General features: G+C 42.2%; 1 protein-coding gene across 3 annotated transcripts; it reads left to right on the top strand.

The window, feature by feature from the left end:
- Positions 1 to 18,750: 18,750 nt before the first annotated feature.
- SKA1 (spindle and kinetochore associated complex subunit 1) lies at positions 18,751 to 46,214 on the top strand. Of its 3 annotated transcripts, none has more exons than XM_033934526.1 (7): positions 18,751 to 18,934; positions 24,417 to 24,516; positions 25,096 to 25,220; positions 25,881 to 25,972; positions 33,795 to 33,932; positions 43,445 to 43,614; positions 45,350 to 46,214. In XM_033934526.1, the coding sequence occupies exons 1-7, from the start codon at positions 18,899 to 18,901 to the stop codon at positions 45,496 to 45,498; spliced, it is 810 nt and encodes a 269-aa protein (XP_033790417.1). In that variant the 5' UTR covers positions 18,751 to 18,898; the 3' UTR covers positions 45,499 to 46,214. The 3 variants fall into 3 exon arrangements, with proteins under 3 accessions (XP_033790417.1, XP_033790422.1, XP_033790433.1); XM_033934531.1 differs by lacking the exon at positions 18,751 to 18,934 and adding an exon at positions 19,055 to 19,204; XM_033934542.1 differs by lacking the exon at positions 18,751 to 18,934 and adding an exon at positions 19,959 to 20,170.
- Positions 46,215 to 72,089: the final 25,875 nt, after the last annotated feature.

The following is a 72,089-nucleotide window of genomic DNA, read 5'->3' as shown; positions in this document are numbered from 1 at the left end:
AAGTACTTAATTGGCAAGGATTAGCAGTTACCTGCTTGCTTACACTGCTTGCCCTGGATCAGTAGCATGGAATGTTGCTACTTTGGGTTTTTGCCAGGTACTAATGACCTGGATTAGCCACTGTGAAAACGGGCTACTGGACTCGATGGACCATTGGTCTGACCCAGTACAGCTATTCTTATGTTCTGCCCCAAGCCTTACCTGCACACCTACATTTCACAGTGTGTAACTCAGAAAGGGATGTGGTCATGGGAAGAGCATGGATGGGTCAGGGGTAAGGTTATCAGATTTGTTTGTGCAAAAGAGAGGATGTGGCTCCTCCCAGTTCCATCCTCAGTTTCTTGCCCCCGCACAAACCTCCTCTCTTCTTCTCTGAGTCTGAGCCACGTCTGGAGGGCCTGCAAGCATGCATGGATACAACACGATGCCCCACGCTTGCGTGCGATGTCATTGCGTTACATCTGCACCTGCTAAATGGCTCTCCAGAGGTGGCCCTGAGCTCGGGGTCTTCCAAAATCCGGACAAACCGGTTTTGGAAATCTGTTCGGACACCCGGTCAGACCTCTAAAAAGAGGACATGTCCAGGTTTTCCTGGACATCTGGCAACCCTAGTTGGGGACATTTGCAGAAATTTGGCACAGTGTTATAGAATACCTGCATTTTCATGCCTGCCGTTAGTTGGGCGTGAACCTGCATTTGGCAGACCTAAATGTTCACGCCCAAAGGAAGATGTGAGAAGCACCTTTTACAGCTCATAAGGATGCCTAACTTCAGGCATCATTTACTAAACCTGGCTCTTTTTCTCTAAACAAAACAAAAGAAATATTTTGAGCTAGTTTTTTCCCAATTCTCTCCTGAAGCCAAACCTACCCAGACTGGTTTTCAGAATATCCATAATGAGTAGATTTGTGCACTTAGGAGCCAGCTCTATGGGTGCTTGAGCACCCTAAATATTGCACAAACTCCTTGACTCTGTCCAAGGTGAAGTAATTTTTGTTGGGCTTAGCACCCCCTATTATTTTGAAAAGTTGGCTCCCATGTGTGCATACACCGAAGATGCACTGTGTGCAGATTTATCTCATGCATATTCATTATACCAAAAGTGCTGTAATCTCAGGTACGCTTTCTGGAAGAGTTTAAGAAATGCTCACTTAAGTCTAATAGCAGCCATTGCTACTGGTATTTTAATTTCTATTGTATTGTAATCCATTTATTGAGGGCAGACACAAGCACTTCATTTTCTGCGTTTATCCTTTTTTTTGTACGTTTCACTCCTGTGATTAGAAACATAGAAGATGATGGCAGAAAAGGGCTACAGCCCATCAAGTCTGCCCACTCTGCTTACCCACCCCCTGTCTATGCCCTAATGACCCAATTTCCTTATCTTGATTGCACCTATTGCTTAGGGTCCGTCTATATGCGTGAAGTTTTAGTTTTAGAAATGCACATTGCTGAAAGAGAAGTACCAGTGTGGCTCCCTGAAGGGGACCCAATGGGTGCACTAAAAGTCATGGTGCTGGCGCAGGTCACAGTTCCACCGGCAGAAGAGAAAACCTAACCCAAACTTCAAAGCCATAACATTCTATGTAAATTGCAGGGACCATAACCCTATCACCTGTGGAATAGAAGATGACAGCTAGTGCCTTTTCTTACCCTGCTCTTGAGTCTTAATCACAGACTATACTTCAAAATAGACTTGGTCTCATATTAGCTGGTACCAGTTTGGATTACAGCACAAGCAGGCACAGGAAATAGGGAATGACACCTGTCCTATGATCCAAGGATAGGGTAGGATTGGGGGAGCACTGAGTCTATCTACTGTGGCAGGTATGATGGGAGCAGAGGCCCAATTTTTTAAAAAAATATAGCAACAAAACAAAGAGAAAAAAGGTTCCAACCTCAACTGCAGTAAAAAAACAACCAAGAGCAAACAAAACAAAACTGCAGATCTGTACAAGACGCAGGCAAAATTGCAGTGGAGATTTTTGACGTCGCTTGATACTTTGCTGCTACTCTACAAGTTTTTGTGACTTTTTTTTATTATACCCCTCTTTTTACCATGGACCCCTGACGAAGGTTTGTCCGAAACACGGACCGTGTTGGGTCCCTTGATTGGTAAAAGGGTTTGCATATAATTATTTTGTCACAATAAATTTTGCCTGCGTCTTGTACAGATCTGCAGTTTTGTTTTGTTTGCTCTTTAAAAAGTATAGATCAGTTATTGGTGGTGGGGTGGGGGGGAGGTTGTAGAAGAAGATAGAAGGTATGACAAAACAAGACGTGAAGAGTGCAAGGAACACATGGATGCACACACATACCCTTCACTATGGGTTCCTTTTACGAAGGCGCGTTAGCGGTTTAATGCGCGTAATTAGCGCACGCTAAACTGCCGGCCGCGCTAGCCGCTACCGCCTCCTCTTGAGCAGGCGGTAGTTTTTCGGCTAGCGCGGGGATTAGCGCTTGATTAAAAGTCGCACGCGCTAAAGCCGCTAACGCGGCTTCGAAAAAGGAGCCCTATATGCATGGCTGCTGGGCCTCTAAATCTAAGCCTAGCCAGGTTGGATGTGCATAGGCTCCACTCTGCTGTTTTTGCTTCTCTTACTAAGTTGTCACCACCTCCTCTTGAGTTACATCCAAGGCTGGTGCACGAACAGGAATTACTTCCTCATCTACCTTTTGACACCTGCCATATACCATGGGCTGTAGTAGCAGTAAGAACAAATGGTGATAGGGAGTTATTGCACAGCTGTGTGGACCCACCAAGCGTCTGCAGCTGCTGGATCAGGCAGCTATACCCAAGTCCTTTAAAATAAAAGGGAAGCATGCCCTTGTGCCACTTCATAAGTGTGGACTTTACAACTTCTTTCTTTTCTGAAAGATTGTGTTAGTTTCAGTTTTACTCTCGCATTTTTCCTGAATTTCAGTTCAAAAGTGGAGTGTCAGTACAGAAGCAGCACATCTGTAAAAACAATAGGTTTGAAGATTTCTATCCTTCCTATACAATCAGACCTTTTTAATGCTGTGTATAATGTTTGAATTTCATATTAACTCTTTACAGACTTTCAAATATATTGTGGTTTTGTTAGTTGAACATCAGTTGAGCACTGTGCCATTCTCTAACTTAGCATGTAATTAAACTCTGGAAGTTGTTGCCAGAGAATGTGGTGAAAGCAGTTGGCTTAGCAGGGTTTTAAAAAGGTTTGGATAATTTCTTTAAAAAAAATAAAAAAATCCATAAGCCATTATTAAGATAGACTTGGGAAAATCCACTGCTTACTTCTGAGATACACAGCACAAAATCTTTTTTAGTCTTTTAGGCTCTTGCTAAGTACAGTACTTGTAACCTGGATGGGCCTGAATTGTGACAGGATACAGGGCTTGATGGTCCTTTTGTCTGTCCCAGTATGGAAACTCTTACGTTCTTAGTTCTCTCCATGAATCACTGGAGAGTGGATATATTCTCTCTGACAACAACTTTTGAACAAAAATACTACCAGCTTCTGTTTCAGGTTATTAAACTATGCAGACTGGACATCTATGACTACTACTTTGTACATTACTTACCCAGAAGCCATATCTTCCAGTATATGAATGATCTCAATGTTAGTGGCAGAATGGTAATTAAAAATGCATCTCTTTCATAGTGCCTTATAGCTCTTGACAGATTGTGTTTACTTTCTCTTTAGCATTCCTTTTCAGTTGTGTTTAATTTATCAGAGCAGTTGCACTTGCCTGTGGCTATTCGTGATTGTAATTTCTTCCCCAAAGTATGCAAAAATGTTCAATTAGATTTTGTATATTTTACTGGTATAACAGTGAATCACTTTGCCTGGTTATCCATTTTCAAATGGATTTTTCACGTGACGGGGCATGTTTGATATGACGTTTAAATCCGAGTTTGGACATTTTATGAAAAACATGCAAAATTCCAATGGCGAACATGACCATTTTCAAAACAGGAAAACGTCCATCTTTTTGTTTTGAAAAATGACCATTTTCTAGGTGTGTTTGTTCGTTGTCTATTTTGTTAACCATTTTTGGAAAAATAAAAAAAGAGTCTAAATGAAAAACGCGCAAAAACCAGCCATCGGGATGTAGGAGGGGCAAGCCACACAGACATCCCAGCAGTGGGGCCCCTAGTGGGCACTGCAGTAAACTTCACATAAAAGGGCCCAGGTATACATTTCACCATAACCCATTACATTGTATGGTAAGCCATAGCCCTTATGCCTTCATATGTCACCTCGATGTTGGTACAGTATGTTTTTGGTGGGTTTTGGAGGGCTCACACTTTCCAGCATAAGTGTACTAGTTAAAGCGGGATATGGGCCTGGGTTCCTTTCTCTGCAATCCACTGCACTGACTATTAGGGCACTCCAGAGAGCTGCTTGCTGCTCTAATAGGACTGGCTATAACATCTGAACTATGAGGGGGTGCCGAAAAGTTCTCAACCCAACCAACCTTCCTAAATTCTGAGCATTAATTTGCCACTGTAGCTGAATATTTTGCAACGTGCCAATTTGCAGAATCATAATGCCATGTTTTGACATTGTTCCAGATTATTGATTGAACCATGTCAACAAAAAGTGTGGAAATTTCAAGTATGGAACTTCGAGCAGTCATGGAGTTCCTATTCCTGCAGAAGAACACTATGGCCACAGTGTTTTGGGACCAGGAAGATGTTATAATGACTAACTTATCTTCCAAGGGGGCCAAACAGTTAATGCAGAATACTACTGTAACTTGCTGTGCTGATTAAAAGAGGCATTGAAAGAAAAAGGAAAGAGAAGCAGCAGAAAGGAGTTCTCTTTTCACAAGACAATGCTCCTTCTCACAAGGCTGGCAAAACGATGGATGTTTTGACGCAGTTGGGGTTTCAGCGCATAGACCAATGGTTCCCAAACCTGTCCTGGGTGACCCCCAGCCAGTCAGGTTTTCCACATATCCCTAATGAATATGCATGAGAGAGATTTGCATATAATGGAAGTGACAGGTATGCAAATCTCTCTCATGCATATTCATTAGGGATATCTGGAAAACCTGACTGGCTGGGGGTCCCCCAGGACAGCTTTGGGAACCACTGGCATAGACCATCCACCCTACTCACCAGATCTTGCTCCATCTGACTATATTCTATTTCCAAACCTTTAAGAGTTTGAAAGAGTGACAATTTTTGAGTGATTTAGAGGTGGTTGCAGCATCAGAGCAGTACATCAAGCTCTGTCTCTGGCAGTATTCAAATCCAGACTCAAAGCCCACTTCTTTGAAGCTGTTTTCAATTCCAAACTCCAACCCACCTTCTAGCACCAATATCTATCCTATTCCCTCTATATTTCCCCCACCTGAGCATTGTGTATTGATGCACCTTTGTAGGAATGCCACAAAAGAAACACACATGCAATCTTAGAATCTGGAGGAGGCGCTAGTAAGGACTATCTCCGAGTCCCTATTTATGATGCTTCTAAGCTAATGACATCATAGTAACTCCCTCGTTTACACATCTCATGATTGGTGGGCACAAAGGTACATGGTTTTACATTGGTGGATACAAAGATAGGTACATGCTTTTTACCTCGTGATCATCTTCCAACTCAGCACTTAGACAAGGGCCTGATTAACACGTGGACAGGGCCTGAGTCTTTGCACATATGCAATGCCTGTCAGCTGATGTCTTTACCAAATAAGGACAGATCAAATAAGATAAGCATGTGACAGTCCAAAGGTTATAATGCATGCCCCTTAGCCTTAAGCTGTAGGCAAAGTCTGATTGTTGCCCATAGAAGGGATGCTTAAACAAGATAAGGAATGAGGGTAAATGTGTGTCAGGTTAATATGTGACAAAAGTCTTGTGACAAGATGCTAGTATTTTTCCTTTACTTAGAATGGCTGCATGGCAAGAAGGGAAAGGGAATGAGAAACAGGGCCTCAGATCCAAACACAGGCCTAGATCCGCACACAGGGCCTAGGTCGGTGTGCTGACCTGGCCCGCGTCCATAACCGCCCGTGTGCCGATCCTGCTCGTGTTCTGATGCCCTGGATCAGAACCTATCAGATCTCCATCCCTACACACCTTCTTGTCCAGTTTATCTGTCTTGACTAGATTGTAAGTTCTTCTATGTTTTTATGTATAGTACTGTGTATGTCTAGTAGCGCTATAGAAGTGATTAGTAGTAGCAGCAGCAGTATTTCAGTGATCAGAGTATTTTTCAAAGGGTTTCAGAAACTTCAGACACAATGTGCCAATTATGTTGAACTTAAGGATGACTATGTAGAATAGCTTGCAAGTTTCTTACTCTCCACATCATTCTCTTCTTGGTTGAGCTGAGAACTTTCAGCACCCTTTTGAACTGTTTTTATTTACATTTTTTGGGGGTGTGAAAGGGTCAATGACCACTGGGAGAATAAGAGGGGCCATGCCTTCAGCGATCATCTGGTCAGGTTGACCACCTTTTGGGCACTTATTCATTATTGAAACAGGTCTATCTTCAAACATCCAAGTTTTGCCCTGGGTGTTTTCTGCATTGTTCCATTATTGTAGAAAAAAAAAAGTCAAAATCATATTTCTACTCTAATCCTGCCCTTGAGATTTAGATGCACTGCAGACAGACTATAGAAAACCATCTAAAAATGTATGTTGAAAATGGCAATTTGGACTTAATAGCAATTTTTGGGGATGTTTTTCTCTTTTGAAAACATCCCACACATTCACAAAAACATAGATTGGCAAAAAGCACATTTGAAAATGGAATTGAACCAGCAGCGAGGTGCTATTTACCAGAAAGTATTTCAGAATTTACCAATAAATGCAAATAGTTGAACTCCAAAATAAATTAAAAAATGCTAAAACAAATTGCTATGTATCTCATCTAAAACCTTGTAATAGATTTCATAAATTCAAACTGATCATTTTTTTAAATGTTAACATTAATTTATGCAGAATTTTTCTGCTAATTTATTGCACTGAATCTAACAGCTTCTATTAAAAAGTTTGGTTCTATGTGTACTTCTGTTCTTCCTGATTTAATATTATTGTTTTTACAGCTTAATTTGCATTTCAAAAAGAAATTGGAATGAGAATAAGGACAAGTTCATCTTGTATTATAAGCAGTGTTCATATTTTATTGCATATCATACATAGTTTATCTTTCATACTGTGTGTACTGACATCCAGCAGAAAGAGATGGCAGAGATCCTGAGTCTTTTATTAGTTACATTACACATAAAATAAGTCTGCATGTAGATTCTGATAAATGGAAATCTCAGGCACCTACACAGTCTTCAGGTCTTGTTGATACTAAAGATTTGCAAGCCAGATTTCAAAAATACTTGTAAGTTTTATCAGCAGATCGAGTTAGAGAAACACTGACAATTCAGTGACATCACCTGTATACTATTGACAAAGCAGATCTAACACACTTGAAGAGCATTACCAGAAAACTTTATGAAAGAGAATGAGGACTTGTATACTGCCTTTTTGTGACTTTGACATTCAAAGTGGTGGGCACTGGAGGATTAAGTGACTTGCCCAAGGTCACGAAGAGCAGCACTGGGAATTGATAGGGTTACCAGATTTTGCATCAGGAAAAAGAGGATGTTTGGCCCCCAACCCCACACAAACCTCATCTCTTTGGGCCGAGTCTGAAGTGCATTTGCGCATGGGCAGATGTGATGTGATGATGTCATGTGCATGAGCAGATGCACGCCAGATTAGGCCACGATCGCAACAGCTTTTCAAAACCCAAAGTGTCACACCTTCCCATACTTTCATAAATCGACACATCACCAATAATATAGCTTCCAGTGCAATAGATGAGACATTCTAGATCAGTGTTTCTCAACTCAGTCCTGGAGTACCTCCTTGCCAGTAAGGTTTTCAGGATATCCACAGTGAATATGCATGAAAGAAATATGCATATAATGGAGGCAGTGTATGCAAATCAAGTTTATGTATATTCATTGTGGATATCCTGAAAAACTGACTGGCAAGCAGGTATTCCAGGACTGAGTTGAGAAACACTGTTCTAGACAAATGGGTTATCTCCCAGTGGCCATGTGCTAGATGCAGAAGGAATCCACTCCAGATTTTTTTCTGTGATTCTCCTTTACTTCACCGTGAGCTCTAGCACCACCTGCAGTTTTTCCCTTCTGCATGATTCCTGAAGGATAGTTTCTGTTCTGCTCTCCCTTTTTTCTTATTTCCTTCAGTATTTTCATCCCTGTTTAGGGATTTATTTGTGCTTGAAGTGATTCTTCAGCTCTGCCTGCATAGAGAAGCAGACTGCAGTCTGCAGCTGACAGGCCAATCTCTGGTGGTACCTGTTGGCCAGCCTGCATTTGTTTCTTTGTAGCTCTGGTTGTCCCTGCTTTTTCCTCACTTTCTGTTTAGCACGGGTTTGAGCACAGGCTGATGGGTGCCCTTTGGAGGCTCACTGGTGTCTCACAGGGTGCCGTGTGCATTTTCACCTCCATCTGTTCCTTAGCACATCCGATGGTCCGTGGGGGTGGAGGTAAGGTCAGGCACCAAGTCTGACTGGCAACCTGAAGATCTGAGTCGAGGAGGCATTCCTTGCATGAGGCAGTGATTTCTTCTAATCCAGCCATTGTAAGAAACATAGAAACATGACGGCAGATAAAGGCCAAATGGCCCATCTAGTCTGCCCATCCACAGTAACCATTATCTCTTTATCTCTCTGAGAGATCCTACGTGCCTATCCCAGGCCCTCTTGAATTCAGACACAGTCTCTGTTTCCACCACCTCTTCTGGGAGACTGTTCCACGCATCTACCACCCTTGCCAGAAAAAAATATTTCCTCAGATTACTCCGGAGCTGAAAAGGAGGGGAGTGGCCAAGATGGCAGTGCTACTTTGGCAGTGTTAAGATCGCTCCTGACGCTGCTTCTCTTACTCGCTACTAAGAATGCCACATACCAAAAGGAAGGGAAGTGTGAGGGCACCTACCTCCTCAACATCCTCACTTACCCCAATGCAGTGAACGATGGAGCATTACCTGCCAACAATTTGCTCACGTATGGGCAATTGAGCCCCGCTATGAGGGAGAGCAGAGAAGGCTTGAACTCGTTAGGGCATGAGACCTCGCTTTCGCCTGCAACTGGAGTCCCACCTCCTTGTCCGGCTGACGCTGCTGCCCTGGAAGTAGAAGGCAACGGTGCTGAAGCTGCTCCAGATGCTTTCACAGAGGCAGGTTCCTTGGCAGATGAGCTTCTGCCGATGCAAGTCAGCTCGGGGGAGTTTTCTCCCGTTGGTGAGAATACTTTGAAGGCCATCTTGAAGACGCTCCAGAAAATGGACTCAGCAACAGTGAAGATGAACGAAGAGGTAAAGGCCCTAGTGGCAAAATTGGATACCATATCTAAAGTTTTTGAACAAACTAATTTGGAAACTAAATTCTATTATGAAAATACAAGATGAGATTCAATCTCTCCAGGCTCATAGAGCAGTGGCAATAAAAGACAGTACAGTACCTTGTTCCACTGGAAAATAGAAAATATTGATAATTTAAATCGTCGATTAAATGTAAAGTATTGAATTTTCCCAAATCCTCTGGAATTTCTCCATATGATATGTTCAAAAAGTATTTGGTGGAAGTCCTGAGCTATTCCACAGAATTTATACCTCCACTAAACAAAATTTATTATCTTCCACTATCTACAAAAAAAAATCCAGGGGAATATGGAAGACGGAAAAAATGCTCAATCTTCACAGATTGACTTAAAAAATATTTCTGTAATTCTTGAGGAATCTATTACAGAGTCAGCTCTAAGTACAACATTATTGATATCCTTTGTTTTTCAACAGGACTTGGACTCATTTATGAAACAATATTTTAAGTTTTCAAAAACTTTATTTTATGGTAATCGAATATGGGCATACTTAGATGTCACTAAGACAACGCAGGAAAGGAGGAAACAGTTCTTGTCCTTGAAACATGATGTAATTTCTTTAAGGGCCACTTTCCTATTAGCTTACCCCTGTAAGTGTGTTATAAAGTATGCACAAAATAAATATGTCTTTTTTCTTCCTGACCAATTAGACGTTTCTGGAGCTGAAAAAAATAGCCTGAAGTTGGAAGCAGTGGTTAGATAGAGATAGAAAACTGGCGTTATTGCCTTTCCTCTTGACTTTTTAAATTTAATTAATAAATGTACTTCTCTTGTTTTTGAGCCAACACCCCTCATTATTTGGGGTCTAAGGAAAGACTTTCAGTTATACTTTGTATTTATGAGATGCATACTTAGAATATTTTTCCTGTAACAAGAAGTTTGTTTTTTGAAAAATTTATAAATAAATAAAGATTACTCTGGAGCCTATCACCTTTTAACTTCATCCTATGCCCTCTCATTGCAGAGTTTCCTTTCAAATGAAAAAGACTCGACTCGTGCGCATTTACATTACGTAGGTATTTAAATATATCTATCATATCTCCTCTCTCCCGCCTTTCCTCCAAAGTATACAGATTGAGATCTTTATGTCTGTCCCCATACGCCTTATCACGAAGACCACACACCATTTTAGTAGCCTTCCTCTGGACTGACTCCATCCTTTTTATATCTTTTTGAAGGTGCGGCCTCCAGAATTGTACACAATATTCTAAACGAGGTCTCACCAGAGTCTTATACAGAGGCATCAATACCTCCTTTTTCCTACTGGCCATACCTCTTCCTATGCAACCTAGCATCCTTCTAGATTTTGCCGTCACCTTTTCAACCTGTTTAGCCACCTTAAGATCATCACATACAATCACACCCAAGTCCCACTCTTCCGTTGAGCACATAAGTTTTTCACCCCCTAAACTGTACTGTTCCCTCATGTTTTTGCAGCCCAAATGCATGACCTTGCATTTCTTAGCATTACATTTTAGCTGCCACATTTCAGACCATTCTTCAAGCTTCGCCAGGTCTTTCTTCATGTTATTCAACCATCCGGAGTGTCTATTCTATTGCAGTTTGGTATCATCCGCAAAGAGGCAAATCTTACCCGACAACCCTTCAGCAATATAGTTTATAAAAATGTTAAAAAGAACAGGACCAAGAACAGAACCTTGAGGCACACCACTGGTAACATCCCTTTCCTCAGATCACTACCCTCTGTCACCTTCCACTCAACCAGTTCCTGACCCAGCCTGTCACTTTGGGACCCATCCCAAGGGCACTCAGTTTATTTATCAGACGTCTGTGTGGAACAGTCAAAGGCTTTGCTAAAATCTAAATACACCACATCTAGCGCACATCCTCTATCCAATTCTGTGATCACCCATTCAAAGAAATTGATTAGATTTGTCTCACAAGACCTACCTCTAGTGAATCCATGTTGCCTCCAGTCCTGTAATCCACAGGATTCCAGAAACTTGACCATTCTCTGTTTTAAAAGCGTTTCCATTAATTTTGCTTACCACAGAAGTCAGACTTACTGGCTTGTAATTCCCTACTTCTTCCTTACTTCCACTTTTGTGGAGAGGGACCACATCCGCCCTTCTCCAGTCCTCTGGTACCACTCCCGATTCTAGAGATTCATTGAAAAGGTCAGTCAGCGGAGCTACCAGAACTTCCCTAAGTTCCTTCAACACCCTCAGATGTACACCATCTGGCCCCATTGCTTTGTCCACTTTTAGTTTAGCTAGCTCCTCATGAACACAACCCTCTGAAAATCGATCAGGGTCTGTTACTCCTCCATCCCTATTCCCATTTGTCTTCTGCGGTCCCACTCCCGGTGCTTCAGCCGTGAACACAGAACAGAAATATTTGTTAATCAATTTGGCCTTTTTTTTATCAGCTTCTACATATTCCTCCCCTTCACCTTTGAGTCTCACAATGCCACTTTTGCACTTCTTCCTATCAAATTCAGAAGAGACTAAAGCTGAGATAGGGGACGACCGCACACCAGGAGAAAGAGAGAGAATGCATGAAGATATCCCCCCCCCCACAAAGAGCCAAAAACAACTTCAAGCGTATCGCAGGAGGAAGAAGATTGGCCCTACACCATGGACATGGATTTACGACCCCCAAGAAACCTCTGAATAAAGAAGATGGGGATCATCGTAGGAGACTCCATTATACATCATGTGGACAGCCACACTGCAGGAGGGAGAGGATAGAATTGTCACCTGCCTGCCTGGAGCAAGAGTGAAAGATGTGGCCAACAAGATCTCCAGGATCATAGACAGCGCAGGGGGAGAGGACACTGCTGTGCTTATTCTCATGGGAAACCAACGATGTGAGCGGACGGAAGTAAGACAGGGAAGAGATGAAGGGCCAGCTCCGCTCACTCGGAAAAAAACTGAAGATCAGGAAAGTGAAGGTGGCTTTCTCTGAGATCCTCCCGGTACCAAGAGCGGATGGAAAGAGACAAAAGGAATTGCAAGCGATCAATGCCTGGATAAGACGATGATGCGAAGAGGAAGGCTTTGACTTCGTGCGCAACTGGACTGCATTCTGGGGAAAAAGCAAGTACTACAGAAAGGATGGACTACACCTCAACAAGGAAGGATCAAGAGTATTGGCAGGCAACATGAAGATGGCCATCGAAAAGGCTTTAAACTAAAGGACAGGGGAAAGCCGACAGTTGACCACCAGTCGATTGTCTGGGTGACAGGATGCCCCGAAGGAGGAACTAAGGACAACTACTCAAACACGGGAGGGGATGACCACAAAGCAAATAAGGGAGACAACGCAGGAGCAGAAAAGGATACCGTGAAAGAAGCTGCTAAGCTTAGAAAGCCCAAGAAGATAACACAAAGGGAACTCAAATGTATGTATTCGAATGCTAGAAGTCTGAGAAACAAAATGGGAGAATTAGAGACAATAGCAAGACACGATGAACTGGAAATCATTGGCATAGCAAAAACATGGTGGAATGATGAAAACAAATGGGACATAGTACTACAGGGATACAAACTATACAGAAGAGATAGAGTAGGGCAGAAAGGTGGAGGTATTGCCCTATATGTTCAGGATGGAGTACAAGAACATAAGAAGTTGCCTCCGCTGGGTCAGACCAGAGGTCCATCGCGCCCAGCAGTCCGCTCCCGTGGTGGCCCATCAGGTCCATGACCTGTAAGGTGATCCTTGTCTAAATCATTTAATCCAAGTTTCAAGTTTATTGATTTTGATATACCAACCATCAAATTAATATCTAGCTGGTTTACAATAAGATTACAGGATAGAAAAGAAAAAAAAATAACAAAAAAGTATATATATAATTAATTTAATAGTATTGTGTGAACATAAATAACATTACAAGACAAACTGGAAAGTGAGGGTGGTAGGGAGGGAAGGTTAAAAGTTACATATTGGAGATAGAAAAAGGTGACAGTGGGGTTAGGATAAAACATGAGGGGGGGTCATAATATCAGAGCTATTTAATGTTTGCAAAAGAGGGAATAAGTGAGACTCTATATGATATCAAATGCATCGCGGAAGAGGAAGGTTTTTAGTCCTGTCTTAAATTTGTCAATTCGTGGCTCGTTGCGGAGGTACAGTGGTATGGAGTTCCAGAGGGTTGGGGCAGTTACTGCAAAATTTACTTTTCGTGTATTGTAAAATTCTTTTATGGATGGGATGAATAATAGGTTTTGATCTGTTGATCTTAATGTACGTGGGGAACTATGAGGAATGAGGAGTTTATCTAGAAATAGGGGAAGATGAGAGAGTTTAATTTTAAAGGTTAGGATGATGATTTTATAGGTGATACGGTGAGTGATGGGAAGCCAATGTTCATTTTTGAAAAGGGGAGTTACATGATCATATTTGCCTAGTTTATAGATAAGTTTTATTGCCGTGTTTTGTATTAGTTGAAGGCGTCGGATTTCTTTTTGGGGTAGACCGTTGAGGAGTGAATTGCAGTAATCTAAATGGGAGATTACTAAGGAATGAATCAGGATAGTGATTGAGCTGGTCTCTAAAATAGAAGTTACAGATCGGATGATACGTAATTTATAGAAACAGGTTTTGATAACTGAGCTAATGTGATCATGGAAGGTAAGATCTCTGTCGATAATGACGCCTAAAAGTTTTATTCTGGTATCTATTTGAATTGGTGTAGATTTGATAGAAATGTTACCTAATAAGGATTCCGTAGTTTTGATAGATAATAGCATACTTCGAGATTTATCTAGGTTAAGAGAGAGTTTATTTGTAAATAACCAATCGTAGATAATGTCTAATTTGTTGTTAATTTCTTTTATATCAGAAATGTTTGATGTGTTAATAGGATGGAGAAGTTGAATATCGTCAGCATATGTGAAAATAGTAAATCCTATGGATTGGGCTAGTGTAAGGAGAGGAGCTAGAAAAATGTTAAATAGTAGTGGGGATAGGATCGAACCTTGAGGGACACCGTAGGATTGTGTAGTAGCTGCAGAAGTAGTATTGCTTACACAGACTATGTTGCGACGTTCATTGAAGAAAGATGTAAGCCATAATAAAGCTGTACCTGATATTCCACAGTCTTTAAGTCTGTTGATGAGAAGAGAGTGATCAATGGTGTCGAAAGCTGCTGTTAAATCTAGGGAAATAAGGACAACGGATTTTTGATGTTCATGGTAATATTGAATGATTGATATAAGACCCAATAATGATAGTTCTGTTGAATGACATGAGCGAAATCCAGTTTGATAAGGATGTAAAGAATCCCCCTTGTCCTTCTATCTATGCCCTATCTCTATCTCTGTCTATATCCCTCAATCCCCATATCCTTCAGGAATTTATCCAATCCTTCTTTGAACCCCAGTAGTGTACTCTGTCCTATCACAACCTCCGGAAGCACATTCCAGGTGTCCACAACCCTCTGAATGTAAAAGAATTTCCTAGCATTTGTTCTAAACCTGTCCCCTTTCAGTTTCTCTGAGTGCCCCCTTGTTCTAGTGGTTCCCAATAGGCTAAAGAATCTGTCCCTTTCCACCTTCTCTATGCCCTTCATGATCTTGAAGGTCTCTATCATGTCTCCTCTGAGTCTCCACTTCTCCAGGGAGAAGAGCCCCAGCCTTTCCAACCTGTCTGCGTATGAAAGGTTTTCCATACCTTTTATCATTTTCGTCGCTCTTCTCTGAACTCTCTCAAGTATCGCCATGTCCTTCTTAGAAACGTAGAGAGGCTACAACAGAAAGGACAGAGAAGCTGGAGTCCCTCTGGATCAAGATTCCTAGACACAATGGCGCAGGCACAAAAACTGGCCTTTACTATCGACCCCCAGGATAGACGGAGGAGATAGACTCAGAAATGATAGAGGAAATTAAACAAGAATATAAGACAGGTAATGTAATAATCATGGGAGACTTCAATTTCCCGGGGATAGACTGGAACCTGGGAACCTCAAACTGCGGCAAAGAGGCCAAGTTCCTGGTCAGACCACACTTAGAATAATGTGTCCAACTTTGGTCTCCCAACCTAAAGAAGGATATAAAACTGCTGGAGAAGGTACAGAGACGAGCAACGAAGCTAATAAAAGGTATGGAGAACTTGGAATATGAGGAACTTAAGAGACTGGGATTGTTCTCCCTTGAGAAAAGTCCAGGACAAATATCAGAAAGTTCTGCTTCACGCGAGTAGTGGACACCTGGAATGCTCTCCCAAAGGAGGCTATTGCGGAATCCACCGTTCTAGGATTTAAAAGAAAACTAGATGCATATCTCCTTACGAGAGGCATAGAGGGATATGGGTGACTATAATTACACTAGGTGTATACCTGGCTGGGCCTCCGCGTGTGCGGATCACCGGACTTGATGGACCGAAGGTCTGATCCGGAGATGGCAGTTCTTATTTATCACTAATACATCTAAAAAATGTCTTGTCTCCCTATTTTACCGTGTCAGCTATTTTTTCTTCTATTTGCATCTTTGCTTTCCTGACCAGCCTCTTAACTTTTCCAGATATTTTTGCCTGTCTTCCTCTTTCTGCGATATTTTGTAATTCATGAAAGCTAACCTCTTATTCCTTACCTTCTCAGCTACTACTTTTGAGTACCAAAGTGGCTTTCTATTCCTCTTACTTTTACTTACTTGCTTCACAAGAAGGTTTGTCACCCTTACAATCGCTCTTTTCAGTTTTGCCCACTGCATTTCCACTCCTTCCAGACATTCCCACCCACACAATTCCTTGACGTAAACCCCCATCTGAACAGTTAGTTTTTTAAAAGTCTAGAACCTTTGCTTTTGAATGAACCCTTTCTTTACCCATCTTAATATTAAACCGTACCAGGCAGGTTGTAGCACATTTCCAGCACACATCACAGTGAATAAGGCTGTCACAGCCTGTGAGATGAATCGGGGGTGGGGGGAGCCTAAATTTTGAAGTTTTGAGGGTTTCTGTATGTCCTTCTGTGTCCCCCCCCCTTAAAAATCCTAAAATCACCTTTTTTCAGCTTTCCTAAGTATGAGGAAAGACTACAAAGTTTAGGGATCTTCAGCTTGGAAAAGAGATGACTGAGGGGAGATATGATTAAAGTCTACAAAATCCTGAGTGGAGCAGAATGGGTACAAGTGGATCGATTTTTCACTCTGTCAAAATTTACAAAGACTAGGGTACACTTGATGAAGTTACAGGGAAATACTTTTAAAACCAATAGGAGGCAATATTTTTTCACTCAGTTAAGCTCTGGAACGCATTGCCAGAGTTTGTGGTAAGAGCGGATAGCTGGTTTTAAGAAAGGTTTGGATTAGTTCCTGGAGGAAAAGTCCATAGTCTGTTATTGAGAAAGACATGGGGGGAACCTATCAGATACTTTCTCTGCCTCTTCCAGTCTCTCCACCCTTAATTATTTCTCCCATTACCGTTATTCCCCAGACCCATGACTCTATTTACCATTGTCTACAAGAGATTCCAATAAAGTTTAAACAATTTTTTAAATTTTTATGTGACTGCTCAGACCCACAACCCTGTGATTTAGTATAAAAACGGAACCAAAGCTGCTGCCGAGACCATCATAGCTAGTCGCAGGCCCTACCTCCTTAAAGTAATGCAGTGCTTAATACCCAAGTGATTTTCCGGTGTCAGGTCAAAAGCGCGCTGGGACAAAGGTGCGCCCAGACAATTGAGTGCAGTGCGCGCTGCTGTGCCGCTCTAAATTACTGTTTTTAGTGCTCCGACGGGAAGGCGTGTGGGGGGAACCCCCCCACTTTACTTAATAGACATCGTGCCGTGTTGTGGGGGCATTGTGGGGGGTTGTAACCCCCCACATTTTACTGAAAACTTCACTTTTTCCCTGTTTTTAGGGAAAAAGTTCAGTTTACAGTAAAATGTGGAGGGTTACAACCCCCCATAACGCCGGCGCGATGTCTATTAAGTAAACTGAGGAGGGGGTTCCCCAACAAAACCCCCCGTCGGAGCCCCTAAAAACTGTAATTTAGAGTGGTGCGGCGCGCGCTTTTGTCTTTCGCGCCGTTGTCTATGAACCGATTTTCCTACCAAAGTTGGTTTAGTTATTTTATTTTATTTTTGTTCGTCATATTAAGCACTGCATTACTTTAAGGAGGTAGGGACTGTGACTAGCTAAGATGGTCCTGGCGGTAGCTCTGGTTCAGTTTTTAGTTTAGACTAGTCTTCAGTTTATATACCAGATCATCTCGTAACAGAGCTCGACTCGGTTGACAAATAATTAAAGACCAGAATACATAACAATGAGAACATGAAAAAGAGAATGTTAAAGTGCTATCAATTTGTTAGTTCAGTAGGTAAGCCATTTAGATACTGTGTAAACAGCAGAGTTTTTAGGACTTTGCAAAATTGTTGTAGCTGACCTATCAGTGTAACAGAGTCAGAAGTTTGTTCCAAGTTTCTACCAGTTTGAAAGCAAAGGATTGGCTAAGCTTCCCGACAGATTTGATTACCCTAAATCACAGGGTTGTGGGTCTGAGCAATCACATAAAAATTAAAAAAAATTTGTTTAAACTTAATTGGGATCTCATGTAGACAATATTAATAATATCCAAAATATATATATTGATTACTCCCAGTGCACATGCTGATATAGTGTTTCTATTTACCATTGCCCATAATTGGACACTCACTCCTCCCCCCTCACATGACATGCTTAGATCAGCTTGCTTCTTGAACAATAGTCGTTATGGTTAGTTCTGCTGACACCTCTAATTCAATGTTTAGTTTACAAGTATTGTATTCCATTACAAATATTGTCCGAGGAATAACCCCCTCCTTTCTCCTGACTCAGCAAGTGTTTCTTACTTCTATAGTGTTATTCAAATTCCCTCTGCTGGAATTTATGCGTTATATCCTCCATTAATGTCTTTAGTTTTTGTAGTTTCCCTGCTTCTGTTTTATCACACCCGATTATTTGTGTTATATTTTTTAATGTGTTCACACCTTTGCATTATCTTGCAACAATTAACATCATTAGAAAATATATTAATTTCTCACAGGTCACAACTTATTTAAAAAAAATAAAATAAAAAAGCAAAACTAACATCATAAACAGCACAAAAGGGGATTTTAAAAAAATGTGGTTTATGCCTCTTTCAGAAAACTTCAGTGTGAGTTTTAATTCACCCACAGTAGGAGAGACTTCGCACAAATTGTAAGCGCACCTCGCGTCTAGTTTTCTTTGTGCTTTGAGGACCCTAACCGTTCCGCTCCTCTTTCGTTTTTTCCCCCCTCTCGCTTCAGCTACCGCCCGAGAATTACAGTATATTTTATCCGCTTTTTGTGTGTGGGGGGGGGGGAGGGGTAAGATTTTAAAATGTGCACAGCTCACGCCCTGTGTGCGTTCCAAGCCTCACTCTGGAGCTCGGATTTCATAGACTAGTGGACTGGATAGAGGCTTGGAATTTTGTTGTAGATTTTGCTCGTGTTCTGCGCCTTGTTTATAATCTAATCTCGCGAGAACTGCAGCGGTGATTTGTTTTTAGTCTGCCGCCGAGCGGGAGATTTGAATGTGTTCCGGTTCCTCAGGCCTTGTTACTACTGCGGTAAGGCTTGAACCGATTTTCTCTCGCCATTCTGCTTAAACTTTGACAGTATGTATGAAAGGGCAGGGATCGTTTTTGGAAGCTCAGAGCTCGCGGTGTTGCACGTGGGGAAGTGCCTTTTACCTTATTTCGAGTTGCACAGCGTCAACGAGGTGTCTGGATGGTCCTCAATTGTCACTGTTTTTCCACTATGGCGTTTCTTCGCAAGTTCGCGACAGAAGGTGGAACGTGTTTTGGAGAGGGGGGATATCTACATGTCTGAAGAACAAGGTGCTTTTTAGTAGAAAAAAAAAGGGAATGTCTTTGAAAATGCATACGTTTTTGAGGATACCTCTAATGAAAAGTCTGAAGATGGCCTGGAAGGGATGGATGATACTGTACTAATAAATACTGATTAGTTGGCAGTGTAATAGTCTCGCATGAAAGATATTTGGTGACCGTCTTTCAGCTCGTCTGGATCCAAAGTGTCCTCGACTTTAAAAATTAGTGAAGACCACTGTCCTAGCGGTTTAAGGGGAGTGTTGGAATTAGTGTCATTTGTTTTGGCTCTCGTAGGCATCTCCTTACTTGCACCTCTTTTATACTGTAGATTCCTGGCCTTGCCTTCATGAACCATCCTCTCCCTTTTCTGTCTCTATTCTGTTTATGTTATGTGCAATCTTACATCCTGCAGTGTTGCCATTTGGGTGCTTTACTCCCCAATTGGGCTACATTTTAAGCCACCTGGTAGAAAATAAAGGTCTTGGGCAGGTGACAGGTTTTGGGGCTATTTTTTTTCAGTAATGGACTATTTTAGGCGGGTATCTTTTTTTTTTTTTTTTTTTCATTGGTTCTGATGTAGCACAACGGGCCAATCACAAATAACCTTAGGAACTCTGAAATCGTTTGTGATTGGTCCATTGTGCCCCAGCTGAACCAATGAAAATTCATTCATGATGAGACTGGTCCGGTGCTGCGGTGGGAGCAGCCATGCTGAGCAGTGAGCTCAGATTCTTGGAATTTAACCCAGATCCAGCATTTGATGCTTTTAATTTTGTTTTTAATAGGTCCTCTCTGTATCTTGTTTAGGCTTCTGTGCTCTCCACTAGTAGTCACTTGCATAACCCTACCAAACCTAAAGGATCACTATTGTGGTATTATCTTAATGTTTCTGCCATTAATTATGATGTAAAGGCACATGTATAGATCGGATAAATAGTGGAGGTTAGGTCTTCTGGATGCTTCTTGTGACCTTGGGTAAGTACTTAACTGGGGACACGTTTGGGCATGTAACGATTGACCACAGGAATTGAACTCCGGACCAAAATAGGAGCCAATAGTCCTCTAAAGATTTTATAAAAAGCATTAGTATACACATCCAACCGGAAGCCTCCTCCACCTTGGTAAGTGTGATCGGAAGGGACAGCTGTAAAGTCTCCCCCTCAGAAATGGCAGGAAGGCTTCTACTAGGCTGTGTTATTCCCAGAAGTGGACTAGATTTGCCACATAGTGTGCTTCCCACCGCATAGAGCCTCTGTCTGCCTCCTTGTCCTCGGTACTGGATTATTTGCTTCATTTGTCTCGGTCTGGCCTCAAGATGAATTCTATTCGAGTCCATCTCAGTGCGATTGCTGCCTTTCACCGGCAGCTTGATGGGAAATCGCTCTCAGTCCACCCGCTGGTTTCTCGCTTCATGAGGGGCTTCTTGAATGTCCATCCTCCTCTCAAGCCTCTCCCTGTGGTTTGGGATCTGAATGTGGTTCTCGCTCAACTGATGAAGCCTCCCTTTGAACCCATTGATAAGGCTCCTCTGAAGTTCCTTACTTGGAAAGTGGTGTTCCTGATTGCTCTCACGTCTGCTCACAGAGTCAGTGAGCTGCAGGCTCTGATTGCGGACCCACCTTTTACTGACTTCCATTACGACAAGGTGGTCCTGAGTACTCATCCTAGGTTCTTGCCTAAGGTAGTTTCAGATTTCCACCTTAATCAGTCTATTGTCCTTCTGGTTTTTTTTCCTAAGTCCCATTATCATCCGGGAGAGGTGGCGCTTCATACCCTTGACTGTAAGAGGGCGTTGGCTTTTTATATCCAACGAACCCAGTCTTACCGGAAGGTTGCTCAACTTTTCTTGTCCTTTGATCCTAATCGGTTGGGGCGTCCTGTCTGCAAGCGCACCTTGTCAAACTGGTTGGCTGCTTGTATTTCCTTCTGCTACGCTCAGGCTGGTCTCTCACTGCACGGTTGGGTCACGGGGCATAAAGTCTGAGTGATGGCAGCATCTGTCGCTTTTCTCAGGTCCACGCCTATTGAGATCGGCAAGGCTGCCACTTGGTCTTCGGTTCATACCTTCACCTCTCATTACTGTCTGGATGCTTTTTCCAGGTGCGACGTCCAGTTTGGCCAGTCGGTTTTGTGTAATCTGTTCTCCTAAATTGCCAACTCTCCCTCCGTCCCCTTTGGTTAGCTTGGAGGTCACCCACATGTACAGAATATGCTGCCTGCTTGTCCTGGGATAAAGCACAGTTACTTACCGTAACAGGTGTTATCCAGGGATAGCAGGCAGGTATTCTCGCAACCCTCCCACCTCCCCGGGTTGGCTTTGCTAGCTATCTGAACTGAAGACCACGAGGAGGAGACGCGCCCTCTAATGGAACGGGAAGGCACACGCATGCGTGGTGCAACACTAGCAAACTTTGAGATCTTCAATCAAGTTTGCTTGAAAAGCTGTCTGCGACTGGGCTCCGTGGATGGCATCACCCACATGTAGAGAATATCTGCCTGCTCTCCCTGGATAACACCCTGTTATGGTAAGTAACTGTGCTTTACAGTAGAAAAGTTTGGATATAATAAGAGAGTGAATTAGAATATTGAAGGATTGGGGGTCCAAAATGTTTGCAAGATATCTAATCATCCTAAGTCCAATGAAACAATTATTTACTACTGAACTGATTTGTGTATGATAGGTTAGTTTGCTATCTATAATCACTCCTAGAATTTTAATAGCATTCACAGAGATATTTGGAGTATCATTTATAGCGATAGAGGATGTGAGCTGTAAGTTATCTTTCCATGGGAATAGCAAACATTTGGTTTTTGATAAGCTAAGTGACAACATGTTTCCGTGAAGCCATTGACTTATTTTATCTAATTTAGAATTGAGAAGACTAATATTGTCAGAGCTGGAGGCATCAATAGGGTAGATAATCTGGATGTCATCTGCATATGCATAAGCGGTAAGACCAATAGATTGGCAGAGTGTTAACAGGGGGGCCAAATAAATATTAAAGAGTAAAGGGGAATAAGTAAATTGTTCACACTGCAAGAATCTTTGCAATAGCTACAGCTGGGGAAAAAGATGTCTCTAAATCCTAAAATAGATAGGAAGCAGCATGGAAAATTTATCTTCAAGTCATCTTTCTCAGATGATTTGTTTTTAGTCTCTTCATAAATTCATCCCACGACTTGCTCCCGACAGTAAGCGCTACTGTTTCACCCTCTTATTAAGGCTACATCAGGGGAGAAAAAAAATCTCAAAAACGTCTGTAGTAGTCAGCGACTCCACATGCTGTCATATCACTAGAAAAGCAGGTCTGACAAACCCAAAAATGTCTGCAGGACTGAGAGATGTGCCCGGTTCAAACAAAAGAAGAACCGGGCGTCATGACATCACCACAAACGGGGTGTGCGATTGGCTAGACACCAGGGAGGGAAAAACAAAAACCAAATCAATACACCAATAAAAGTTTCTTGTAAAATTCCCTAATACAAAAACATTTTTTCAAATAATCATTTGAAAAATGATAGGGATAACTCAATGTGGAGTAATCACTTCCATTAAAATCCAGATAGCAAATGCATTTGTAACGGAACAAACTTGTATCGATAAAAAGGTTGCCATCCAAAAGCTGTATTGAGCCCAGAAGGATTCAAAGATGGTAAACGGCTGATCCATTGTTGTTCTTTTTGCCACAGTAATCTCTTTGTGTCTCCTCGTCTTAAAGAGAAAGCAATTTTCTCAATGACCCAACAGCTTAAATTGTGTTAATGTTCCACACAATGCGCCACTACGGGAGCTGAAATTTTGCGAGTATTTAAACAACTTTTGTGTTCAGTCAGTCTAATTGTTAAGGCTTTGGACATTTGGCCTATATATAGAAGCTCACATGGGCATTTTTAATCGTTCTACTTTTGACAGTTACAAAGTTAGAATTCTGCTTTAGGGTGTAATTTTTAATCGTTCTGCGATTGACAGTTAGAAAGTTAGAATTCTGCTTTAGGGTGTAACTTTTTCCATCTGTTGGATTAATAAACATGGAAATAGTGGCCATAATATTGCAATTTGAACAGTGTCCACAAGGACTGTGATCTTGTATTGAAACTTCCTCTTGGTTTTCAAAGGACTCTGGACGTATGGCATAGCCAATTCCCTAAATTTCTATTCCTTGACTGAGAGAAGATGAATTTTTTATTTGCAAAGCAAGGAAGAGTCCTCAAGAGAGGGAAATGCTTTTTATACTTATTAATAATTTTATGTTTGAGTTTGAGTTTTTCACAATACATGAAATTATCTCCTTTTCTTATTGAGGCTGTCTATGGTCCAAGAGCACTTCCATTATTGATTTAACCAAAACACAGATCTTATGATGATATATTGGCGTTTTTCAATTATTTGAATGTTAGTCTTAATGTGCAAATAAGCCTTTTCCAAAAGAGGGTAAGCTGTAGAACTGAGGGATAGACTGTAAAGCTGCATGGAGGTGGAAAGAGCAGTCAGGAGAAAATTTTTCATGGAAAGGATGGTGGATGCCTGGAATGGCCTTCATGTGTAGACTATCCCAACCTGTAATCTTGTAGACCAAAGCGAACCAGACACTCCATATATCCTAGCCTTTTTGCTAATGTAAATAGTTTCCAAAACAATGTTGCCCATGAGAAACTCTGAACCATGATACTGTATTCACAAGAATTTGCTAATAATGAGAGAGGTCACAGAACCTCTCCTGCATTATATTTTCCCCCAACACCCCAACTAATTGTCAAACTGTTAACCCTTCTAAGTATGTAAACTTGTAACTGCTAATCCTTATATGTATGTAAATTGTAAACTGCTACCTTATTGTGTCTATAAAACTGTAACTCCTGGGCTCCTCTGGGAGGACAGGCTAAATAATCGAATAAATAAATAAATGTGTACTGCACCCGAAGATGAAGTAGAGACAAAATGGTAATGGAATTTACAAAAGCATGGTATATTATACAGAAGATCTTTAAATATCAAGAGGATGGAAACCCCACCATTGAGCACGTCATCATCTCAGAACAGCAGTGAGATAGCTTTACGCATGTTTGGGAAGACATTCGGGAGGAGGGATGTAATCTGCATGAGGAACAGCAATTAATAGGCCTTTTGGGCAGACTAGTTGGCCATTATCTTCCATCATTTATTATGGTGGTGCTGTATGCAAAATGGTCTGAGTGCTGATTAAGAGTTTTTGTTTTATAGTGTTTAAGCAGAATGGCTTCTGCAGATCTTGAAGACCTGTGCTTTCATATCAACAACAAGATCTCCACTATCAAGAAGACTCTTCAGTTAAGAAATATAGGTAAGGGAGAAGAAGCATTTTGAATTTGCACATGAGGTAACATTAGTTCTTTACTAAGCTGCGGTAAGTGCTGGCGTGCCCTTAACCACAGCAAAAAAAAAAAAAAAGGTTTTCCTGCAGTAACGTTTAAATCTGTGCAAGCTAAAGTTTTAATTTTTCTTAGAGGGGGCATATGAAATGGTGACGAGTAAGTGTTCTATGATGATCAGTGTGTGCTGACTGATTAGCGCAGGATTACTGGTAATATTTTTTTAAATAGCCTCTTACTAATGGAAACATTAGCACATGGCCATTAGTTCAAAAAATAGAAAATCAGCCATTTTATTGCTGCGGTGAAAAGTAGCCTTAATAGATGGGAGAAACTCACATAAAGATGTACTAAGGCCACTTTTTACTACAGCTTACTAAAAGGGAGACCTTAGTTTGGTATACTTGCTGAGTGGCTGTTTTATTTTTGTATGTGTGTGTGTGTCTCTCTTCCAGACACTTTCTTTTCATACTGCGGAAAGTAGCATCTGGAAGAGGTGATGTTTGTTGTATTATTACAGTAGCACTTTTCAGCATTGGCTTACTTTATAGGACAAAACCAATCGCTGGCATCTGTGCTCAGTAAGATCACCCACGAGATGCCTGTGCTGCATGATCTTCTTGATAAGATGGAACTGGAAGTTCAGCGGCAGGAGAAACTCACAGAGTCACTCAAGGTGAACAGGGGTTTTCTGTTTATGCTTGTAGAATGACAGAACAGCTACTTAAAACATTTTTTTTAAAATTGGCTTTGAGATTTGCCATTAATGTTGTATAGCTGGGGAGATTCAGCCACGAGGTAAACAAAAATGTTTTGGCACTGAAGGATGCCATCTTTCCCAGCTTTTCACAGCGAGGCTCATGGTTTGCACAGGACAGTTACTTAGAGCAGTAGCAGCAAGGAAAGAGGAGAGAAATGATTTCCACAGCAGCAGTTTTAGTGAGAAGCAGTTTTTGTACATACTACATGCAATGACTTCTGGCTCCTAGCTGATTTCTGGTGGTTTATGACCTGGTTGCTTTTAAGAGAAGGGATAGGTCAGAAATTTGCAAGATCAGCTTAAGCTGGAAATTTTCTTTCAGATCTGATAAAGTAGACTCTCTTGTCCTGGATCTGGGATTTGTGACCTGATTAAATATCTACTCCTTGGAAAAAAAAACATGTTTCAGTAGCCCTTACTTTAACTTAGTATTAATATATTGTAAGGAAGCTTGATGCAATCTGGAGTCCCAGCTTTGAAGCTTTAATTTTTATTGAAATACAAGAATATACAAGGTTGATTTTAAGACATTTACGAAAGCTATAAAATCTTTCCAAAATATTATTTTTCTTTGAGGCACTTCAAGAATCTTTTGAAAAAGATCTTATTCAAGCACAGCACTTAAAAGAAAATGTTCCGCCTCATCTGCCTAAGAAAGTCAAAATTGGGTAAGTGTAGTTTACTGCACAAGTGCACATACTGAGGCTTTTCTTTCTCCTGAAACTGTCAACCACACTGTTAGGAGGAAGGTATGATGTGCAGATGTGCAGAAAGGGAAGACTGAGGATGACTGGGTCATATTAAGGCTGAAGTACTTAGGGCAGTGATGAGGGGGACACCGAGACATGAGTGAATCAAATGGAGGGGAAAAATAATTGAACATGTGGAAGGAGGAACAGAGAAAGAGAGCTGAGGATTGAGCAGAGATATATAATATAATGAGCATCTTTGGAAATGTGCAGCCATATTTGTCCAGGTTCCAGAGGGAATGGGCTCCATGTGTACTGCACCATCACATTTTCAAACTCTTCAGTATGCTATCAAAATAGCCAAAAGAATCCATCCCAGTTTCTGACCCCTCTTTCATAAGGTTTGGAGTATAACAATGCCGTCCTCTCTACCCCAAAGTTTCCTCTTGTCACAGAGACGATAGAATAAGACAAAATCTAAACAAAACCCACTTCAAGCTCTCTTTCTACATGGGTTTTGAATTCAGCTTACCGTTAGATACGACTTTCAGGACATGGGTACATATTTAATCTAATATCTGTATTTATATCCTACTTAACTACCAAGTTCAAAGCAGGTTACAACAAGCATTAAACATGTACATATGTAAAAGGATAAAACCTAAAACTAATCACCCCAGCAGTATATAACGTTATCATGAAAATTAGTATGAGATACTGCTACTACCGAACAATACACATCAGTATTGTTAGCCCAACAGAATTGAAAGGCTATGGCCTCAGAATCGGAGCCTACACACAGCAGTGAATCACAAACTGAGATAATCCGCGTAGTTATACAGCTCCTGCTCCAATCATTGGCCGGTATTTACTTTTTTTGAACTTTTTCTAAAGCATTTCAATAAAGCTAATTTAAACCCTTCACCCCAAACTTCAAAAACTTTTAGGGAATACTGTGCATATGTTAGCCAGGATTTGAAGAAGTGTAGACCACAAAACTTATCTTGTTGCTGTTAGTCTTCACTATTGAAGTCTTGTCTTTAAAACATATTCTGTCACTAGTGTCTATTTGCCGACGCGGCCAGCGTTTCGCGGGAATTTCAACCATCCGCTGCGTCAGGGCCATCAGGACATTCACAATCACAGGCTCAATCAATTCACTCGGTCACAGATTTTCAAAGCCCGGCACAGGAAGCAAAGTTTCGGGCACTGGCACCAACGCACAGGAAAAGTGCTGGTGCCGGTGCCGATGCGGAGGCTACACTGGAAGTAAGAAGAGGGTTTGGGTGGGTTGGGGGGTCTCAGGTCGCGGCGGGGGGGGGGTGTGCCGGGTCGCGGGGGGGAGGGTGCCGGTTCGCGAGGGGGGCCTTCGGGGGGGAGCAGCGCTGCTGGCCTCGGGGGGGGGGGGAAGGTGGGGGGTGGGAACATATCAAAGCAAGTTTCCCTTACTTCCTATGATGAAACTTGCTTTGATATACGAGCATTTTGGATTACGAGCATGCTCTTGGAACGGATTATTCTCGTAATCCAAGGTACCACTGTACAGTAAAACCTTAGTTTGCGAGCATAATTTGTTCCAGAAGCATGCTTGTAATCCAAAGCACTCGTATATCAAAGCAAATTTCCCCATAGGAAATAATGGAAGCTCAGACGATTCGTTCTACAACCCAAAAACTTTAATACAAAATATTATACATACTTATATTGCAAGACCTCGCTCATGAAATTCATTGAACTTCAATGAAATTCATTGTGGTTCTACTTCAATGGGTGGACCCTCATCTTCCTCTTCTGTTGGCAGATCATTTTATGGGTCAGGAAAAGAGTTTGGATAGACTTTCTCTCTGCAAAATCTGAGCATGACCCATTTATTGTATGTTACAGTGTACAGCGCTGTGTACGCTCAAGAAAGTGTAAATGTTAATTTTCTTTCCTTTAGACGCAGCAGATGAATTCAGAGCCCCACCCTTTCTGGATATTGTCTGTCGGTTTTTTCTTTTGCAACTTTCAAAGTTTGTTATTATTGATGGTTGTATTCCGTATTATTGCCTTTTGAGATTTGCTATGGGAAAGAAGTTTTTTACATGCTGTGCCTATTGATGGAGACAGACCGAACTTGGAAATTGTCTGTACTACCTTTAGGCATATATATCCTATGCCACTACTAGAAACATGCAGCGCAGCACAGAGGCCCAAATAAGAAGGATAGTTACCAACAATGAATGACAATGAAGCTGACGGCACAGTGTGCAGTGGCCGCTAAGAGAGCGAATAGAATGCTAGGTATAATCAAGAATGGTATTACTACCAGAACGAAAGAGTTATTCTGCCATTGTATCGGGTGATTGTGCGTCCGCATCTAGAGTACTGCGTCCAATATTGGTCGCCGTACCTTAAGGATATGGCATTACTCGAGAGGGTTCAGAGGAGAGCGACACATCTGATAAAAGGTATGGAAAACATAAGAACATAAGCAATGCCTCCGCTGGGTCAGACCTGAGGTCCATCGTGCCCAGCAGTCTGCTCACGCGGCGGCCCAACAGGTCCAGGATCTGTGCAGTAATCCTCTATCTATACCCCTCTATCCCTTTTTACAGCAGGAAATTGTCCAATTCTTTCTTGAACCTTTCATACGCTGAGAGATTGGAGAAACTGGGACTCTTTTCCCTGAAGAAGAGGAGACTTACTTAGGGGATATGATAAGAGACTTACAAGATCATGAAGGGCATAGAGAGAGTGGAAAGGGACAGATTCTTCAAACTTTCAAAAAATAAAAGAACAAGAACAGATTCAAAACAAATTCTAGGAAGTTCTTCTTTACCCAACGTGTGGTGGACACCTGGAATGTGCTTCCAGAGGACGTAATAGGGCAGAGTACAGTACTGGGGTTCAAGAAAGGATTGGACAATTTCCTGCTGGAAAAGGGGATAGAGGGGTATAGATAGAGGATTATTGCACAGATCCTGAATCTGTTGGGCCGCCGCGTGAGCAGACTGCTAGGCACGATGGATCTCGGGTCTGACCGGGGGCATTGCTTATGTTCTTATTTAGAACAGTCCTGCAGCATCAGAGAGAGAAGAACCATCGGCTCAGTTATAATGTGTGTGTATTGTATTGCAAGCCATTGCTTATATATCAAGTTAAAATTTAATAAAATGTTTTGCTTGTCTTGCAAAGCACTTGCAAACCAAGTTACTTGCAATCCAAGGTTTTACTGTATTACAGTAGTCCAATGATGTAAGTATAAATGCCTGAATAATAGATTGTAAATAGAATCTCTTGAGAAAATATTGTAGTCTAATAAATTCAGTTTAAACCATACCATTTAATCAGGGTATTAATGTGAGTTTCTATTGTCAGTACATTACATTAGCCAGTGGAGGTACTGCCTGCTCTCTATTCTCCAGCTGGAAAATGCAGGGCAGGGTTCGGAGAGATATACCAGCTACATAATTTAGTTAACTGATAGCTGTGTAGCTGAGAGAGAACAAAGATATGATGATCTTAGAATAGTTAAGAGCATTCACACTTGTAGAATGCTAGGACTCCACCAGAGGGCGACCAAAACTGGGCTTTTGGTTTCAACTGAAACTGAAGCAGCCGCCAAAATTAGCTGTTCAGTTTTGGCAGAAATAAAAGCGAAACCAGCCCCTTCCCCCACAGCAGAAAGCAGATATTCCTGAGTTGTGTCCACCCCCCCCTCAAAGTGTGAAGTCCCAGCAGCTATTTTGGCTGAGGATCGCTCTTACCTGGAAGAGGCCACTAGACCACCAGGGCATTTAAAGGTAGACCCAAGGAAGGCCTTTTGGTGGTGGGAGGTGGAGGAGTTGTGGGCAGAGGAAAGTGGCCAGCCCACTGTGACCTATTCTCTAAAGCAGTGTTTTTCAACCTTTTTACACCCGTGGACCGGCAGAAATAAAATAATTATTTTGTGGACCGGCAAACTACTAAGATTAAAATTTTAAAACCCCATTTCCGCGAGCTTGGTCACCGCAAATCATCTGATCCCATCCGTACAAGCCTCAATTATGATTTTATATTGAATGTATTTTATTAAAGTATAAAAAGAAACAATATTCTATACAATTGTCATTTTATAAATACAAATAATACAGAGCAAGGATCAACAAAACCCCTGTCTCCCCTCCCCTTCACATATATCCCCTCTACTATCAAGAAAACTGAACAAGCCAAATCATTACAGAATGCTACACAGAAATATCATGCTAACAGAATACTGCACTCACACATGACAGGAATAGTGTTAGGGGAATGCAACTAGGGCAACTGCCCCCTGGTCAGAGAGCACCCTAAGCCAGCTGGAAGCTAAAGAAGCACTGCCTGGGCTTTGCAGTCCCCAGTTATGTCTAATACCAGCTCTAGCAAGATATATATTCTAATCACAAAATAGAAATAAAATTATTTTTTTCTACCTTTTGTCATCTCTGGTTTCTGCTTTCATCTTCTTTTCACTCTCTTCAATCCAGCATCTGCCCCTTCCATATGGTATCTGTCTTCTTTCTATGCCCCTCTCCCCTTTCCATCCAGGCTGTGCCCCCTTTCTCCTTTTTACATGATTCATTCCAGCTTCACTGCTCTCTTCATTTTTATCTCTCCTACACCAGTTCTAGCACCATTGTCCTTCTCTGCTTATTTCTCTGCTGACCCCTTCCCATCATCAATTTCTCTACTTTCTCATGCCTATCTCTTCCCTTCCCTTCCTCTAATCTCCCTGCCAGCTATTTCCTTCCTTTTTTCCTTCTCCCTTCCCTTCTCCTTCTGTCCAGCAGTAACTCTCTTCCCTTCCTCCTCTCCAGTAGCAGCTGTCCCATTTTTTTCCCTTGCCCAGCAGCTTCCCAGACTCCAATAGTGGCTTTCTTCCCTCCCAGCAGCTCTTCTTACTTCCCAGCGCAGCGATTCAGGAAGGCAGCCAGGGTCCTTTGTTGGGTCGCGCCGCCTCTGAGGAAAGAGGAAGTTGCATCATCAGAGGCAGCCGTGACTCAGCAAAAGCCCCAAGACTGCCTTCGTGAATCGCTGCGCTGGGAAGTAAGGAGAGCTGCAGATGGGAGAAAGCCACTGTTGGAGGCTCCCCATGATCTCTCCTGCCCAGCGCTGACCAGCTAAAAATATTTCGTCGATCTTGCCCTGTGCAAACCGGCAAGAAATTGAACTTAATCAATCTCGCCGGTCCTATGCGAACCGGCAGAAATTTCCTATGGACCGGTATCGGTCCGCGGACTGGCAGTTGAAGAACAGTGCTCTAGAGCACTGGATGGAAGAGAGTGAAAAGACAATGAGCACTGTTCTTCAACCACCGGCCGCGGACCAGTGTCGGTCCGCAAAAAAATCTTGCCGGTCCGTGAAGGATTTGGGTCCCCGCTGCAATGAAAGGTGCCGGCGTCAGCTGACTTGCAATTTCCTGTTGCCATTCCTGTGCCGGGACTCGTGCCTTCACCGGGATTCCTGCCGCGTATGCTTCCTACCTTTGTCTCCGCACCTCCAGACCAGCAGCGGCAGCTCTGTGTGCTTTTAACTGTGGCACAGAGCTACCCCTAAGCAGTAGTTTAGACGTAGTTTCATGAGGCAGCCTCGGGGCCTTTGCTAGGCCATCCCATTCAATGATGCGATGTGGGCCAGCCTAGCAAAGGCCCCGAGGCTGCCTCATGAAACCGCAGCTAAACTACTGCTTAGGGGCAGCTCTGTGCTGAAGTTAAAAGCACACAGAGCTGCCGCTAGCCTAAAGACTCTTGGGCTGCTTAAGGAGGGCAAAGAGCAGCTGTCCTGGAGGTCTCCCTTCCTCTCACCTTTGCCGGTTCCTTTTTTCCATTTTTTTTTTTTTCCTTCAAATGGCGATGGGCCCCGGCATCCACGTCAAGTAAGTTTCACTGTTCCTTGCAAGCAGATCTGCTCAGCCAAAGCTTCCCCTCTGACATGAGCCACCCTCAGGGGAAAGAAAGTGACCCCCAAAGGTGAGGGGAAGGGGGGCAGATGATGGAAGTGGGGGAGAGAGAGAGAAGGGGGCAGCTGATGGAAGTGAGGGGAGAAGAGAGAGAAGGGGACAGATGATGGAAGTGAGAAGAAGGGAGAGAGCAGAAGACAGATGGATGTCAGTTGAGAGGGGAGAGCAGATGGAAGTGGGGAAAGAACACATACTGGATGGAAGGAGGATATAAATAAAGGGCATATGCTGGATGGGGGGAAGAAGATAGAGTTAGTAAGATAATGGAGGGGTGAGGGAAAGGGGTGACAAGCTGTGGGTAGACACAGTGAAAAGAGGGAAATAGGATTAAATAGTAAGAAATAATTTAATTTAGATGGAGGCAGAAAATAGAGAAGGAAGACCAGAGAAGAAAAGGAAAGGGAAGAGAGAGGAGAGAACGATATCAGATCTTAGTGGAGGAAATGAGAAGAGAGAGATGCTAAAAACCACAAGGGGGAAGGAAGGAGAGAGATGCCAGACCATGAGGGGAACAGAAGGAAGATGATGGATGCCAGACCAAATTGGGGGGGGGGGGCAGGAAGAGAGTTGGCAGGGAAAGACAGACAGTGGATGGAAGGGGCATATGCTGGACTGAAGATACAGAGGGCAGACCCTGGATGGAAGAGAGTGAAAAGACAATGAGCAGAAACCAGAGATGACAAAAGGTAGAAAAAAATAATTTTATTTCTATCTTGTGATTAGAATATATCAGATCTTGCTAGAGCTGATGTTAGAGATAACTGGGGAGTGCAAAGTCCAGGCAGTGCTTCTTTAGCTTCCAGCTGGCTTAGGGCTCTCTCTGACCAGGGGGCAGTTGACTTAGTTGCACTCCCCTAACACCATTCCTGCCATGTGTGATTGTGGTATTCTGTTACATGATATTTGTGTAGCATTCTATAATAATTTGGCATATTCAGTTTTCTGCTTTCTTTCCAAAGTCGCATTCCCATCCTGGAGAAACAGCCCTTCACACCTTGGACTGCAAGCTTGCTCTGGCAAACTAACTGGAATGAACTAAACTTCATAGAGGGTCTTCCCAGCTCTTAGCAACTCTTAGCCTATTAGGGTCAAAGGCTACAATTTCCAAAAGAACAATCTCTACTTGGCTAGCAGACTATATCTCTTTCACATATAATTAAGCTGGGTTGATGCCACAAGGCTATGTAACAGCCCACAATGTCTGAGCTATAGCGGCTTCAGTAGAGCATTTTTGCTTTGCCCTGTATCGGTAGCATGGAATATTGCTACTCCTTGGGTTTTGGCCAGGTACTAGTGACCTGGATTGGCCACCCTGAGAATGGGCTACTGGGCTTGATGGACCATTGGTCTGACCCAGTAAGAGTATTCTTATGTTCTTATCTATTGAAGAAATCTGCAAAGCAGTTACTTGGTTCTCAGTTCATACATCTACCTTTCATTACTCTTCAGAACACAACCCCAGAATAGACAAGCAGTTCTGGAAAATCTTTTCACTTCCTGAGAGACAACTTTCCCTCCGGCCCTATTGGGTTTCACCAGGCTCATATTTATATATTGACTAACCTCTTCCAAAGTTATGATCCTGGTAGCTTGGGAGTCCCACATGTGAGTATATAATGCTTGCTTGTCCTTGGAGAAAGTAGGTGTTCTAATGGTTTCCCGAGCCAGTGTTGAGTGGAAAGGCACCTGCACGCATGCAGTATGGGCACTGCCTAAAGATTTAAAGCGACTGCTCTTATCAATGGAACCTGGTACGAGCACTGCCATCACCCAAATGTTAGAATATATGCCTACTGTCTTCAGAGAAACCTGCTAAAGTTAAGTATCTTTGCTTTATTGCAGTGCCTTGAATTTGGATATGAAATCAAAGGAACAAGCTAAAGGTGCAGTATCTGATCCTGTGCAGAAAGTTCTGAAAGAAAAGAAAGTCATTAAAGAAATCGCATTAATAACTATCCAGGAATTTGAAAGTGTTCCTATGTAAGTACTGAAGAGAAATGGCCTGCCATTACCTCCTTTTTTCCATTAACAGAAATTCACTGTGTACTACATGTTGTGCAGAGAACAATGTGAGACTGTAAATGCATCTGTAAAAACAGCTTTGTAAACAGAAAACTGGAAATATCTATGCTTTCCTTACGGTTTGTTACCTGATTATACAATGGGATTCTCCACTACTTTTCACTTTTGGAATGTCATAAAAATATTACGCTGTCCCCTTCCCCCCTCTCATCAGAGTTTATGTTTGTAATTGACCCTGGTCCTGGACTGGTAGGTGGTTGTGCCAGGGGCCTAACAGAATCCCTGCCTTTGGGGTGGAGAATGGTGCAGGGCTTTGGATCCCCCCACCAAACACAATCATTGGGTAAATTAGGGTTTAGGTTTGGGGTCTGCTTGGCAACGGTTCAAAAGTCACCACTCTTCCCCCAGCCATGTTCTGGAATCCTTCATGTTCTAAGAAGATCTAGACTGTAAAAAAAAAAAAAATGAGAGAAAGAAACAAGGTGTGGACTCCTCAAGCAGCTATGTAGTATTTTCTCCCAGCTGTCTTTACTATCTGGCTGATAGAGGCCCTTCTGCATCACACCATGACATTGTTCAGAGAAAAACTGAAGGATGTTGAAGCAGAGGGAATGGAAGATGTCCAGCACTTTTGGCCACAGCTCACGCACCAGCCTTGGCAGTTGTGGCTGCTGCTCTTTGGCTATGACTGGTGTGCATGCTTCTGGTGCTTCTCACGCTGTTCACCTGTGGCAGCAGGCAGAATTCCTGGATGGAGGCATTGTGGACCTCTGGCTGAGAGCTATCTAGGGATGAAAGAGCCACCTTTGGTGGCATTTTCCCATTGGCCCTAATGTCTGCCATCTTGTGGCTGTTAAGTGTGGAGGTGTGGAACCATGGGAGTCCAACCAAGGGGAGGTGGCACTTTGGATTCTTAGAAGGAGAGGTGTCCTGGTAGTTGAAGCAGTGGGCTTTAGGCTGGGGAAGCCCAGGTTCATTCTGCCTACTCCTGGTGATCTTGGATGTGTTGCTTGGCACTTCATTGCATCGTGTGCAGGCTGGGGTGGTCAGCTGATTCTGGGACAGGAAAGCCTACTATATCTGGCTATGCATTGCCTTTGGGTAGGCAGGGGGGAAATCATTTTTCAAAATAAAACTGAACTCCCTCCCGCTTCATTCCCCTCTGAAGCAGGCTAGTTCATGGTGACCATCCATTGGAGGACCTGGAGAAGACACCTGTATTGAATGGAGGTCCATGGTAGGCACAGAGGTTGGTTAGTTATAAATAGGATTTATTTCCCACCTTTTAATAATAATAACTTTATTTTTTATATACCACTATATCACAAACAGTTCAAAGCGGTTTACAGAAGAAGAGACTGTATACAAACAGCGATATAACAGAAAGCTTTTCGACGTTACATTAGTGTGTTAAGATTGGTCAAATTTATCTGGAAGTGGACTAAAGATATTTCAAGGCAGGAGTGGGGTGAGAGAATTTTATCAAAGAGACAAGTTTTGATTGACTTCCTGAAAGTGATAAGAAAGTGCATTTGAGATAAAGTTGGTTAAACATTTGTTCCATTTGCCTGCTTGGACTGATAATGTTCTGTCAAGGAATCTCTTGTAGATGCAGCCCTTCAAGGATGGGAAAGCGAACAAGTAGGTGCTGCGTGTACAGGTTGTGCCTGGAAATTCAAAATGATGAGACAGATAGATTGGGGATGATCCTGTTATGGTTTTGAAGCAAAGGCAAGCAAACTTAAAGATGACCCTTGCTTCCACAGGCAACCAGTGTAGTTTTTTTGTAATATGGGCTTACATGGTCTGATTTCTTGAGCAACCAAAACAAAGACAAAAAAAACCCCACCAGAAAATCAAAAAAATGAGAAAGCCAAGGGCAAAACGGGCCCCATTGGGATTGTGATTGAGCTAAAGTCTCACTGCTATTTGAAGCTAAGTTCCACATTTACAATGTTTATAGCATATTTATGATATTTATTGTTTTAAATGAGAAAAGGGTTCATATTAAGTTGGAGGTGGTGATCGACCAGTGATTAAAAAGAAACCCACTGAGTGGACCAACTCTGGCTGCTCTATAATGAGTTGGGTTATAAGTTTCTGAGATCTCACCATTGTTGAACTGAAGAACATCCATTGAATAATGTCGTGAAGGCTCAGTTTTACCACCTTCTTTTGTACTGACAAATAATAGGTTGAGATTTTTGTTAATTAATATTTTTATCTCTCTTTTTTGTAGTTTATTATTTTTTGATTTCTTGAGGTCGTAAATGAGACGAACTGCAGCGTTATGAATGATTTTCAGTCATTTGATGGTTTTCTTGAAAGATCCCAAGTATATAATATTGCAGTAGTCTAAGGCAGTGATTCCCAACCCTGTCCTGGAGGAACACCAGGCCAATGGGGTTTTCAGGCTAGCCCTAATGAATATGCATGAGAGAGATTTGCATATGATGGAAGTGATAGGCATGCAAATTTGCTTCATGCATATTCATTAGGGCTAGCCTGAAAACCCAATTGGCCTGGTGTTCCTCCAGGACAGGGTTGGGTACCACTGGTCTAAGGGTACTTAAGATCAGAGATTGGACCAGCAATCGAATGGAGAAAAAAATCAAAATGATGTTTAATGGTACGAAGTTTCCATAGAGTGAAAAAACATTTTTTTAAACCTGGGCATTAGTATGGTCTTCAAAAGTCAAGCTTCGGTCCAAGGTGACGCCAAGCATTTTGATTGTAGGGTTAATTGGGTAAACTGACCCATTTAGTCTCTGAGAGGTATTTGTGACCTTGTTATCAGGACTTGCCCAGAAAAATCTTAGGGCTCTTTTTACTAAGGTGCGGTAGCGTTTTTAGTGCGCGTTACACGGAAAATACTAACGCAAGCTTTATGGAGGTGTTAGCGTGTAGCGCGCGCTAAAACCACTAGCACACCTTAGTAAAAGTAGCCCCTAGTTTTTTCCGGATTTAGTTTGAATTTGAATTTCATAGTCCATTGTTCTACCTTGGTGAGGACAGATGAGATGAATTGTTTTGTCTCTTCAGTCAGTGAAGTTGTGGGTATGATAACTAATGTCATCCGCGTATATGTACGTATATTTAGAAGAAACTCTCCCAAAGAGATGTACAACAAGAATGAGATGAATATAGGGAATTAACAGTTACAACAGTAAATATATTCAAACAACAATACAGATTATAGTATGGAGTGCTACTTATAAGGTTGACACAATTACACATTAAAACATCCTAGCACAGAGGTGAAACAGAATAACCGGAGTCAGATGGCAATAAGGATGACTAACAAAGAAAAATCTTGTCTTCTAAATTACCTCCAAAAAAACCCTTTCATTTAGATTTTTGTTTTTTTACTAGTTTTTTATTATTAATATTGAGCCTCAGCCCCACCACTCCACAGCCTCAATATATCTCATCGCGGTGAGCTTTACGTGGTCTTATCATTACCAGCTCCACAAAACTTTCAAACTCTCAATGTATTTACTTATCTATTATTTTTTCTGTTTTTAAAGTGCTTTATGTTATATAGTTCTTTTATATTCTTCAAATAAATAAATATATATATATAAATATATATATATATATAAATAGTTATGATCTTAATAACGATGCCACTTATCTGAAAATAATTTTCTCAAAGATCTTTCTATTTGAATTCAAGCGCATTATGGAAGGAGTAGACCCAAGATCCAACTACGAGCTTTTTAACTGCAGCAACTTTAATATACGCTATTGGAGCTGGAAGCAGAAATGATGTAGGGAAATGACTTCAGCTATAGTATGAGAGTTAGAAGTCAACCGTCTAAACTGGTTCAGCCAAAACTGAAAACTAAAGTTTGGTTATGTGAACCAAAGAGGCTCGCTGGGGATTGTCAGAGCTTGCAGTCAGCAGCTTTCTGCTAAACCCACAGGAGATTACTTTCCAATCCAAGAACTGCAAGCATAGACTGACAACTGGGAGAAGCAGATCTGAAGAGAATCTTATATTTTTAAAAGGATTTTATTCACTATAATAGATAAAAGAACCAGATGCCTAATATGGTCCATGTTTTGCCTTTTGCAGGACTGTATCGGGGCAAAAAATTGTTAATAAACATGCAAAATCACTGTTGGTATCAAATCATAAAGGACATAAAAAGTAAATAAATACATCTAAGATCCCATTTGCTTTCACCAGGAATAATTCTCTCTTCAGGTTTTTAAATCCAAATGTCTCCTTAGAGGCAAACCAGCCCTTCTTGTTCTACCCTCCCCTTCATCACATTTTTTTTTTTTAATCTCGATGTATTTTTAGAAACTTTATGTACCTACCTTCCCCGTGATGTTAGTCTTAAGTTATGCAATCCCCCCTTCACTAAGTTTGGTGATGGGTTTGTCTCTTTCCCCTTTTTTAACATTTGCTTTTAAACTTATTTTGTAAATTGTAAACCACCTAGATATTCTTTTGTGATGGACGATTAGACAAGGATGTCCGTTGTCTCCTTTATTGTTTGATATTGTATTGGAAGTGGAACCCCTTTTATTGGCTATACAACAATCAAAGGAGATTCAAGATAGTCTTTATTCAATTCAGGAATACAAGGTTTCTGCATTGTTCTAAGTCTAATAGATGTTGGCACTGTCATCTTGAAGCTGGTACATTGGATCATTTATTGTTTTTTTTGTTCTCTAATACTTAACTATTGGAAATCTATTTGGAGTCAAATTAATAATTTACTTGAGAATCCAGTAGCGCTTTCATATGATACGATATTATTTGGTACATCAATGACGAAAAAGAGTCAAATATCCTCTAAAAATAATAAATTATTACTTATAATGACTGGAGTTGCCATTCAACAAATTACAAAAAATTGGAAAAATTATGATAAAGTTATAGTTTCTGGTGGAATTCATTGTGCCATATTTTTAGAATGGAGAAAATATTAGCTATTCAGCAGGGACGTTATAAAAAATTTATTGATGTTTGGGAGCCATTAACAAATTACTGTAAGGACTGATGATATTTAATAATTATTTCTTCCCCTTTTATTATTGAAGTATAGGGTGGGGGGAGGGTGGGTTTTAATTTTAAATTATATGAAATAATAATGTTATATTGGAGGGAGGGAGGAATTATATTATGATTCAATATATGTGTGATTAAAAAGTGATATTAGAGTGTATATGATTGTATTAAACTGCTTGTTGAAAGTTTAAAAATGAATAAAGAATTAAAAAAAAAAAAAACTGCCATGACCTCTTGCAGCAATCTTGTAAGATTGCATCAGACTAGTGAGCCGAAACACAGGCTTATGTGGCGTCAATAAGAAGCTACCAGATAAAATAAAGTGATGTTTGTGACGACTTAATCATTTCCACTGTTTTTCACAAGCAAGAGGAACTTCTGAGACTTGGCATCAAAATGGCAGATGACTTTTAATGTGAACTATAGCTATGTGATGCAGGGTTCGACGTTAGGAGTCATCGCCCAGAAAAAGGATCTAGGTGTCATCGTTGAAACCCTTGGTTCAATGTGCAGTGGCTAAGAAAGCAAATAGAATGTTATGAATAATCAGGAAAGGAATGGAAAACAAAGATGGAAATGTTATAATGGTCTTGTATTGCTCTATATAACAGCTGCACCTAGAATACTATGTGTAATTCTGGTCATCGTATCTCAAAAAATATGTAGTGGAATTAGAAAAGGTACAGAGAATAGTCAATTTCTGGAATCCTGTGGATTACAGGACCGGAGGCAACATGGATTCACTAGAGGTAGGTCTTGTCAGACAAATCTAATCAATTTCTTTAACTGGGTGACCAGAAAATTGGATAGAGGATATGCGCTAGATGTGGTGTATTTAGATTTTAGCAAAGCCTTTGATAGTGTTCCACAAAGACGTCTAATAAATAAACTGGGTCCCAAAGTGACAGGCTGGATCAAGAACTGGGTTGAGTGGATGGCGACAGAGGGTAGTGATCAATGGAGATTGCTCTGAGGAAAGGGGTGTTACCAGTGGTGTGCCTCAAGGTTCTGTTCTTGAGCCTGTTCTTTTTTACATTTTTATAAACTATATTGCTGAAGGGTTGTTGGGTAAGATTTGCCTCTTTGCTGATGATACAAAAATCTGCACTAGAGTAGACACACCAACTCCATCCTTTTTTATATCTTTTTGAAGGTGCAGCCTCCAGAATTATCTCACCAAAATCTTATACAGGGGCATCAATACCTCCTTTTTCCTACTGTCCATACCTCTCCCTATTCAACCAAGCATCCTTCTAGCTTTCGCTGTCACCTTTTCAACCTTTTAATTGGTTATAGTGAATAACATGAAGAAAGACCTGGTGAAGCTTGAAGAATGGTCTGCAATTTGGCAACTAAAATTTAATGCTAACAAATGCAAGGTCATGCATTTGGGCTGCAAAAACCTGAGGGAACGGTATAGATTAGGGGGTGAAGAACTTATGTGCACGACAGAAGAGTGGGAGTTGGGTGTGATTGTATGTGATGATCTTAAGATAGCCAAACAGGTTGAAAAGGTGACGGCGAAAGCTAGAAGGATACTAGGTTGCATAGGGAGAGGTATGGCCAGTAGGAAAAAGGAGATATTGATGCCCCTGTATAAGACTGTGGTGAAACCTCATTTAGAATATTGTGTATAATTCTGAAGGCCACACCTTCAAAAAGATATAAAAAGGATGAAGTTAGTCCAGAGGAAGGCTACTAAAATGATATGTGGTCTTCATCATAAGGCTAATGGGGACAGACCTAAAGATCTCGATCTCTATACTTTGGAGGGAGAAGGGAGATATGATAGAGACATTTAAATACCTACGTAATGTAAATGCGCATGAGTCGAGTCTTTTTCATTTGAAAAGAAACTGCAATGAGAGGGCATAGTATGAAGTTAAGAGGTGATGGACTCCGGAGTAATCTAAAGAAATACTTTTTTACATAAAGGATGGTAGATGCATAGAACAGTCTCCCAGACTGTCTGAATTCAAAAGGGCCTGCGATAGGCACGTGGGATCTCTCGAAGAGAGAAAAAGATAATGGTTACTGCGGATGGGCAGACTAGATGGGCCATTTGGCCTTTATCTGCCCTCATGTTTCTATGAGATGACTTCCCCTATGAGGAAAGGCTAAAGCGGCTAGAACTTTTCAGTTTGGAGAAAAGACAGTTCAGGGGTGGTATGAAATACCGAGTGGAATGGAAAAGGTAGATGTGAATCACTTGTTTACTCTTCAAAAATACTTGGACTAGGGGGAATGTGATGAAACTACTAAGTAGTAGTTTTAAAACAAACTGGAGAAAATATTTCTTCACACAACTTGTAATTAAACTTAGGAATCCGTTGCTGGGGAATATGGTGAAATCAGCTTAGCTGGGTTAAAAAAAATTTGGATAATTTCCTAAAAAAGAAATCCATATGCCATTATTGAGATGGCCTGGGGAAATCCACTGATTATTCCTAGGATAAGCAGCATAAAACCTGTTTTACTACTTGGGACCTGGGTTGGCCACTGTTAGAAACAGGATGCTTGGCTTGATGGACCTTTTGGTCTGACCCAGTATGGCATTTCTTATGTTCTTAAGGTTAGGCTGGTGAAGGGCCTGATAGGTTGAAGCTCGGTAAAGGATTCTGATCCTGTTCTGGGGGGGTCCACTATAGAATGGCAATCCTCAGGTAGCTTTTTGCATGAATTCCCCCACAAGGGTTTTCCTTTGGGAGTTCTCCAGATATTCCCATATTTGGCACCTGGGTTTCTTCCTCTGCCTGTCTTGCTGTGCCCTTGGGTTACCGGCCCCAGTTAGTCCATCAAGGAGATGTAATTTCAGAGATTTGGCTACTTAAGGTCGAGTAGCCAGAGAGGTTAGTTTGGTAGGTGTTAGACCTGTAAAACAGTAGTGGCTCTTCTAGCTTCTGGAGCATGTGAAGTCTCCTTGCCTCTCTTTTAAGGGATAGGAGCTTGTAGTCTAGGATGTCGAGTGTAGAAATCTCTCTCTGTGTCCATGTTCTCTGTTGTACCTTCCCATAGTAAGTGTTCCTGCTGCTGGAATTGACTCCATTTTGTTAGATCTTTAAGTGTGTCTTGCAGGCCATGATCAAGCTAGGAGAAAAGTTGGGTTGCCTAGTTGTCAGCAAGCGAACAGTTTGGCATTGCAGTATTGGCCCAAATGGGACTGGGATATCTGCAACAATCCCTAGCTTGGTCATCCTGGCAGAGTATCCATGCCTTGGGATTAGGCTCATTGTGGTATTGGCACCCTTGTGGTTCTTAGGTTCTTGAACATATGATCTGGGCCTTGGGCTGGTCTGTCAGGATATCTAGAGGCTTGAAAGGAGTTGATTCTATTCTATACGCAATCTTGGGGTCAAGTCGGTTGTCTGGTTGAGCTTTCAGTTTAGCCAAGAGCACCAGGCTTTGGGAAAGTTGCCCTGATTTACTGGATTATTTGCATGGAACATTTTGCTCGGGTCCAGCTTTATTTTCTCCTGGTTTCTTCATTGCAGGAGGATGATCAGGAGAATCTGAGCGCCCCCCTCTCCATTGTTGTGTGATCTGTTATAATGCCTTTTGACCAGTTTTCTTACAGTGGATCTTAACTGAGTGGTGGTGCTAGAGGGGTATCCCTTGGCTAGTAATGTACCAGCCTTCAGGCCCCTCCTTAAGGTAATCTTGGGGGGAGGTGGCTATTCTCCTTTCAAGAGTGTCTTAGTGTTCAGAGTCCTTTTTTCATTAGTGCTTTGTTAACTGGCTACATGGTAGTTTTAATATGATGCCCAAGCCTGGCTACTGGTAAGGTCCAAGGTGTTTAACTTGTGGCCCTTGCACTTAGCATGTACATAGAGTTCCTCCTGGATCCCTTGTTCTCTAGCAGAGCTATTCTGGTTGCTCTGCTGACAGACAGATGTGCTGAGCAGTGTCGGTAGCTCCCTGAAGCTCCTCTTGTTTCCACCATTTGGCTGTGTCTGCAGGGTCCATCTAAGGGCTCTAACAGTTTGATCCTTCTTGCTGGTTATGTGACTGCTTCCTTTAGGTAGAGCCGAAGGCGGTAAGGCATGAGTTTTATGAATGTACACTCTTAAAAGGCCCTACTTCCTGTAGGAGGGCAAGGCAAACATTTAATTTGCATTTATAACCAGTGCTATTGTGCAGTGAAAATACAAGGAATCTTCAAAAAAGTTTCTGCACCTTTATTTTTTTAAACACGATTAAATATCTCGGAAGCAATTATCATCACTACCTGCAAGGTGAGCCGACTTGCCTGACTGACTAGTTGCTTGACATTCTATGAGACGCCCTCTTGCCCCTTCTCCTGCCCTAGCCATTTCCCATGAAAAAAATAAAAGTGCAGAAACTTTTTTTGAAAAACCCTCATAATTCCTTTTTGACCCTATTGTAGTGACCAGATGGTTTCTCTGGATTGGTGGCCATTCTAATTTTTATCATTCTCCATTTTTATAAGGTATATGAAAAATCGCTTAACCTATGACCAAATTAACAGCATCCTTCAAGATTTAAACAAAGCAGTTGTATGCAAGTACAAGATCATTCAGCAGCCCCTGAAGTCCATGAACAATAATGTTCGGAAGTTGTACTATCGTTTTCAGGAAGATGAAACCAAGGACACCAAAGGTAAATGTACCATCAGTATCAGTAAGCATGTCTGTTTATTATGTTTATTAGAACCTAATATACTTCTATAGCTTACAACAGATCCAAGCAGTTTAAAAATAAAAAGAAGTTTCAAGTTTATTAAAAATTTGATTTACCACCGTATCATTTATTTCAAGGTGGTTATACATTTTAAAATAGGGTAAAAACGGATAATACAATTATATATAACTTTAACAAAATAAACATACACAGTTCTACTCCACTCAGGATTTTGTAGACTTCAATCATATCTCCCCTCAGCTGTCTTTTCCAAGCTGAAGAGCCCTAACCGTTTTAGTCTTTCCTCATATGAGAGGAGTTCCAACCCCTTTACCATCTTGGTCGCTCTTCTTTGAAACTTTTCTAGCGCCACTATATCTTTCTTGAGATAAGGAGACCAGAATTGAATGCTACAGCATTTTGGACTACCAAAAATACTGCATTACAGCACTCAAGTGAGGATAGCACAAAAGATGCCATAGTAGAGGTAATTGCTTGACAAGTCAGATATGGTTTTAGACCCCGGTCCATTGTATTTTGCTATATATAGACTTTATCACATGTTTAATATAAAAATAAAACAGAAATCCAAACACCAGGTCCCTCGCTTTTGCTTCAGTGGATGAAATCTTAGTGTCTCCCCGCACATACAACTCTACTGATGGCAACTGTTTCCATATCTAGCCTCAGAATTTTAGTCTTGTCTGTATTTATCAACAACCCATTCCACTTAAACCAATATATATTTTTCAAATCCTTGCTGATCTGTTCTAGTTCATGCTGAGATGGGTCCATAACAGGTTGATCAATTACATATAATCAGCGTAAATATAACATTCCCAACCCAGCTGTCTAATAACCCCACCCAGGGGTTGTAAGAAAATATTGAACAATAAGGGTAAGAGTGCAGATCTTTGAGGGATTCTCATCTCACAATTTTGCTAGGTTAATACTTCACCATTTACCCCACTCTGATTTTTCTACTATCTTAGAAAGAAGATATATATTTAAACTGTCCCATTTATTCCTACCTATCTGCAATGCCTTACAACTATATCATCAAAAGTACAGCTGTACACGTTAACACGATTAATGTGTTAAAAACTTAATTACGTTGAAGTGTTTTTATACGAGTTAACTACTCTCCTGCCCTCGTTTTCTTTTGGCACTTCCTATTACCCCTCCATACCCTCTGCCGCCCCTCTCCTCTGCTGTTTGTTCCCCTGCTCCTCGGGACCTGAACCAGATTGTGCCACAGTGCAAGCAAGCTAATTTTCAACCGGCCTGAAGTCTCTTTCTCTAGTGTCAGGAAACAGGAAGTTCCACCTGTTTGACTTCCTGTTTCCTGACATTACAGAGCGAGACTTCAGCTCGGCTAAAAACCTGGAGAGGTAAGAGGAGGTGCGGAGAGGAAAAGATGTAGACTGGAGAGGTAGCAGAGAGTGAGAATAAGGGAAGGGAGAAGAGAGGAGATGGTGCCTATAGGAAGGGGGGTGGGAAATGGCAGGGGCCTGGGCCTAGGGAGAAGAGATCAGTGTTTCTATAGTTGACAGAGTGGAAGTTATTGTAAAATTACATAGAATAGTTGATGAAATTGGTAAGGAGAAAATTGCTTACAACTTTAAGATGTCTTTCACTCAGGTTAATGCTTGAGCCACTTAATTATCTTGCCCATATCTCTTCTTATCTAAATGAATTACTGTGTACGTTCTAGGTAATTTTTTTGTTGTGGATGAAGATATTAAAGAATTCACTCAACAGAAAATTGACAAGCGATTTCATGGAATCCTGAACATTTTACGGCACTGCCAGCGCATCCGTGAAGTCCGTGGTAAAGGATTGGTCCGTTACATGCTCTGCTAATGCAAGGCTGAGCTTGCTGAGTAGTGGAAGTTATAACACACCAGTGTGGATTTGATTTAAATCATTAATTTTCAGAAGAGTCTGTACTGATTAAAAATGAAACTGTAAAAGAGAGCGCTGCTCGTTCTATTTTAGCTTCATTAAAAATAAAAGTATCATACAGCAACAATTATATACTTGTTCAAGCATAAGAATTCAAGTGGTAACTTAAAGATTACGGCAACAAAAAAGAGAAGAAAACAATAGTACAACATAAGAATATTTACTGCTCTGAAGATACTTCATGTTCCAATCTGTTCCTTTAAGTATCTTCAATTCAGAAGCAATTCTTTAGATGGTATTTCTTTTAGGAAACCAAACTTTGCATTTCTGTGTTTTCACAATTCAGTGTTTGCATGTATATGCCTTTTTTTATCCATTGGTACAGAAATACCATTAAAATCTTATTTATTCAGTAAGGGGGGAGGGAAGTACAGTGTTAGGGAGAAAGGTGCAGTTTTTGAAGTGGGTTGCTTATTTTGTAAGAGTTACTTCCTTATCCTGTTAGACTAACTGTCAGATAGAGGCAGAGAACCCAGATTTCCAGTTGTGATTTCACCAGTATAAGGAATAGTGCAGCCCTGAAACTCTCCAGTATTTCTCCATCTCTGGCAGATGGTGCAAGTAGACTAGGGCAACAGAGTTCTTCTTTTTGTTGGCTGCACCTGACTCCCAGGTGCACAATATACAGCCTGTAGCCCTGAGGTTGAGTCCTAATTGAGCATGAGGAGGCTTCCCTCAGAAGGCCCTAAGGCTTGGTGAGGCATTGACTAGTAGTGGTCCTATTGGCCCTCTTCCAGTAGGTTGAGGAATCCTACTGCCAATCCCCCTCCTCCCTCCCAACTAATTCCCTCCCTACTTAATAGCTGTTTTCCCCACAAGGTGATTACCTATGATGGAGCTTGAAGGAATATTTTTCTAAACAAATGAAATAATAAACTGTTGGCAATAGGGATGCCTGGGGAAAGTCAGTTTTCCCACAGAGGACTGGAGTTGAGGGTGGAATCTCTGTATAAGCCAAGTTCAAGGACCTGGGGCAGTATAGGATGCAGAGCCTTAACTGATAGCAGAAAAGGGCCTGCAGGAAGCACAGCATTAGCATCTGCCCTTAGTGTAGCGCAGAACTAACAAGTTGGTGGGGGTGGGGTATGCTGGCATGTGTGTCCCATACGCCACCCTATTGCTGTAAGCAAAAACCTGCCCAATGTAATTAGGTTACAAGGAAGGTAGTGCCTGTAGGTTCCCCAAATTTCATGCCACTAGGCTCAGTGGCCATTTTGTGCAGCCATTTATCATTTGTTTTGTCTGTTGCAGACAAGAGGAAGCCAAATTTGGGGCATGGCAAAGGAGCTTTGCAATGTTCTGATTTGTTAGAAATTGGAAGAGCTTCTGAACTGTTTCCACGGCACTCTGGCATCCATTTAGAGATTTGAATCAGATTTGTGCTGGCTCTTCTCCATCCAGTATGCTATTGTGATAGTGTTGGATTCTAAATCCCAAGTATATTTGATCCCCTTGAGGGGGTCTGCGGGCTCTTATCCAGGTTCTTTATTCTGAGCTTACCCAGATGGCTTTGAATGAGAGGTTCCTATGTTGGAAAAACCTTTTCCATGGAAAAGGGAAGCTTTACCTTTTCAGATAAATATTTTAAAAGAGTTGGCCCTGTTAGTCTGATATAACAAAATTGTCAGAGGCAGCTGGCACCTTTTATAGACTGAACAATTTATTGAGACATGAGCTTTTGAGGACCAGAGTCCACTACATTAAATGCATGTTTGAATTAGAGTAGCTAAAAAGCTAAGACAGATGTTAAATAAAGGGAACCAAAAAGGAACCTTGGGGGACTACTTCATAGGGATTGGCAGGAACAGTAATCTTAACTGAAAATTACTTGATGAGATTTGTTCATAAGATAGGACATGAAGCACTGCAGAACCTTTCCTTGAAGTCCAGTGGCCTTACAATTTTGGCATGTCCTACTTGTCTGGACTGATCTAGCAGGATAAGGAAGGTGAAAAAAATATCTTCTTACTTGCTAATTTCCATTCCTTTAGTCTTGCCACACCAGTCCAGGTCCCATGTGGGAATGCCAAGGCTCTTCAGATCATATTATTTGGTCTCTGTAGTTTGTTTTCTCTGTTTGAATGCTTGTTACACAGATTTGTTGTCTGTTAAGTTATCCTTTGTTAATATAATACTGGAGAATTCCAGAGATGTACTACTCCTTGTCAGCATAGCTATTGGTAGCAATCAGCATTTTCAGTTGGCATAACTAATGTCAGCAAAGGCCTATGGGAAATTATATCAATCTGATTCTGATATGTGGATGCAGATAGACCCTGAGTGCTTATTCACAGAAAGCATCCAGGCAGACGGTTTCAAATAGCCCTGATTAAATCATGATTACAAACCAACTTGCAGCTAAGAGGGGCGAAGAGGTGCTAAGAGGATGTGTTAATGTCTGATGCTTAGGATGGACAGCTTAGGATATACAATGGGTCCAGGTGCACAGATAACTAAGATTAATCAGAAACTATTGTCAGAGGCATACTAGAAATTACATTTGACTGCAGCCTATTCTTTTCCTGTCTAGCACAAGTTTACTATGTTTAACTTCTATTGAAGCTCAATAGATTCTGTATTTTAGAATAAGTTTCCAAACTATAAAAGCCCCCTTGCAACATCACCCCCTTCTTCTTGTTCGTCTTTCTCTCTACCTGAAGTTTGGGACATCACCCTCCCCACACCCCTATTTCTCTCTCTCTCTTTCTTTGTGTGTTCTCTCTCATTCACAAGAACACAGAAGCAGTCTCTGTAATTGTAACTTTTATAAATGTAATTGTAACTTTTATGAATCCTACTTTTCTGTATGCCTATTTCTATAATACATTCTTTATGCAATCGCCTCTGGCTGTGCTTCTCATTTGATTCTATTCCTGGTGAATCTTCGGTGAGGGACTTGAACCTGGGACCTGGCATTTCAAACCTTACATTTTGGGGGCTCGTCTCAGTCCTTCCTGATGATTTCATCTGGGTAAGTAGAATTCAATTTTATTTTTTCTTGTAGGCACTGTGCAATAGGATTATTGGCTGCCTAAGACAAGGTGAGAGATGGTATTTTCCACTCAAAAGATCTTGTGCAGTATAGACAGAATGAGATAGAAATCAAAAGACCTTGGAAAACCCTTAGATTGATTGTACTTTAGACTGGATGACACACTGGTGAAAAGTTCCAGTAATATTTTGGGTTTTATATTTGGTGAGATTGTACTATCAAAAGTCTTTGTAGTTTATCTGTGCCAGTTTGCATTTTATGCTTTGCTATTATAGGCTTGCTAGAGTATGTTGCATGTAAGAATATTTGAGCTGCTCTGAAGAAAAGCATGGTCCAAAGTTTGAAACAATCACTCAAATAAGACACGCCACATCTTTTCTAATAACTTTTACTTTTTGTTTTTTCCTTTGTGTTTTTATTTCTATTTCTTGTCAGTCTCTTCCCTGGTGAAAGGTCCAGTGCACACTGAACTGGCAGCTGGCATCTCTCCTCTTCTAACCGACTTCTTATATTTTTTCCTGCTAAACTTCTGCCTGTAAATTTCAGGTAGTAACCTTTGCATTTAAAGTGTGGGCATAAGTGTTTTCTTTATGCCGGTGACTGTTGCCTAACACGCTTTACCTCATTTTTCTTCCTATTAACTAAAGTCTCCCTCCTTCATCAGTGGGAGCATTTCAATCTCAAAGGCTACACACAGACAGGGATGAGCAAGGCCCAGGTACCAAGGCAGACTGCAGTCTCAAATATGAACCTTCTTGATTTTCAAGAACTTACAGATATTGTACACAAATATTTTGACAAGAAGGGGGGTCCATATGAGAGTAATTTTCCAGAACACACATGGCACAAGATTCAGAAACAAATGGTTACTCATTCTCAGGAGTTTAGAAAGAAAACAATTAAACGAAAATGCCTTTTTTATTCAAGTCCTATGTAGGGGAATTATAAGCCTAAGACAAGAAAATACTGACTTGAACACTCAGTGCCATCAGCTGTCCAAAGACTTAGATGAGGCACAAATTAATATATCCATGCTAAGAGCCCAAATTGTTCAAGCTACAAATTCCTTTTTAGCTGTAAATGAACAATTAGAAGAGGCCAAGGCAGAATTAAAGTATTTAAAGTCAAAATGTGCCTCACAGGGACAGGTTAATGCTGTCTCCTCACAGATTCTGCCGTCTGCACCAGTCCCACCTTCACCATATAATCCATGTAGTCAGTTTATAGAGAAACAGAACACCGTTTTTGTAGCAGGCCAGCGAAAAAGTAAACTAGCTACAGATGTAGAACAGGAAGAAGAACCGACAAATGAAGATGAGGAAAATTCATTACCAAGCCAGAGCAATACCAATAGTACCCCTATAAGTGACCCAGCACCAGTAACAGTAGTGCTGCAGGGACATATGAAAGACAGTGACATTGAAAGAATAGTGGAGAAAGTGGGCCCTATGCCTTTTAACATAAATGAATGGTGCAAATGGGCTACTGATATACTGATTCACTAGGGTCTAGGCCGGGGGTCGGCAACCTGCGGCTCCAGAGCCGCATGCGGCTCTTTTCCACCTTTGCTGCGGCTCCGGTAGTGTGTCACGCAGGCATGCACCTTACAAGTCCAGCGTCGCGGCGGGAAATAGCCATGCTGAGCAGTGAGCTCAGCACATACACAGATGAAAGCCTTGCTTGCTGATTGGTCCGGCGGCGCCGTGCCGCCGGACCAATCAGCAAGCAAGGCTTTCATCTGTGTAGTGCTGAGCTCACTGCTCAGCATGGCTATTTCCCGCCGCGACGCTGGACTTATAAGGTACCTGAAAAAGAAATCATCCTGGCCGGGGTCGGTGTCATGCTCCGGAGATCTACAGCCTTCCTATCTCCCTCTCCCTTCTACCTGCTTCCGGCCACATCCCCTGCTCCGCGGCTCTCTTCGGCAACTCAGCAGCAGCTTCTGACGTCGGGGCCTACCCTCTGCGAGTCCCGCTTGTTTCAACTTCCTTTTTCCACAAAGGCGGGACTCGTAGAGGGAAGGCCTCGATGTCGGCAGCTTGTCTTGATCACTGCTGCTGACGAGTTGCTGAAGAGAGCCGCGGAGCAGGGGGGTGTTGCCAGGTGCAGGTAGAAGGGAGAGGGCCAGATGCAGGACTCGTGGGTGAGGGAGCAGAAGAGAGAGAGAGAAAGAGAGAGGGGAGGGAAACAAAAGGAAATCTTTCATACTGGGCTGGGCCGGAGTGGAGGGAGGGTGGAAAGATTCTAGCTACAGGGTGCAGTAACAAAGGAAAAGGGGGGAAAGCTGAAAATGGAGATAGTGACACAAAGAAGAGAAAGGGTAAGCAGGACCTACTGAATAAGGATAGAGATACAGAGGGGACATGAAGAGAAGGTGAAATAGAGACATAGAAGTAATGCTGAAAAAGTGGGGGGGGGGGATAAAGACATTGAAAGGGCAAATGGTGAACATGGGGTAAAGACAAGGATAGAGACAAATGAAGATTCTGAAAAAGTGGTGAGATAGGGATATAGGTGAGATGGACACAAAGAAGGGTGATGCTGGAAAATAGGTGGAATGGTAATTCTGACAGACACAGAAGGGAAATGCTGGATCAAGGAGAGATGGGGCTCAGGCTGGATGGAATGAGGAGAAATGCCTTGTTGGCCCGGAACTTCCTCTCCTACGTCAGAATTGACGTCAGGGAGCGGAATGCTGGTCAGCGCAACACTTCTGCAGGGAAAGCTTGGGACGGCGGTGGCTTGGGGGCTGTTCCCCGATGGCGGTGGCAGCAAACCGAGTGGCTTGGGGGAGGGCACGGAGACAGAAAGAAGGGGGAACAGGGAGACAGAAAGAAAAAGTTGGGGGAGAGAATGGGGTCTGGAGGAGAGGAAACATACAGGAGGCTGAAAGAAAGGAAGAAAGATTGGATGCACAGTCAGAAGAAGAAAGTGCAACCAGAGACTCATGAAATCACCAAATAGCAAAGGTAGGAAAAATGATTTTATTTTCAATTTAGTGATCCTGTATATAGCATTAAGATAAGAAACAATATATGCAGTGTTAGATTTGTTTTATAATGGTTTTGCGGCTCCAAGTTTTTTTTTCTTTTCGAAAACGGGTCCAAGTGGCTCTTTATGTCTTAAAGGTTGCAGACCCCTGGTCTAGGCAAATGCAAAAGGAACAATGCAGATTTTGATAAGCTTATGCACCTAGCCCTGGGTCCACATTATTATAAATTTGGATCTCTTGTTCATCCATACCAGTTTGTAAAGATGGGCATCGAACAACTATTTCGATGCACCTCCCTGCAGGTACTTAGAACTCTTTCACCCCTGCCAACCGATACACTAGAGCAGTTTGTATATAGAGTGTGGGTAATAAACGCTGTACTGCATGATCATTGGCCCAGTTCAACAGATTATGGTCAGAGAGAACATAAAGAATTTCTATTAGAATTATTATCCCCTGAGATTACTAAACACCTGTTGTTTTCGGAGGAGCCTAAAGCTACTCCTTTTGACACTTTACTGCTCAGGATTGGGTCTGTGTGGAAGACCCAAACAGCTCACATTATTTCAGTATCAAACCTTACACTCCTTATGTTGGTGATATCACCACTGGAAACCAGTGTGTTCTGTCAGCTAAATAACATTTATTTTGTCAAATCTTATTCTAAACAGAATAAAACACAAAATAGAGTGATGTTGCTATTCTCCACATTTCCATTATAAACCAAAACCAAGTCACAGTACTACAGCATACCAGAAAAGTTGAAATTTGCTCTTAGCTGCTAATGTCCTTTCCTTGACAACTGCCAGACCAATCCAGACGAGTGACTTGTGCTACGTAGCTACTAACTGAAAAAAATAGTGTATCTGTTTTCAGTCTTGGTTTATCATATTAGAATATTTGTCGATCCCGGAGGAAGTGACGACATCGTCTAAAATGGACGTTTGACTTTTCAGCTCTGCATGCCCTTCGATTTAATTTGCTTCAGCCTCCCTTCCCCGCTTGTTTTTTGGTTTATTTGTGCCAGGGTTTTGGACTGGGGAGTGTTGTGCTCGAGATTTTTTTGGTGAAAGATGGCTCAGTTAACCAGGAAAACGCTGCGTGATTATGCGTTTGGTCCGGCGGGGCCTGTGATGGAGTCAGCCTTGTCGCACCCTGCCCGAGAGTCTGAGCAGTTGCCGGTTCCATGTTCTGTGGTTGCTGCTCTGGAGTCAGAGGGGGACCCGCTCATGGAGGTGAGGGCGATGTTTGTGGAGCTGCGTCAGGAGATGAAAGATTTGCGTGGAGATTTCTCTACATTGGCGGGGGAGCTCCGTGGTGAGATCGTGGAACTTGGTTCGAGAGTGAGTGATTTGGAGACTCTGGTAGATGACCATCATACTACATTGGAGAGGCTGGATACGCGATCCTCGGCTTTGTACTCTCAGCAAGTTTTGATATCTGATAAATTGGAAGATCTTGAGAATAGGAGTCGTCGTGCCAATTTAAGAATTTGTGGGCTTCCGGAAGTGCCTGAATATAAGGATTGTGAATTGGTGGTGCAGAATATCGTGGGCATGTTATTTGATGGATCACCGGGTGAGGGGCCTATGCTACCAGTGGCGATAGAGCGGGCTCATAGAGCTTTGGCAGTGCCGAGAGGGAATAAGCCTAGAGATATTATTGTCTGCTTTAAGGATTTTAAAGTGAAGGAGATGATTTATCATAAAGCAAGAGGTATGGAGGATTTTCAGTGGGATACCTTTGCTCTGGAAATTTATCAAGACCTTTCGGCAGTGACTCTACGTCACAGAGCGGAATTGAAACCTTTATTGCGCTTACTTAATGAGAAAAACATTCGCTACAGGTGGCGCTATCCATTTGCCTTACTTTTTTATCTTAATGGAGCTCTGCGTACTGTTAAGACTCTGGATGAGGCCTCAGCGCTTTTCCCGGGAACTCAAGGCTTGTCTTCTAAGGATTCGATGGCAGATCCACTATTGCCAAGTTCTTTACCAGTGAGCCTGCCACCACGTTCTCAATGGCAGAGAGTTCGCCGTACTGGTGGGCGCTTAAAGAGACAATTTGGAAAGCTTCCACAGCAGAAGAAGTTAGCTGAGATGGCTACTGGCACTTGATTGCTTATGGATTATGTTGATTCATCTCTGAAGGGTTGTGGGTTGTGGGTGCTGATTGAGACTTTAGGGTCCCTGTGGATGGGATGGGCTGTGTTTTGTTAATGTGTGTTGAGCGGAGGGGTATAGGGTGGTTGTGTATGTAGGGGATATGTGGGTTTTGCTGAGGGAGGGTGTGTGGAGAGGGACTCTTCCTTGATTTGGTAGAGAGCATGTTTGGTATGCTTTCTGCAATAATGGGGGTTGGGGGGGTTGGTTTGGATTGGGGATTGGCTGTGTGGTTGGTTGGTTTTTGGGTAGGGAGTTATGTGGGATAATGGGGTATGAATGGTTGTTTTGCTTGGTTGGGTGCTTTTGGGTGCTAATGGGGGATTTACATTTTTTATCCTTAAATGTGCGGGGTCTCAATATTCCGGTAAAACGTCATATGCTCTATAGAGAGTTGGCGTTTCATAAGGCTCATATAGTACTTTTACAAGAGACTCATTTGTTATCTAAGGCGGAATATTTATTGAGGCCCCCACGATATGCACATATTTTTCAGGTGACTAATCATCATCAAAATAAGAAAACTAGAGGGGTAGCGATTTTGTTTGCTATGGGGTTACCGATTCAGATTTTACAGGTCCTTCGGGATCCTGAAGGGCGATATTTATTGATTTGTTTTTCCTTAAATGCTCAGATTTATACTTTATGTAATGTTTATGCCCCGAATATTGAGCAGGGAAATTTTTTTGCTTGTTTGGAAGGGGTATTAGAAGCCCATCAGGAGGGGTTATTGTTGATTGGGGGGATTTTAATATGTCCTTGAACCCCTTGTTGGACAGTTCAGCCGTGGGTACTGTAGCGGGGAGTTATGATAGGGGAAGGTTGTCTACTTTGCTTTCGTGTTGGGGGCTTTTGGATTTATGGCGTGTCTTACATCCAGATAGTCGGGAATATACTTTTTATTCGGCAGTTCATGGTTCTGAATCGCGGATTGATTATTGGTTTGGGGATAGCTTATTGTTTCGGAAAGTTTTGTCCTGTTCTATTCATATTGCGGTGTTTATGGATCATGCAGCGATGTTGCTGGTAGTGCAGGGGGGAAGTTGGTTACGTCGGATGCTTTGTTAATGGATTCGCAACAGGTAGATTATTTGGCAAAGGAATTGCAGGATTATCTGGAGCTTAATGATCTTGAGGATATTGATCCTATTTTGCTATGGGAGGCGTTGAAAGCGGTTATTCGTGGTCGGGTGATCTCTCGAGACGCCTTTCTTAAGAAAGGCAAGGATCAGGCGATTGTTTGCAAGCGTCAGGCATTGTTGGATTTAGAAGGTGCAGTTCGTGGGCGGAGACGCTCTGCGGAGGAAAAAGAGCGGTTGGCCTCTTTGCGGTTGGAGTTGATGGATTTGGAATTGGCTCAGATGGCTGAGGCTTTGAATAAGACCCGTCAGGAATATTTTGAATTCAATAATCGGAATAGTAGACTTTTGGCTCATAAATTAAAATTACAGGCTACATGGAATGATATTGCTAGTATTGTGGACGGATCTGGGGTTCGTTGTACGACCCCACAGGATATAGGGGTGGCTTTTAATTTATTTTATAAGGAGCTTTATCAGGCTGATCACTCGGTAAAAGTAGAGGAGATTGATTTTTATTTGCGGAGTTTGCCTCTACCTGCTCTTTCTTTGGAGGAGTCTTTGTTTTTGTCTCGTCCAATAACGGCTGTGGAGATTGAGGAAGTTATTGGGGCGCTTCCCTTGCATACCTCTCCGCGTTTGGATGGGTTTACGAATCAGTTTTATAAAGTGTTTCAGAAGATTTTGATTCCTGTTTTGGTTCGGGTGTTTAATACTTTTGATGAGCATCATCCGTTACCGAGATCTTGGCGGTTGGCGGCAGTGACGTTGATACATAAACCGGGGAAAGATCCAGAGAGTTGTGCGGCGTATCGCCCGATTTCGTTACTTAATACCGATTATAAAATTTTCACTAAAATATTAGCGGTGAGATTACAAACTTATATGCCTAAACTGGTGCATTGTGATCAAGCGGGTTTTATTGTGCAGCGTCAAACATTTGATAATATTAAGTTGGCTTTGCATTTGATGTGGCATGCTCATTCTGTGGGGGACCCGGTGGTGTCTTATCGCTTGATGCAGAGAAGGCGTTTGATCGGGTGGGTTGGCTTTTTCTTTTTAAGGTGTTTGAGTATATGGGTTTTGGTCAGCAGTATTTGCAGTGGCTTCGCCTTCTTTATGATCATCCCCTCTCTTGTTTGAAAATTAATGGAGTGCTTCAACCGGCGATAGAGTTAGAGAGGGGGACTAGACAGGGCTGTGCGTTGTCGCCTTTATTGTTTGCACTCTCCATGGCGCCGTTGGCTTGTCGGGTACGATTACATCCTGATATTGAGGGTATTGCAGTGGGTTCCCAGGTTTATAAAATTTTGTTGTATGCTGATGATTTTACTTTTATTACGACATCCGGAGAGTTCTTTGTCAGCGGTTTTAGGAGTTTTGGATAACTTTGGTCAACTCTCTGGCTTTAAAGTAAATATGGCAAAATCTGAGTTATTAAATGTCACTTTATCTGATTCTCAAGTGCGTGGTTTGCAATCTCGGTTTGAGTTTGCTTGGGCGCCTCATTTTATTTGGTATTTGGGAGTCAATTTGACGGCGGATTATCGTCAGTTATATGTTGCAAATTATCCTGCTTGATTACATCAGCTTTTTGAAGATTTAGAGAGATGGGAGGGTATTTCTTTGAGTTGGATGGCACGTATTGCTGCTCTCAAAATGATGCTTTTGCCCAAATTATTATATCTTTTTTGGCCTTGCCTATTTTGATTCCTGAGGATTTTTTTTTAGAAGATTATCCCGAAAAGTTTTTGCTTTTATTTGGCGAAAGAGGCCGCCGCGGGTGCGCCGTAGTATATTATATCGAGCCAAATTGCAGGGGGGGTATGGGAGTCCCTAATTTTAAGTTGTATTATCATGCGGCGTTGTTACAAGAGATTCTCATTTGGGTGTCTTTTGATGATAAACCCTGGTGGGTTGAGCAATATTTTTTGCCTCGGATTTCGTTATGGAAATTACCCTGGGTGCCGTTGGAGCGTTTGCGATCTGCGCTTCGGACTCCTAATCCCTTTTTGCGTACGATTGTTACTCTTTGGTATAAACTTAGGAAGAAGATGTTTCCGGAGCGGTGTTTTTTTGCTCAGATGGCTCTGTCGGTTTTGCCAGAAGGGGTGATTTCGAGAAGGGGTGATCACGAAGCGTTGGGTTCGTTTGGGTTTACGGTTTTTGGGACAGATTTGGGATGATATGCAATTTGTTGCTTTTGAAGAGTTGCAAACTGAGTATGATTTGGAGGCGAGAGACTCTTTTTTATATACTAGATTACGATCTTTTCTTTTGAAAGAAGTTTTTTGGGAGATTTCATTGGGTGCTACACGGCTGGAGTTGGCTTTTCAAGATGGTTCGGGTCCTGGGGGGGGTTTCGAGAGTTTATCAGGCTTTATTATATAGAGAGGATCCCTGGGATCCTTATCGTGTGGAGTGGGAGCGAGTGCTTCTTCAGGGTAGGGGGTCCCTTAATTGGGTGGTATATAAGAGTCTTTTTACTCCGACTCTATCTACTAATTATGTAGAGAATGGGTATAAGATTTATTATATGTGGTATTTGACTCCGGTTCGGTTATTTCGGATATTGGGGAGGGGTACAGAGGCTTGTTGGAGAAATTGTGGGGAGCGAGGGGATTTTTGGCATATTTGGTGGGGTTGTCCCTTGATTAAAGATTTTTGGCATTTAGTGGGTAGTTTATTAGTGCGTATTTTGCAGAAGCATTGTGTGGTGTGTATTGAATGTTGTTTATTGAATGTGGGAGTGCCTGGTTTCTTGAAGTATGAGCGGAAATTTGCAGCCTGTGTGTTTACGACTGCTTGTTTGGCGTTAGCTTCTTTTTGGAGATCTCCGAATATGCCTGAGATGGGTGATTTATGTCATCGGTTGGATTACCTTCAGCTGATGTCTAAATTAACAGCTTTATGACACAAAACCCTTAATATTTATTCTAAGATTTGGGATCCTTATTTACTTTGGAGAGCACAGTAATTTCTGTTCATTGTTTTGCTATTGCTAACCCTTTATTCTTTTGTAATTGCTGGGAGGGAAGGGTGGGTTGGGATAGTTGGGGGGGATATAACTTTGGAAAAATGATGTGTGCTTTTATTGTATGCTGTTTTTTGTTGGCAATAAAGTTTATTTAAAAAAAAAAAAAAAAGAATATTTGTCTGAGATGGAATCAAAGGAAAAGGCACCTCACAACTCTTATTAGCATCTGTGTTTATCCAAGGATAGACAAAGCCATTTATATAATCATTAAGGGCTCCTTTTACGAAGGTGCATTAGCGTTTTTAGCGCATGCACTGGATTAGCATGCGCTAGCTGAAAAACTACCGCCTGCTCAAGAGGAGGCGGTAGCGGCTAGCGCATGCAGCATTTTAGCGCACGCTATTCTGCGCGTTAAGGCCCTGACGTGCCTTCATAAAAGGAGCCCTAAAGTTGCCTGGAAAAGTTTTCTTATTTTTCCTGTAAGGGGGAAGGACTTGCTGTAGTTTTTAGAAGTAGTTGAAAGATTCATCAATATTCAGCCTTGGAAGCTGGATGAAGTTGGAGTATTTATTTTAAAAAATGCTTTTGAGGGAGAATATTGTTTTTTAAGGTTTATAGACTATCAAAGAGTGAGTTAAATGTACGTGCTTGTGTATCAAGACAACGCTCAGTTTATGAGTTAAAAATTGTGGGACTGTTTTGCTCATCTTACAAAACACTCACAAACTGAGGTTTGACTATATATATATATATATATATATATATATATATACTAGTCTTATAGCCCGTTACATTAACGGGTGCTAGAATATATGTATGTGTGTCTCTCTTTATTTCTTTTTCCTTGGCTGTCCATCACCACCCCTTGCTTGTTCCCCTTGTCCATTCTCCCTTCCTTTTACCTCCCCTGTGTCCACCACCACCCCTTCACAGCTCTCCTTATGCAGCAGCAGCCCTTCTCCCTTTGTTTTACCTCCCCCCTGTCCAGCAGCACCTTTCCCTCCCCCCATACCAGTTCCCTGTGCACCTGCCCCTGTGTCTTTCTTCTTGTCTTTCTGTCTCCCTTCCTCCCTCTGTCTGTGTGTCCAAAGCAGCATTCCCTCCCCCTCCATTTCCCTCCCCCCACACCAGTTCCCTGTGCACCTGCCCCAATGTTTTTCTTCTTGTCTTTCTGTCTCCCTTCCTCCCTCTGTCTGTGTGTCCAAAGCAGCATTCCCTCCCCCTCCCCCCACACCAGTTCCCTGTGCACCTGCCCCTGTGTCTTTCTGTCTCCCTTCCTCCCTCTGTCTGTCTGTCCAAAGCAACATTCCCTCCCCCTTCCATTTCCCTCCCCCCACACCAGTTCCCTGTGCAGCAGCATTATTGTTTCCTCTACTCCCTTTCCCTTCCCACAGTCGCGACTACAAACGCGGGTCCAAGTCCTTTGGCAGCCCCCCCCTTCCCTTCCCGCGGGTCCGACCACACATGGCGATTCAAGCAGCGTGTCCAGCAGTCTTCACACGCTGCTTCGGGTCCTTCTACTGGCCTGATTTACTCTGGCACGTCCGGAGCAAATCAGGGTAGTAGAAGGGCCCGAAGCAGCGTGTGAAAACTGCTGGACATGCTGCTTAAATCGCCAGTCGGGGCCGCGGGAAGGGAAGGGGGGGCGGCGGAAATCTTCTTCTACCATGCCTCTCCTCCACCGTCGGGAGTCAGCGCCAAGAGCTTTAACGGCTGGTGGTTCCGCGTTGAAACAATCCCGCGCCTCTTTGAAAACTGTGACGCCACTGGAGCCGGGAGGCGACGGAGAGGGCAGGGGGTGAGCCGCGCATGCGCACTTCCTAGCTACAGCTCACAGAAAACGGACGCACGCTTAGGAAGTGCGCATGCGCAGCTTACCATTTTATTATATTAGATATATATATATCAGATATCCTAAGCAAGGGGTGTCTCGTACATATTGAGTTATGTGCTCCCCTTAAATCCTACTTAATACAATTGCCATCAGCAGCAGTTCATCACTATGTGGAAAACAGGTATAATAGAACATAGAAGATGTCATTTTTTGCAACATCTATTGTGAGCAGTGCTATTGGGCTTTACCATTTATGCTATATTAAGTAGATCCGTATTTGTATGCACACATAAATAGCATAATAATAGGAACTAAATTATTATTTTAACCATATAAATATGTTTTTGATGACTGAGAAAGAATGAAAGAGAAATGCACATTTTTATTAGCACTATATACCCCCAATATATAATGGACTAAGTGTCTCAGACTCTCAGGTACTAGAAGTGACAGTTCATTATGTACATTTTTACCCTGCTCAGCCCTGAGAAAACTCTTTACTTATTGTTTAATAAGAAAACACATTGGTAGTTTGTTCATTATCCTGGCATAATTGAAAACTATAGCATAATATCTGTTTATTGTCACTGTTCCTCTCTGCACTTTTCTCATCAGAATGGCACACATTATCTCTTATAACCAAGAGCAGCTCTTTGTTCTTCTGCCTTATTAATATACAGGATTGTACCTTGCAGATTTTATTCTAGCACAGATGCTGCAGGAGCTCATTGTGGCTGACTGCACAGCTCACCCCAAGAGGCTGTTGAAATTTTAATTGAGCTATACATATACTCTACACTGAGATGGTTATGTGCCCTGTCTGAGGTGTTGAAATGTCCTTTACTGAAACAATAGGGAAGAGAACTGGTCTAAGAAAAATCCCATTTCTTTGACCAGACATTTAAATGGGATATCAAAAGCCCAAGTTATAACCAAAGTATTATTCACTCTAAGGGCTCCTTTTTCTAAGCTGTGGTAGAAAGTGGCCTTAGCACATTCTTACATGGGTTTTTCCTGCACGGAAAGGGGATGGGATTAGCCATTTTTCCTTTATCCACTATAATAAAATCCTCAGTGCGCATGCGCACTTCAATCTCTGTGTATCCATGCTACGCATGTGCAGTATCTGTCTCAGCTGATTTCCTGCCCCGATCTCCGACGCTGGCTGACTTTCAGCCTTCTGACTATGCTGCTGCTGCCGGGACGCCTCTTCTTCTATCCCCCGGACCAGCAGCGGCAGTTTCATCAAGCAGCCATGGGGCATTTGCTAGGCCATCCCACTTCAATAATGCGAGGTGGGCCGGCCTAGCCGAAGCCCCAAGGCTGCCCGGCCTAGCAGATGCTGGACAGGGAACCGGAAAGGGAGAAGGGGTACTACTGGACAAGGGAGAGGTAAAAGGAAGGGAGAAGGGCTACTGCTGGACAGGGGGGGGCAGGGAAGGGGTGCTGCTGAACAGGGGGGAGAGACAGACAGAAAGAAAGACAGACTGACAGGGGGCAGGGAGAGAGACAAAGAAATACAGGGGGCCAGGGAGAGAGACAGAAAGAAAGAAATGCCTAAGTCTACACATCTATTCTAGCACCCGTTAATGTAACGGCTAAAAAACTAGTATATATATATTACGATGCCTTGTGATAGGGCTACCAGATGTCCAAGAAAAGCCAGACATGTCCTTTATGGAGGACAGTCTGGGTGACCGGACCAATTAAAAACAAACAAACAACAAACCTGTCCGGGTTTTTGAAGAGCACCAAGCTTGGGCTGCATCTGGAATGCCTCTGAGCCTGCATGGATATGACATGATGATGTCACACACATGCACGTGACATCATCATGAAACCCTGTGCATGTTCGGAAGCCTTCTAGACATGGCCCCGAGCTAAAGGAGATTTTGGCTTCACACAATCTGATAACCCGGCCTTCTGCTAATGTTGCCATTAGCATGTGTAGGAAAATAGAAGACAATCCTCTACATAGGGCAACCACAGAAAAACTACTCTTCTGGTTTTCTGCCGTTAGTATGTAACCATTTAAAAGAATTAGCATATGAGAACATCCACCAACACCTATTTCATATGTCATAAGGAAGGGCTTGCACATCCTGTGATAATTAGTTAAGCATTAACTGATGTCACTGCCCTAACTGATCAGTGCAAAATGCCCACTCTCTGCCCCAACACACCCCTTCTTCAGAAAATATTTTGAAATATTTTAGTGTGTGGTTTGTGAGTGCAGATCTCAGATTTACCAGAAGATGCTCGTGTTCATTCCACGGTAGGCCTTTTAAAGCTGTGATAAGCATGTGCAAGCGCTTACCACATCTTGGTAAAAGTTGTAAGACAACCATAAAATGTATCAGGCCTGTTGGTTGTTTCATTAATTATTTTGATTTATTAACTGCATTTATAAAGAGATTCACCCAAAGTGCTATATAGCAGGTATAACATAAAACTTACAATTTTCTTAAGATAAATAATAGTAAAAAAATTACCACAGGAGGAGAGTAAAACCTTCTGATAAAAAAGTGACTTATCTTTGAGACAGCCAATAGTGAAACATGGTGCTTGTCTTCTATTAAATTTGTGATCAATGAAGAAGTTTGAACTAATAATAGCTAAACTGTTCTAATTTATTACATAAGAAGTTTTGTTGAAAAGTAATGAGAAGAAATAAAGAAGGGAAATAATATTGACTCACTGATGACTTATGGGATTGCTTGTAGAATTTGAGTCAGGCCTAAAGGTATAAGCATACCTTTGAAGCTCCTAAATTAAAATGAATTTTCAATTGAATATTTCGGGCTCAATATTGAAAGGATTTATGCGATGATAGAGAAACATCCAGAGTGCTTCTTTTATTACCATTTTAATATTAATGACCTTGTTGTACTACATTTGCACAGCAGAGTCAGAGAGTGCTTGAAAGCTCGGAAAAGGCTGTTCTGATAATCAGCTGGTAAAATACTGGCACACTAAACCAGCTGGGACCGGTTAAGTGATCATGTTAAGGGCAGGGTATGTTTTGAGAATCCTGCCCTCAGTATTTTGTAGACCTCCTTAGCGGGTCCCCCTAGTCCTAAACGGACTAGGGGGACCCGCTAAGGAGGTGGCGGTACTAGCCCCACTAGGAAACAGCGATCACAACACGATCCAGTACAGGCTAAAAATTGGATCATCAAAGGTGAAAAGAACTACAATGACTGCACTTAACTTCAAAAAAGGGAATTATGATGCCATGAGGAAAATGGTGGGAAAGAAACTCAACGACAGCGCAAGGAAAATGGAGTCTGTAGAAAATGCCTGGACCATACTCAAGGGCACAGTGCACGAAGCACAGAACCTGTGCATCCCCCAAGTACAGGAAAGGGTGCAAAAAAAATAGAACAAAAAACCCAGTGTGGATAACAAATGCAGTGAAAATGCAGAATTGACAAGAAAGCATCATTCAAAAAATGGAAAAAGGACAAAATAGAGGAGAACCAAAAGGAACACAAAAAACACCAAAAGGAGTGTCATCGAGTGGTTAGGAAAGCAAAAAAAGAATATGAAGAGAGACTGGCAGGGGAAGCAACAAACTTCAAATCATTCTTCAGGTACGTTAAGGGGAAGCAACCAGCAAGGGAGGAAGTGGGACCCTTGGATGATGGGGACAGAAAGGGAGTGGTAAAAGAGAAAAAGGAGATAGCTGACAGGCTAAATAAGTTCTTCACGTCAGTTTTCACGAGGGAGGACACAACCAACATTCCGGAGCCCGAGGAGATCGTAAAAGGAGAGCAGGATGAAAATCTGGTCCAGCTAGAGGTGAGCAAGGTGGATGTCCTCAGGCAGATAGACAGGATAAAGAGCGACAAATCGCCAGGTCCGGATGGCATTCACCCAAGGGTACTCAAGGAACTAAGGAACGAAATAGCTTAGCCACTTCGACAAATATGCAACCTATCCCTAAAAACTGGAGAGATTCCGGAAGACTGGAAAATAGCAAATGTCACGTCCATCTTCAAGAAAGGCTCAAGGGGAGACCCAGGAAACTACAGGCCGGTGAGCTTGACCTCGGTCCCGGGAAAGATGATGGAAGCACTGATTAAAGACAGCATCTGTGAACACATCGACAACTATGGGCAGCTAAAGTCGAGCCAGCATGGCTTCTGCAAGGGCAGGTCATGCCTCACGAACTTATTATACTTCTTTGAGGGAGTAACCAGCCAGGTGGATAAAGGGGAATCCATAGATATCATTTACCTTGACTTCCAAAAAGCCTTCGACAAGGTGCCACACGAAAGACTACTAAGGAAGCTATGGAACCATGGGGTGCAAGGGGAGGTCCATCGATGGATCAAAAACTGGCTGGCGGACAGGAAACAGAGGGTTGGAGTAAAGGGACATTACTCAGACTGGCAATGGGTCACGAGCGGAGTTCCACAGGGGTCGGTGCTGGGACCGCTCCTATTCAATATATTCATTAACGACCTGGAAGCAGGAACAAAATGTGAGGTTATTAAATTTGCGGATGACACAAAACTATATCGCAAGGTCAATAACATGGAGGATTGCGAAGATCTCCAAAAAGATCTGACAACACTGGAAAAATGGGCCAAAAAGTGGCAAATGAGTTTCAACATAGGGAAATGCAAGGTCATGCATATAGGGGAAAAAAAACCTGATGTTCACTTACAAAATGGGGGGATCAGCACTAGGGGTGAGCGACCTTGAAAGAGACCTGGGAGTGATGGTAGACACAACATTGAAGGTGTCGGCGCAGTGTGCCACGGCCTCATGGAAAGCAAACAGAATGTTGGGTATCATTAAGAAGGGTATCACGACCAGGACAAAGGAAGTCATCCTGCCACTGTATCGTGCTATGGTGCGCCCGCACCTGGAGTACTGTGTTCAGTTCTGGTCGCCGTACCTCAAGAAGGACATGGAGGTACTTGAGAGGGTCCAGAGAAGAGCAACTAAGCTAATAAAGGGCATAGAGGACCTCTCATATACTGACAGAATGAAAAAGCTAGGGCTTTTCTCCCTGGAAAAGCGGAGACTTAGAGGAGACATGATAGAAACCTTCAAGATCATGAAGGGCATAGAAAAAATAGACAGGGACAGATTTTTCAAATTAAGGGGATCAATAAGTACAAGGGGGCACTCAGAGAAATTGAAAGGGGAGAGGTTTAGAACAAACGCCAGGAAGTTCTTTTTCACACAGAGGGTGGTGGATACATGGAACGCGCTACCTGAGGATGTGATAAACAGGAGCACGCTACAGGGGTTCAAAGAAGCCTTGGATAGGTACTTGGAAGACAAAGGGATTGAGGGGTACAGATAAGAGTAAAGATAGATTATAGGGATGGGATTAGAGGTAAGTTACAAAATTAATCAGGGACCACTGTTCAGGCACTAGGCCTGATGGGCTGCCGCGGGAGCGGACCGCTGAGCAAGATGGACCTCTGGTCTGACTCAGCGGGGGCAACTTCTTATGTTCTTACTTCTTATGTTAAACAGCAGGAGGAGTTGCCGTACAGTGAAATATTAGAGAAACTGGGCCTTTTCTCCCTCGAACAGAGGAGATTGAGAGGGGACATGATTGAAACATTCAAGGTACTGAAGGGAATAGACTTAGTAGATAAAGACAGGTTGTTCACCCTCCAAGGTAGGGAGAACGAGAGGACACGCTCTAAAGTTGAAAGGGGATAGATTCCGTACAAACGTAAGGAAGTTCTTCTTCACCCAGAGAGTGGTAGAAAACTGGAACGCTCTTCCGGAGTCTGTCATGGGGGAAAACACCCTCCAGAGATTCAAGACAAAGCTAGACAAGTTCATAATAAACAAGGACGTACGCTGGTAGGACTAGTCTCAGTTAGGGTGACCAGAGGGCCGCCGCGTGAGCGGATTGCTGGGCATGATGGACCACTGGTCTGACCCAGCAGCGGCAATTCTTATGTTTTTATGTACAAGAGGATTAGAGGAATAGCCTTAATAATAGATAATAATAACAGTTTATATACCGCAGGACCGTGAAGTTCTAGGCGGTTTACAATGGTTAAAAGATGTTACAAATTAAGTAGAAATAACAAGGTTAGAAGCTTAGGGCTAGTGCAGTAGCCTGAGAACCAGGGAAATGTCCTTTGTTTCCTACTGTACTGCCTTGTGACTGTGGGCAAGCCACTTAAACCTCTGTTGTAGGAGCTAACTTTTCAAAATTATTGGGGGTGCTAAACCCAATGGAAATGACCTCTCCCTGGACACAGTCAATGAATTTGTTCAATATTCGGGGTGCTCAAGCATCCACAGACCTGGCTCCTATGCCCTCTGTTACCCTAAAACAAAATAAGTACACTTCTCCCTCCATATTTGGAAGGTTCAGCACTTGTGACTTCGATTATTCACGTTTTTTATCTTGCAGGCTCCATGTCATTCTGGAGTGTCGAGAAAAAGTTTGGCACTTTTTTTTCCAGCACTTGCTTCAGCATGGTCTGGCAAACGGCAGCATGCAGAGAGAAAATGTCAGCGCTTTAGCATGGGCTGGTGTGCAGCTAAAGTGTACAGTGCAATGCAAGAACTGCAACACATAACTTGTTGTTTTATTTTTTAAACAATTGTGAATATCAATAAGTTTTATTTGTGAGGGATTTAACCACAATACCGTTAATAAGATAGCAACAAGTTATTTGCGTTTTGGGTTTTTTTTTGTATTCACGGGCTTTCATTGGTCACATAATTGTGAAATCGGGCGAGCACCGCTCTTGGCTTAGCCCCCTCTTCTCTGTCTCGGCGCTGTCCCACACGATGGATCCACTCCACTACAATGGGCCCCGCAGTTCCAGGCAGACTCAAGGCCTAGGGTAACCATATCTCTGCAAACTGAATCAAAGCGTTGTCGGACACACTCTCCAGGAGGCCCACAATCCTAATATTTTTCCACCGACTGCAGTTCTCGTGGTCTTCCACTCGAAGTGTACCTGCATGTAATATGTAAACCACTTTAATTGTAATCGCAGAAAAGCAGTGTAACAAATTTCATCCCCTGTCCTTATCATATCACTTCTTCTCCAAGCCAAACAGCCCAAACTTCTTAAGCCTTTCCTCAACTGAGAGGAGTTCTATCCTCTTAATTATTTTGGCTGCCTTGCTTTGAACATTTTCTAATTCTGCTATATCTTTTTTTGAGATGGTGATCAGAAGTGCACACTAGAGAATGACATGGGGACAAATTTTTCCCCGTCCCCGCGGGAACTCATTTTCCCGTCCCCACGAGTTCCTTTCCTGTCCCTGTCCCATTCCTGCAAGTTCCATCCTGGAGAGGCGGCTCAATGTATTTAAATGATTTCACACCGACAACCCAATTGTTGTATATAATATAGGTTTATTAGTAATAAACAAAAGTCAGCTTCTATAAAAAAAAAATAGTATCCAAATAGGATATAGTAACAGCAGTTAGGCTAACGGATGAATAACACAGAATCCTGGTATGTCATGTGCTGCCCATTCTGTTCTAAAGCTTAAGTCAGCTGATATGCTACTTTTATACCCTAGTTTATACCCTTAGTTTCTATTTGATTGTCACACTTGTCATTTTTGTTGATTGGAATGGTATACATACTGGCAATTGAGTCATAATGAAGCATGGTGTCAAATATGACTTCTCTTTTTCCCCTGACAAAGCATTCTTAATACTAAGGTCAATGATCCCTGAGGGTAGACATCCTCACTCCCCCTCCCCCTAATCTTGCTTGTAGATTGTCAACAACTTTATTTACAGACTATGTCATTTTGACCTGACATTGTGGCCTAAACATTTCTTGGAATGTCCCAGAATAGAACATCCACCATTTGTCACAATCAGCAGATATTTGCCAGCTTTAGGGGAAAGATGAAGTCCTCTTGCAAAGGTATTATTTGTGTTGACAGGAAAATATGCACTTTTTTGCATAGTTCATAGACCTTATGGTAGGTTTGATTCAGCAGCACAATGCCCCTCCTGAGGGTCTTTTTCCCTCTCAATCCTCATCTGCACAGGCCTCAAACACTTTAAAATCATAAGTGTTCGAGGCTTGTGCAATTAAGGCAGAGCTTACAGGAATGGAGCAGGGACAGCGACAAAACTCATGGGGATGGGATGGAGAAATTGAGTTCCTGCGGGGATGGGGGCAGATTTGTCCCTGTGTCATTTTCTAGTACACACAACTCAAGGTGAGATCACAACATGCAGTAATATGAAGGCATTATAATCAGGGGTGTAAGCAGACACCCAATTTTGGGTGGGTCATAACCTAAAGTGGGTTGGTTCAAGAACTCTGCCCTTCCCAACATCTCTCCCTCCCCAATAAATCAGGTCTCTCTGAATTCTCCCCCTCCTTCCCCAAATTTTTCATCTGCTAACTCACCTTTGCTCATGCTGGCCCTGAGCTGTCCCTCTGCATCAACTTTCTGTTTCTACATAGGCAGAGCTAATTCAGAGGGAAAGACAGAATAAACAGTGAGTAATATCACTACTCCCTTCCAATGAAGAACTGAATGGTTTAAATGTATTGGGGGGGGGGGGGGGGAGTTGAGAGAGGCCTGGTCACCTGGGGGGAGGGGAAGTAAAATGAGAGATCCTGGATGTTTTTATCTGGTGGGGTTTGGGGACCTTCACCAGCCACTTCAAAGATGTGCCACTGCTGGATGGGCCTATGCCCACCCAGGCTCATTTGTGGTTATGTTACTGATTATAATGTTCATTGTCTTAAAAACAGGAATCAACCTCTAATGGTGTGTAGTAAATGCTGAGAACCTCCACTATTGAACAAACTCCTTCACTGTCTCCAGGGAAGGGTAATGTATAGCTAGGGTTGCCATATGGCTCCTGAAAAAGGAGGATGCATGTCTCAACCCGTTCTGCTTTTTCTGGATTCCTATAGTAACTCTATATACAGCGCTCTTTTTAAAAAGTTGGCTCGGGCTATGATGCTATGCCCTTTGTATTCACTTAGTCAGGGTTTGCTCCCATGTCTGGCCCAGCCATTGTGGGGACAATCCTGTGGCTAAAAGGTATGATCTGTTCCTTTTCAGATCCTGGCACAAATTTTCTTTTCAAATTACCACTTCTAGTGCTGGTTGAGATTCCTTACCCCCTCCTCTCCACAGGCTATGGGATATTGCCTCTTTAGCTGGTTCTAGAATTTGAGTACTGTATCAGTTTCCTGCACAACATTACCCAATGTCTGCAGTTGCTGAGATATGTTTAAAAAAAAAAAAGATTTTTGATTGATGTTTCGAGTTGCCTGCCACCTTCCAGCGAATGCACCTGCCTGCCTTCCTTTTAATAAGTGATGGAAAAGGTTAAATTCTTCTGATAACCTTCTTTTTAATAGGGTCTTATCCTTGGAGAAAGCTGAGGCATATCAGAAAAAAGCCCAAATTGGAAATTCTGTCTTTCGGTAGCTCTCAGAGCTGCTTACTGAAAGCAAAGAGAATGAGGGATGGGTAAATGTGTTAGATGCATTTAATTTTTTGTTTTCTCTGCACGGCAAAGAAAATTACAAAAAGGTGTAAGATTCATGACTGTTACAAAATCATTCGTCACAATTCAACAAGGCTGCACAGTGAACACTCCTGCCTTTGAATTTAAGTTGCAGATCAAGATGAATGAAATAATATAAGATTCCTCTGACAGTCTACACCAGTGTCTCTCAAACTTTCTCAAGCCGGGGCACACTAAAGGTAGTGGCCACAGCTTGAGGCACCCAGAAGTGCATAGACGTCTCCGTAATGACATCATGCATATGCGTGACATCATCACATTGACGTCCATGCATGTGCAAAGGCCCTCCAGATGGGCCCTGAGACGCCAGTAGGGAGGTGCCAGCAGGGAAGAGGGCCGGAGAGAAGGAGAGGCACTGGTGCCAGCTGATTGCCTACAGCAGTGTTTTTCAACTACTTCAAGCTAAGTACCCCCTAAGTCTAACAAATATCAACTGAGTACCCCACCACAGACCTCCCTAGGCCCACTCAAGCTCTGCCCCAGATCCCATCCCCTTTCCTAATTGTAATGCAATTTTTTCCATTCATTTTTCATATACACACAATATACATAGCAGATATAAATTCTCAAAACTGACCCATTTCAATCACTATATTGAAAATAAAATCATTTTACCTACCAGCGATCCTCTGCAGGCTGCTATAATTAGCTTTAAAGGTGAGACGGGGAAGCCGGAGGACGCGAGAGAGAAGGGGGAAACATGCAGGCCTTCGGTGAATCGGGCAGCGCTGGTGCTGTACTGTGTAGGGAAGTCAGCTGGCAGGCGCCTCTCTTCCTCCTCAGTGTACCGCAGCACACTTGGAATCTCAGGAAGCACACTAGTGTGCCTCGGCACACAGTCTGAGATTCACTGGTCTACACTGAATTTGAAATGCTCCAGCCTGTGGAAAAAGGCTTTGGTGATATTTATGTAACAAGAGACAATCATAAGCAGGGAGTCCTGAAAGCTGTGCTCTGGAATTTTGTGTGGGCAATAAAAAAAGTGAGGAGAGTGTGACACAGTGGTTAAAAGCTACGGCCTCAGCACCCTGAGGTTATGGGTTCAAACCCACACTGCTCCTTGTGACCCTGGACAAGTCACTTAATCCCCCTCATTGCCCCAGGTACATTAGATAGATTGTGAGCCGCCGGGACAGACAAGGAAAAATGCTTCAGTACCTCAATAAATTCATGTAAACCATTTTGAGTTCCCCTGGGAGAACAATATAGAAAATTGAATAAATGTGTTCTATAAGGAACAGATCGTCAACACCCCCCCTCATTGTCTGCAGACACACACAGACATTATTTCTGCATCTGAAATCTCAAGAACATAAACACTGGTTAAAGATGGTTCATCCTGTGCCATATTGAGAAAAGACTGAAGGTTCATCGAGCCCAGTATCTTGTTTCCAAGAGTGGCCAACTCAGGTCGCAAGTACCTGGCAAGATCCCAGATTTTATGCTGCTTATCCTAGGAATAAGCAGTGAATTTTCCCAAGTTCCAATTCTTAATAATGGCTTAAGGACTTGTGTTTTAGGAAATTATCCAAATCTTTTTTTTTTTTTTTTTACCCTGCTAAACTAACTGCTTTCACCACATTCTCTGGCAATAAATTCCACCTGGTTGGTATAATGTTCATATTTCTCAAGCAATGCATATTCTCATTATTACAAGAAACAAATTGATTCATTAATATTTGCAAGGAAAACCAAATACTGTAGTTCAAAATGAAACAACCCAAAATAATGGAGAACAAAATCTAAATACAAAACGGTAATTCTCCCAAGAGACTAATTATTTGTGTTTAAACTTTTGCTGCATTTATTTCAGGACTGTTTTAGTTTTCACTACATGGATTTCATAGTTTTCTTGCCATGCTATTTGAGATAAGAAGCCAAATGATAGTTCAGTGATCTTGAATAATCCTGCCTATATGCAAACATTATTGGGCTGTATTCATTAATAAAATTGGTTCAAAGTGCTGAGGGCTGAGAGCCATGACATATAAACTGAAGGCTCCCATACCTTTCACAATCATTTTGGTATGATACACATAGAGGGGCATTTTTAATATGATGTCTAAATCCAAGTTTGGATATGTTGCGGAAAAAGTCCAGAAATCTAGTAGTGAACATGACTGTTTTCAAAACGGGAAAATGTTTTATTTTTGTTTCAAAAATGGCCATTTCTTAGATGTTATTGGCCTCAGTGTTTCTGTCTTTTTGAACCATTTTTTTTTGGTTAATAGATCTAAGCTTGGAAAGGACTGGAGTGAAGTAGCAGCCTAATGGTTAGAACAGTGGGCTGAAAACTTGGGGGAACTACCACTGTAACAATTCCCACTGTAACTCGTAGTGAGCCTGGCAAGTCACTTAACCCTCAATTGCCCCAAGTACAAAAACTTAGACTGTGAGCCCATCAGATACAGAGAAAGAATATGCTTATAATACTACTATTACTACTATTTATCATTTATATAGCACTGGAAGGCGTACACAGCGCTGTACATTTTGACATTTATAGACGGTCCCTGCTCAGAAGAGCTTACAATCTAACTTGGACAGACAGACATGACATACGTATAGGGTTGGGGATGCATAATCCAAGGTGAGAGGAGTTAGGAGTCGAAAACACACTCAAAGAGGTGGGCTGACATTTATAGATAGTCCCTGCTCGGAAGAGCTTACAATCTAACTTGGATGGATAGACATGACAAACTCCCCCTTTTACAAAACCGCACGAGAGTTGGTTGTTTTTTTTTAGCGCTGGCGGTTGCGCTGAATGCTCTGCGCTGCACCAATGGTCATAGAGTTCCTATGAGCGTCAGCGCATCATAGAAAGTTCAGCATGGCGGCCGGTGCTAAAAAAACCTCTTGCATGGTTTTGTAAAAAGGGGATGGGGGTTCATTTCCTTCTTCTAAGAGTTTTCTCTTATAGCTTTTTCTATCATCCT

The sequence above is a fragment of the Geotrypetes seraphini genome, chromosome 1 (genome assembly GCF_902459505.1).
Source record: "Geotrypetes seraphini chromosome 1, aGeoSer1.1, whole genome shotgun sequence".
NCBI classification, from domain to species: Eukaryota; Metazoa; Chordata; class Amphibia; order Gymnophiona; family Dermophiidae; genus Geotrypetes; species Geotrypetes seraphini.
Note: the sequence above shows the minus strand (reverse complement) of the source record. Positions and strands in the feature narration are given on the sequence as shown.

What these genes read in the sequence shown, in the direction of transcription:
- SKA1 (XM_033934526.1), top strand. Translation starts at nt 18,899, where the DNA reads ATGTGTTCCGGTTCCTCAGGCCTTGTTACTACTGCG. An exon ending in GAATTTGAAAGTGTTCCTAT is followed by an intron (nt 33,933 to 43,444) that starts GTAAGTACTGAA and finishes CATTTTTATAAG; the next exon opens with GTATATGAAAAATCGCTTAA. An exon ending in TGAAACCAAGGACACCAAAG is followed by an intron (nt 43,615 to 45,349) that starts GTAAATGTACCA and finishes TGTACGTTCTAG; the next exon opens with GTAATTTTTTTGTTGTGGAT.